At 44.9% G+C, this 72,089-nt stretch overlaps 1 protein-coding gene across 1 annotated transcript; it reads left to right on the top strand.

The window, feature by feature from the left end:
* The first annotated feature begins 4,532 nt into the window (after window positions 1–4,532).
* On the top strand, window positions 4,533–46,561 carry RXRG (retinoid X receptor gamma). Its single transcript, XM_061185784.1, has 10 exons — window positions 4,533–4,581; window positions 19,699–19,946; window positions 28,019–28,163; window positions 30,319–30,498; window positions 36,074–36,234; window positions 36,351–36,480; window positions 37,782–37,914; window positions 39,093–39,184; window positions 40,450–40,555; window positions 46,414–46,561. The coding sequence occupies exons 1-10, from the start codon at window positions 4,533–4,535 to the stop codon at window positions 46,559–46,561; spliced, it is 1,392 nt and encodes a 463-aa protein (XP_061041767.1).
* Window positions 46,562–72,089: the final 25,528 nt, after the last annotated feature.

The raw sequence follows: 72,089 nt of genomic DNA on the forward strand, positions 1-72,089 counted from the left end.
ATAAAAATATTAATCCATAGCATCAGTGTGGAGATATTTGCATCTAAATTGTATATCTAATGTCTATTGGCAATTCGCAAAAAAGTGACTTCAGTTTTTCATTCATGTTTGCTGCAAAAATTATTTTCTATCACCATTGGTCAAAAGTAAAAAAAAAAAAAAAAAAAAGTTAAGACCAGTGGTAAAGCTATATCCTTTCATTACCAGAGTGACTATGAGATATTATGTTGAGTCTGTGTTGAACATACTAGTGAAAACACATGCCCTTTACATTTACTCAAAGGCACTAATGGCTTTCATAAAAGCAGAATGTATCATTTAAGGGGAATAAATAATTAGCCTTGACAAGAAGTAAGGTCAGGATTCTCATGAATGAATTAGCCAATTCCCACTATGGATACTGAGTATTTGGTTTTTAATTTTACATCCTAATGAAAATTGAGGACAAGCTGGAGACACTGGAGGGATTGAGACACAGGGTTGTCTGGGAAGGGCTTAAGTTAGGATAAAGTTGTTATATCAACAATGGTCTTAAACAAGGCACAGTGGTGCCAAGCAAAAAATGTGGATTAGAAAGAAAAGCCACATTCGTATTTTTTGTACTTTAGGCTTAGTACTTTATGGCTTGTTATGGAATGTTAAACCATATGGAAGGTATCCCACAAGGACAGCAGGCTGGGATATTTTGGGTCTAATCATATCAAGCATTTTTTTAATGCAAAACTATTTATTGAGCATCTATTGTGTGTTCTAACGTTTATGTGAGAAAATTTTATGTGGGGAAACAGTTGGGAGAAGGTAAACGGGCATGAACAACGAACTAGAAGTTGGAATGAACATATTGTGCTCCCACAGTGAATGAGCAAATTAGCAAGAGCAGAAGGGACCATTGGAGAAAGGGAAGAAAGAAAAGCAAGAAAATATTACTTTCTTGCTTGTATAGAACTTTATAATATGAAACAAACAGACATAACCCCAAACCAAACCGAAACGTATGCACAATTCTCATCACATTTGATCCACAAAACAAAAACCAAATGCAGAAACCTCAGTGAGGTCGGGGGTATGGGTGTTTCCCCCAGAGAGTAAATGAGCTTGCCCAAGGGCACACAGCTGGACAGCGGGGGGACGCCTCCCATTACTCTCCCAGAGCACTTTCCTCTGTAGGGCTCAAAAGATAGGATGAGATGCGATGGTGAAGCCTTTCCATTCCAGGCTAAGGAATTTGGTCTTTATTCTGTGAGGAAAATAAGTAGACAGTACACCCAATTTAGCACAAGGGGAAGAAAGCAGAGTTCACCACAAACCGCCAACAGGTCATCTTGACCTGGACCTTGGACAAGGCTCTACAGAGAGCTTTCTAAAGGATGGTTTTTGAGTGCTTAGAAGAACCCTTGCCAGCACTGGTTCACCAAAAAACCAATTATGTTGGAGCAACTCATTTTCTTCTCTGACAGGAGTACCATAGAAAATTTAGTTTGTACTTCAGGAAGACACTTGTTTCAGATACCACTCTGGAGAAAATGAGCAATTACAGGATGGGTGGTGGATTAATTTGCACTGAATTTTTTTCCACTTTATTTCTTTTAATTTTTTTGATTTATTATTCTATTATTGAAGTATAGTTGATCTACAATTTTGTGTTAGGTTCAGGTGTACAGTAAAGTAAGTCAGTTATATATATATGTATATATACGTGTATATATGTATACATATAAATATACATATATACATTTATTCTTTTTTAGATTCTTTTCTATTATAGGTTATTACAAGATATTGAGTATAGTTCCCTGTGCTATACAGTAGGTCCTTTTTGGTTATCTATTTTATGTATAGTAGTGTGTATATGTTATAATTTGCAGTGAATTTTAAAGGTGAAGGGGATTTTAGAACTCATCTAACCTACTCCATCCTTTTAAAAATGAGAAAAAGGAAACAAGGGGTAAATCGACTTGCTTTAAGTTATATCGTCATCATCATCATCAAAATAGCTTACACATATTGAACATTTACTATGTATCTGACACATTCTAAGTGATTAATATGTATTGGCTTCTTTAATCCTCACAACAAACCTATGTGGTAACAGAGGCTCAGGGAGATTCAGTAACTTGCCAATATCATGAGGTTATAAGCAATGGACCTGGGATTTGCCAGCAAGGCTGGTTTCTGAGTTGGTGCTTTCTCTTTAGGTACACCCTCTCCAGGACATAAAACTAGAAAGTGGGAGAACAAAGTGTCACTGGTACTAATGAATGGACTTTCTGGTGGTACGCTATAAGACGTCCTTGCTATGTCCTTTTCAACATTTTTACCCACAAGTTGGATAAAATATGGAAAGCAGTTCATCAAATCTTCAGAAGTCATGATATGGGGAGAGGAATAAAAAATACACTGGACAAAAGAAGCAGGATCTCAAAAAATCTGGACTGATGAATGAATCTAAACGTTTTCATTTCAGAGGAATATAGGAAGATATTGCGTGTTTACTCCCAAACCAATTGCCCAAGAATGGGGTGGAGAATATGCATAAAAGAGAATACGACTTGGGGTGTGGGATTTATCAATTCCAACATGAATAAGCATGTGGGGCTGCCCAGAAGCTAATGCAAGGAAGCAAATGACATTCTGTGTGTATTTTGCACTGGTCACGTCCACGCTGGTTCTCAGCTGATGCTATGAGACCAGTGACTAGCCAGGGGAGCTCCAGTCACCAAGACTTTTCACAGTGACGGCCTGATCTTTCTTCCTCCTTCCTGACCTGCTTTTGCTCTGACGTCCATCTTGGCCTCTTCCCCCATTGTCATCCTGACTTTGTTCCTGCCTCTTGCCCTTTATTCTCAGTTTTTGTTCTGGGTTCTCCTAGCATGTGAATCTTGGGGTTTTTTTCCCCATGGGGCCCTGATTTGACTGCCTCTCTGACTATGATCCATGCTGCATCAGGAGAAAACCTCTCATCTTTGTTTCAGCCTCTCAGAGCTCAGTCCATGACTCTGACCCCTGGAGGGTGTGCTGATAGCCCTCCCATTGCCCTGCCAATACATACACCACAAGAAGATTTGGACCATATCTGGAGTATCGTGTCCAAGTCTGGCCTACCCCCTTCCCTACCATAAGGGAATCTCTGTAAATTGAAGTATATTTATAGAAAAAGGATAGGTTGTGAATAGACTTGAACAGTTGGTGATATGTGGAATGAATAAAAGAGGCCAGAATGCCCAGAGAAGGTAGACTATGGGCTTGGGAGATTTATCTCTGACTTTGCAGAAGATCCTACTGTGAAAGACCCCACAGGTTTCTCTGTGTGGCTCCAGGGAGTAGCCTAGAACCTGTGGGCAGAAGTGGCAGGGAGGAGACAAATTTCAGCTTAATAAAAAACTTTCTCATGGTAAGAGCTGTCCAGAAATGGAATAGAATGAAATGGTAGTGAGCTCCTCATTATTGGAGGTATTCAAGTATAGGTGGAGCAGTGGCTTGTCAGGAAAGCTGTATAGTAGATCCAAACATCAAAGGGATGTTTAGGCTTTTTCATCTGTGGGTTGGTTGCACCCAAGAGTCTCTGTGCCACTGAGGACTCAATGGTGCTTTTTGAACAGGTGGCCTGATGACAGTGGTATGTAAGGTAAATGCATCCCTCCAGTGAAATATCAGAGAAGGACCACCCCATTTGTCTTCCCTACCTGTATGTTTTCTGTGTCAGCGAGCTCTGGCTTCTAACTGCCCTTGTCAAGCTTCTACCTTTAGAGCTCAGACAAACGCTTCCGGCCACCAGAACTGGAGGGGCCCACCCCAGATCTAAGGGCCACTCTGGTTTAGTTTTCCAAAGCTGGGGATGGCCTCTCACACTTGGCCGATCTCGGGTTTATGAAAGGGCTCTGTTCTCTCTTGGCCCCTATCCCCACTGCCTTTCCCAGATCAAATACCAAGTGCATTGGATAGATAGAAGCCGCAGTGAGAAAATGCATTTTAATAAAACCCCATTGATTTTGGGGGCTGCAAGTAAAGAAAAGGCACCTAAAGAGTCCTACCACCCCCCCCACTCCCCCCGCCCGGCCACTTCCCCCTCCTCTGTCCTGACCTACTCTGGGGCGGTCACACATCGATTGGCTTCCCAGATAATAGATTGTGCCACCACCGGTGGGGACCTCTGGGGACCAGCCGGGAGGTGGAAGAGTCGCACGCAGCAGCCCAGCCCCGACTTAATCAAACTAGCAACAGGATCTCCAGCGGCAGCGCGGCGGTGGCAGTGTGGCAGTGGCGGCAGCGGCGGCGGCATTATGCGTGATTACTGACAGGCACCAGCTGCTGCCGCCACGGCCGGCTCAACGCACGATGTGGACTCTCAGATCGAGAGGCAGATTCCCGACTAATCCCAGAGGGCTGGCCCAGCCCGAGCTGCCCGGGCTGGTAGGAAGCGATGACCACTCTTGCTAGCCCAAGTTGAAGGGAGCCCGGCTGCGCTCGGGAGCCGGGAGAGGCCGAGCGATTGAGCAGACGCGCCCGGGAAGACTATGAACTGAAGAGTCAACATGTATGGAAATTATTCTCACTTCATGAAGTTTCCCACAGGCTTCGGAGGTGAGTATTTCACATGGCTTCACCGTGGGGACCGTCTGGAGAGACGGAGCGGAGATGGGGAGATCCGGATAACTGGATTAGGATTGAATTAGGAGAGCATATATGTTTACAGGCATATACAGTGTGTTTCCGTGTGAGTGTGTGTGTGTGTGTGTGTGTGTGTGCATGAGAGAGGGACAGGGACCGGGACAGGGAGGGAGCGAGAGAGGGGGAGAGAATGGTCCGTAGGTGAAGATCTGTTTGCACATCAGAATGAGTGAACAGATGGGAGGATATGGGGATATTCTAAGGAGAGCCTCAACCCACTTGCTTGGGAATATGTCTGAGACAAAGGTAGACTAAGTGCATTGTTTTAACCCGGTGTGTTTGCGTGGGTGTGAAGAGTGGAAAAGGTAGGGGAAATTACCAGGAGGTACCTATTATCCAACTTGCCATGCGGAAAAAAAAATGTGACTAAAAAGGTTTTGCCTATATTAAGGGTCCCTGGGATACTTCATAACAAGGGACTGATTGTTTTATTTAAAAGCAGATTTCCTTAGAATTGGATTTTTTAAAAAAGAAAACATAGCACTTTAATTTGCCACCCTGTTTTCCTTCCTCTGTTTTCTCCCCTTTTGATTTGCTAATAGCCTCTTGTTCCCTCCCCTGCTGCTGCCCCCAATTCCATTTCCAGGGTCGCTGCCATCGGTCGGAATCTGGGAGTTGGTGGAGGGGGTGGGTGGTCCAGGTTCTCATAGCAGAAAACAGGCGAGCTGGAGCTCCAAGTTGCCAAGCCAGGCAGCGCAGCTGGGCGGCACTTCCCAGGGGCTGCCTTCACACCCAAGCACTTTGGTCCCAAGGCTCCTTCCATTCAGTGACAGAAGCAGCACGGTCGCCCAGCTTTGGATACATGGAACCAACAGCTGACCAACTGGCCTCTCACTTGGCATCTGGTGGCATATAGTTCGGGTTCTTGGGAGCCAAAGGGGAGAGCTTTTGCCCCGCGGATGCTGGCAGGCAAGACAAAGCAGAAATTCTTGTCAGGTATTGAGAACTGAAAAGTCCCTGCTCTCCCCACCTCCTGTGGGGACAGATAGGCCATTCATCTGAAGGCTTGGGGGCAAAGCTTGCCTACACCCTCTGGGCAGTCCCCTCTATAAGGTGTGATGGGACATGGCCAGTGGATGGGGTCCCTGTCCTGGAGTCATTAAGCCAGGGGGTTTGCTGATTCATTTGGGGTACATTGGGTGGTTTTGTGGGCCAAGCATGGAGTTAGGCGCTGGTAATACAGATGTGCATGAGATGTAGTCTCTACTATTTGGACTGGGCAAGCTTGTTATTACCCAGACACATTGTAATACTGCAGGGCATGTGCCCTATCTGTTGCAGCAGGAGGTTGCCACTTGGACACAGCGGGTGGGGGGCCATGGACACACATCCTGGAGGCGGTAATGCTGAAGTTCTTGGGGCCAGTATTGTGACATGACCCGGTGAGAGCGGTGGCCAAAGCTGTGACCTGGACATCTGATCTCCAGTTTACAGTTGGGTCCTGGGTGTGAAAAGCCTTTTCAGCTCCCATCTTGGTCCCATTCACAGCCGAGAAGTACTTTTTCTTTTTCCCTCTAAGTTCAGTTGTCTGAAGAACATGCTTATCCATGAGATTCTTGGGACCCCTGAGGTCTGTGAGTTTATGGCTTCATGACTGCCAAGGAGACCCTCTGCGACAGTTGGGGTGAATAAAAGGATTGAAGGTGGACAGATGTAGGGAGAGAACGTCTGGAGAAAGAAGATCTAGTCCAGAATTCACTGGGGGCTGCTGGCTGGAATCTTGGGACGGCAGCCTCCTAAGGGACCTCAAAGGGCATCTTAGCCCTCTTATATTATAGATGTGTAAACTGAGGCCTCAAGAAAAGCAGGAATAGTTTAAGGTTCTGTGGAGTTGAGGGGGAGAGCCCTTCTGGAAAAACTCCTGAGTCAAACTTCTAATAGTGTTCCTTCAATCTGATAGAGTGAAAAGAGCATGAAAGACACACACACACACACACGCACACACACAGAGAGAGAGAGAGAACTGAGTTTGGTTTCTAGGTTTTCACTTACTAGCTGTGTGACCTTAGGCAAGTTACTGAACCTCTCTAAGCCTCATCTCTAAAACAGAGTTTAACATCCCATCCTCAGATCATGGTTGTGAGCATTAAACGTGCAAATGCTTGAAAAAGCAGCTCTAGAGTGTTGTCTGTATATGTGGTATTTAGTAAAAGTTAATATTTTCATCCCCTTCATTTTGTTCAAGTACTAACATGCGAATTAATCTAAAAATCAGACATTACTGTAGAATAATGAATTAGGAATCTGGGGAAATAAAATTAAATCCATGAAGACCCACAGACGTTGCTGGTTTAAATTTTCATAATTGTGAGAGCTCTGGTATTTAGTGTAATTAGGTTTCAGATAAAAGGAAACACAACTGGCTGGACCATGGAAGAAGTAGGCTGATATAACATGAGGGGTGGGGGAGAAAGGATCATCTAGGCTGTTGAAACATCTCCCCCTAATGCTTCTTTTCCTCCCCATTCCTGAGGGAGGAGAACAGTTATTTTGTATAGTTCTGCTGATGTTTTCCATTTTGTTTGCTTTCGCCATCTAAGAGGCGGAAACACTGAGCAAAGGACAGGGACCCCTTGAAAACGGAGGTCTTCATGAGAACTTGCAGCGGTGAGGGAGGGAGGGAAGGAAGGAGGGGGACCCACCCGCAGGCACTGGGGAAACCTGAGGATGGGAGCAGACATTGCCTGCAGCCTCTCACCGCCTTTGCCCAAGCGCAGCAAGTTGTGATGCACATATTAAATGATTTAGTGCATAACCCCTGCCCTTCTCCATATTAGCAAATGCAACCACAGAGGGCTCCTGGGGTTTGTGAGGATCTCTAGGGAAGCAATGTCACCCTTGGGAAACAACACCTGAGATTTGCATCTGGGCTGTGCTTACCAGATATCAGGCCTTCCCCCCATCCGTGAACAAGACGCTGGTCGAAGTGGCCACAGAGTGGGGAGTAGTTGGGTTGCAGCAGCCCTACCAGCGTGCCCACTCTCCCAGCTCTGGGCCCTGCCATGTGATGAGGTGAGAGCCCTTTTCTTCTCCTTTTCTGCCAAGTCCTGGCTTTGCCAGCTGCCCAGTAAGAGATTTGTTTGCCTGGATGAGACAGTTGCTGCCTCTAAGAAGATGGCAAAACAAAGCCTGTAATCCCCCCGTCCAATTGTGCGGTAATCCTCAGGGTGAGAAGGAGATCAGGGGAGAGGGGACTTCTCTTGTTTCATTTAACAAGCACGCAGTGGCGCTTACTAAGTGCCAGCTACCATTGTAAACACTTCACTAGCATTATCTTATTTAATCCTCATGACAACCCAGTGAGTAGGTACTATTACCAATATTATCACGTTCCTTTTATCAGCGAGGAAACTGAGGCATTGCAAGGTACAGTAACTTCTTTTAAGGTCCCATAGCTGGAAAATGGCACGGCCAAGGCTTTGAACCCAGGGAGTCTGGCTCCAGAGTCCAGGACATGCTGAGTTGCCTCTCACAGCTTCTGTGGGCCACAGACTTGCTGCAGGAAGCTAAGGCAGCAGTGCCCGCCTTGAGGGGGTGAAGAGCCCTAAGCCAGCCACGGCACTGCCCAATGGTTGCAGACACAGTAGCCTGGCATTGAGGAATAAAGCGCAGGATAGGTTAGCAGTCACTCAGGAGCAATGGTGGCCTCTGGACAATTAACTGCTGCCTTCTTCTGGGGGCCTACTGATTTGTAAGAGTCCTGCCCTACAGACTCTGACCATTTGTGTAGAATACTCCCCTTCTCACCTAAGAATAGCCATAGAGGAGGGGTTGAGTTGGAGGTGCGTGCGTGTGTGTGTGTGTGTGTGTGTGTGTGTATGGAGGGCAATATGAGGATGTGGGAGGAGGGTATGTGTGTGTGCACACGCCGGAACATATTTTTCCCCTCCAACAAATGTGTGGGTGGCTAATAGGGACCTACCATGGATGTAAGTGGTTAGGGTTTATGTAGGAAGGAATAACTGTTTACGAGATTTAGGAAGGAACATATTCAGTATAAACTATTTTCTGAAACATTTACAATCTTACCAAGAGATAGAGAGCTGAATAGCAACTGGGGGAAGAAATTATGCAAAGAGTAACCAAAATTCTCCACCTCTTCCTTCCCTTCATTATGTAGCTTCTGTATCTGCAGAGAATTTAGCCACCAGAGTTGGGTGGCTGGGATGCCAGGGGCTCCCAGAGGAAGCTGCTATTTTCTCCTCTTATTTGAAAGTAGAAAACACAGAGGCCCAGGGAATCTAAGAAGTGAATGTTCTAGAATGCCTGGGTTTGGGTGGCTTTCATGAGATTGACCCAGGTCTTGGTTCGGCGATTTTCTCAAAAGAGTGAAAATAATAGCTGACGTTTATTAGACACCTTCCTTGTGCCAAGCCCTCTTCCAAGGGCATTACATGCACCATCTCATTTAATATTCTCAAGGACCCTAGGAGGTAAGGTACCGTTGTTATCCCTGTCCCTATTTTTACTGACAGAAATGTCGAGCCACAAGGAAGTTGGGTAACCTGCCCAAGATCACCCAGCTGGTAAGGAGTGGACCCAGGATCCAAATCCAGGCAGACGTCAGGAGTGTTGAGCTTAACCCTACACTGTGCATACCGCTTGCAGCTAGCTGGGGAAGGCAGAGGGGGTGGGAAGGGTGGAGAGGAGGTGGAGGGGGCGGGTGTGTGGAGTCCCAGATCCACCCCAAATGGGTGAATTATGTATAAGAACAACAATGAACATATTCAGTTCTTACCCTGTGCTCTTCACAACTTATTTAGGGATCATAATGCTTTTTCTTGAATATGCATACTTGCAGCAAATGAATAAAATGACAGGGGTAGGGGGCAGGAGACTGAGCCCTCAAAGGTGCTAATAAGACAAAGGTCAAAAAAATTTCCAGGTGAACCTCACTTGATTTTAATACACGGAACTTGATTTTGTATTCTAGGGTGGAGGTTGGCAAACTTCTCTACAGGGCCAGATAGTAAACATTTTAGTCTTGGCTGGCTGTAGTCTCTTCCACAACTGCTCAGATCTTCTGTTGTGATGAGGAAGCAGCTGTGGTCAAACGTATAAGCTAATGCACAGGGATGTGCCCTGTTGAGTATGTTTGCCAACCCCTAGGGCATCATTCCAGAGAAGTTTTATTACTGTTTCTGATTGTCCCCCTGTTAGCGTGATTAACAACACTACCTCTAAATAACTCCCCTGCACCCCTTCCCTTCCCTGCAAGAGCTGAATCTTTAAAGCTAGAAAAAGGACTTGCTTCTCACCCATTCTGACCCCTCAGTTACAGATGAGGACACTTGGGAAAGCAGGTGGGGCTTGCCCAGGACCTGTGGCTGTTTATGGTCTTCAAACTGGGTTCCCCTGAGCCCCCTCGGGAGCCACCTGGGGTGGCAGAAAGAGGGGTAGAGGGAGGCTAAGCCACAGAGAGCCCTCCCCCAACACGTTGGTAAAATAACAGTACTACCAACTACACAGGGTCAGGGTTAACTTTCCACAGTATAGGGATTCAATAAAATAAAGCCTGGATAATTGTAAACACACAATAAAAGTTCGTTTCTCTTTCCTACTTCAGAAAAGTTGGAGACTACGATAGTAAGTTCAGCTAAAATTTTGTAGGTAGGTTTTCCTTAGAGGAGGTATGCCTGTTCTTAAAGTGTCAGACTGTGCGGCAGGAGAGGCTGACAAAATGAAGTAAAGAAGACATCGATTCTGTGCCAGTTACAGAAAATTGCATTTTAATGAGTTATTCCAGGGCAGACACTCATGAGATCTGGCAGAAACAGAGCAATGACCTGGGACCTCCCATCCCTCTAATCTTCAGGATACCTTCGCCCCAGGCCAGTGTCCTTAATGAGTCATGTCCCCCTGAGTCTCCTCAATTTCAATTTGCATAACCTGGGGCCCTTGGCTCCCTTTATCAGATACTGTAACTGAGAAAGGGGTGAGGGAGAGAGCAAGAGTTTCTAGGTTCAAGACCAAACTCAAATTCCTGATGGGATTTCAGAATTCAGCATTTGAACTTAAAAAATGGAAAAGCTTGTGATCTTTGATTAAAAAAGCATTTACAAAAAGAGGAGCGGCAAAGAAAGTGCTTAATAAATATGTTGGGCTGTTTCTTCTAGGCTGGTTGCCTGGGTTTCATTTCTGTGACTCAGCATCTCTTTTGTCCCTCCTTCAGCTGGTCACTAGTGTCATGAGGAAGCAGTCTCTTGGAAGGCTTGGGGCTCACGGTACCTATGTTTTCTCAGCCCCAGTGACATGGGGAGCAGAGCGAAGGTTAGAGATCTTCAGGAGGGAAAGTATATCCAGACTGCTCCGGGAATGCCTGTCAATCATTCATTTAGCACACCTTGGCTCAGCATCTGGCTTGTGCAAGAGTTGTGCGGGACACCGAGAACTAAGACCCATCCTCTGCCTTGAAGGAGTATATAAACCAGTTACAAGATCTGAAGTCAGCAGAACAGTTAGAGATGAATTATTCTTGGAAACGTTTCTTGGGGCTGAGGTTAAGTGAATAGATTCAAGGAATTTAGGTACCTGGAACCTGAGAACAAATAATACCATGTCCATTACCCAATGGTAACATTGCACTAGGGATATGGTTTGCTGTATTTTAAGACAACTGCAGTCTTTAGAAGACAGTCCATATTGAGAGGCTAGGGAGAGCATATATGTACAAGAAGCCTATATAGACAGAGAAAGGGATTGAAGTCATGGATTCAAGAGCTGGGTGTGGGCAGAATTGGTGTTCAAGGACTTCAGGAACAAGGGGTGAGAGGGGGGCACCTTCAGCAAATGCCTGGAGCACTTCCTGGCATTCGTCTTGGTGGATGGGCTGGTACATGGTGTATCAGTGCATGGAACTTGTTTAAAGGGACAGACAGCCTGTCCTCGTTGGTGGAGACCCTGCTCCAGTACCCCGTGGTGCCTCGAATGTGTTAGGGATGGCACAATATCCATCTGTACCAGAGAAGTTCAAATTTGGTCCTGGGTGGGAAGGCTGGTTTGCAGGCCAAATGCCATTAATTACATGTAGGAAGGTTGACAGAAATAATGCTAGACTCAGATTCTAGGTCTCTAATAATTCACAATAAGCACTTGAAAATGTCACTTTATCATTCTGAACCTCAGTTTTCTAATCTGCCTGATGGGGATAATTTCTGCCCTTCCAACTCTTCTGAGTCAGTTTGAAGTTTGACTGGAACAGACAGTGGCCTCCAAGGGACTGCTCTATCCGTAGTGCCTAGCACGGAGCCTGGCACACAGTAGGCACTCAACAAATATTTTTTGACTGACGGAACCAATAATTGATATGGAAATACACAGCAGATAATTATAAAGAGTTTTATGAATGTAAGGCGGTATGCGGTGGATGGAATAAGCTTGGACCTGGGAGCAGAAGACCCAGTGTTTTTGTCCTGTGTGGCCTCGACCTAGTCATGCAACTTCTCTGGGATTGGTTTCTCTCCTATAAAGTAAAGTGGTTCTTCAAGTCCCGAAGTCTGGTTTCTACCCCGAAACAATATGGCCTTATTAATTTATGACAGAATTAATTTGGAATGGTGATTAAATTGATCATGGCAGGAGCTAGTTTGTATTTGCTCATTCATGAAAAAATAACAAAAAAGGTTTGTTAAGCAACTAAGATTGTAGAAGTGTTGAGCCTCTTTAAGTTACATCGTTTTCGAGCAATTTAAAAAGCAAGCATAGTAGGAACCTCATTAGCATATTAACGGAGTGTTAATTACAAAAGAGTCTTTTAAAGCAGATTTTATAAAATCCCCACTTAATAACCATTAGCTTGTGGTACTGGAAGCACAAACTCTTCACGTGTGTTACTTAGAAGTAATAAAATCGTAATTTAAAAGTAATCTGCCAACTTGTCATGAATTTAGACTGATTTTTCTCTCAATTGATCCAAATGAGTGAGGTTTTGCTATAATTATATATAATGCTGGTAATAATGAGGCTGATTATCAATCTTTGCCTGCTTTTCACTCCCTCCATCATTACAGGTTTTAGGGGAGGGGGTGGGGGTGGAGGGAGAAGGGAGGGATGGAGGGGGGAGTGGAGGATGCCAATCTCCCCCTCCCCCTTCTCCAGGCACTAGAAGAAGCAACCTCCAGCCCCTGCCCTGAACAGCCAGCCAGCTCTCCTTTGGGGACTGCAGGAATCAGGCAGAGCTACGCTGTGTGAGCCCAGAAAGGCTGGCCAGTTGGCCAGGGCTGCACACAGCGGTGTCAGCCTATCAGCTGCTCTGTTCTCTTATTCCTGCTGAGAGGCCAAGGGGGCTGAGCCTCGGCGGCAGAAGGAGTGTCTCTTCTCCCACAGCTCGCTAGCCACTTCCATCACGTTTCTTCATTTTCCCCATCAAGAAAGCCAGAAAGGACACTGGTAGCAGAGAAAGCTTCCTGTTAAGAGATGCAGCCTCTACTTCTTCTCACTCCCTGAGAACTAATAGCTTGGTGTCCACATCTGTTAAAATGTGGAGCTCAGTGCCTGTAAAATACCTTCCCGTCCGGTCTCAGGGTGGCCGTGCGGCTCTGATGTGTATGCGAAAGGGTTTGGAAAATGCCACAGCAGTTTAAATATAAGAAATGCATATTAGACAGCCCCTGGCATCTGAGTACCCCTTCTGCGGAAGAAAGAGGGAGGAAAAGGCTGAGCTGAGCTGGGACCCCTGATGAAGGAAACCAGAACTTGTGTTTGATGTGAGAGGCTGGAGTCAGATGGAAAGTGTACTAGTCAGAAAGTGCCAGGTCATATACACACTACTATATATAAAATAGATAACTAATAAGGACCTACTGTATAGCACAGGGAACTCTATTCAATACTCTGTAATGGCCTATATGGGAAAAGGATCTAAAAAAGAGGGGATATATGTATATGTACAACTGATTCACTTTGCTATACACCTGAAACTAACACAACATTGTAAGTCAACTATACTCCAATAAAAATTAAAAGAAAAGAAAAAGAAAGTGCCAGGTCAAAGTCCTGAGAGAGGCCATGATTCGGGTTCGGAAGGGCAGAGTTGGGGACAGAAATTGGGCCCAGGGAGGCTTGATGGAAGAGTGGTCCTGAGTAACTGCTATAAGGAGCTGCACAGCTAGTATAGTATATGGTGGGGCTGGGATTAAAATCCAGGTCTGCTGCTTTTCCCCTAGAATCAAATGCCACTTGTATATTTTACTAGCCATGTTCTCTTGGGCAAGTTATTTCATTTCTCTGTCCCCCAGTTTTTGCATTTGTACAATAGGGGTGAGAGTTGGTAACCTCAAAGGGATTTGTAGGGATGAAATGAGTCAATATCTGTAAAGTGTTCAGAACCATGTCTGGCTCATGGCAATTGCTTAATAAATATTATCTGTTGTTGTTACTTAGTAGAGGAGATAAAATTTAAGTGTCAATTAAGTGTCTTCATACGGCAGACCCTGGCCTACCTCTCTTGCAGCCTGTCTGTGTATTACAAGCCAAGCTGGGAAAGGGTGTGTGAGCAAGTTTCCCTTCAGCTAGGAAGAACAAGCCAGGTTTCCGAATATTCTATGATTCTTAGGCTTATGTACTACATTCCTCCATTGGAGAAAAGGAGGCAGATTGGGTGTGAGATTGTGCCCACCGTGACAGAGAGTAGAGTGGGGTAGGGCCCTGTGATGTTCCCTTGACTTCAAATGGAGAGTTCTGACTCTTAGAAATAGCAAGTTTTTGCCTCTGTCCCCTTCCCTGTGGGTGGGTATTAACCATTATCAATGATTCATCATAAGTTTCCATTCCATCCTGAAGCTGGGACAGTGAATTCTCTACCCAGGTACAGCAGTAAAGGGGTGGAAACACCAAGCCATTTGTTCCCTTATCTAGCCAATTAGAAAGACTCACGCTTAACATTTTACGTTTATTGGCTGAGGATAAGGTTGCTAAGCAACTTCCTTGCCTTGGTAAGAATTCTGTAGTTCTAAGTACCTGGGCTTCTCTTTCTCAATAAGTACTCCCTCAACACACACATGCAATTTGTTGTCTAGAGATTGCAGAGATTTTGGATTTGGTAAACATCAGGGACACAGATTTCTTATGCAAATAATTTCTACTTATGAACTCTATATATAGTTGTATACATTAATTAACCAAAAAAACTATTCCATTCATTGATTAGGCAACAAATATTTTTTGAGCATCTAGCATGTTCCAGGCACAGTGCTAGATACCACAATGATAATCGTGGTGAAATTTAAAATATGTGACAGCCAGTAGGTCACCAGGTACTCAGAATGGAAGTTAGCATGGAGGATATCTTTGTGCTGGGATGGGAGATCTGGAGGGTCCTAGGGGAAGGGTTGGGGTGGCTGGGATAATGGAGGGACACTCTGGGCTCAGAGGAGTGGCTAATATTATAAACAACTGGTATGTACGTACTAGTGTATGGTAGTGACAATCCTTAACAGAGCACTTACTATTGGCATGGCTTGGGTTAAACCCTTTACTTACATAATCTTCTACAATGGTATTCAAGCCAGACTCAGGTCTCCCTCACCACTTTTACAGTATGGTAAGTAATTGCAGCTGCTACCACTGAGCCAGTCGTCTCAGATGCTCTTAGCACCCCTGAGATAGGTATGCGTATCTCCATTTATGGCTGAGGAAACTGTGGATGAGAGAGGTCCAGTTCCTGGCTCAAGTTTATATGACTGAAAAGTGGTACAACCTCAATCCAACCTAGGACTTTTGGGCTTCAGAGGCTTGTAGTCCACGTAGACTGCACCCCTAATGCCCATAGAATGCACACACAGGCTTCGGAAATCAATAGAGTGTATGCACCTTGCAGATTTCCAAAGAGCTTTGCTTCCTGGTGACACTATCAGCATCTCAAAGTGCAATCTGGGATCCCAAACAGCCTGAAGGGCTAACATGGTCCAGCTGATGATGACAGGGGCCCCTCGGCAAGTGGTCCAGACTCAGACCATTCCAGACCACCACCTGCACTTCTTTTAGATGCCAGTGAGCCATATGCTACCTACCTCAATGTTCATGGAACAGCATTGGAAGGGATCTTAGAAGCCATTGGGTGCTGGCTCCTTACTGGGGAGAATGAGGCCCGGGAATACGAAAGGCGTTTCTTCAGTATGCCGCCAGGAGAGAAGAGAAGCTCCTGAGAAAGTCCTCTCCCATCAGATTAGTTAATTTCTATAAAAATCATGGCTGTGCTAAGAGAATGAACTCTGCAGAGTACAGATTTTGTGTATTTCCCAGGCATCTGACAGTGGGCACGGTGTGAGGGGCTGACGGGGATCAAGAGGGTGTGTGGTCAGGGAGCGAGCAAGGCTGATGGGCTGCAGAGGCTGGAGAATTGGGCTCCCAGCCTCTGCAGAGGAGCCAGGGAAAGACATTAGAGAAAAACTTGACTTCGGATTTGGACTAGAACCCAGGTTTGTGGAAAACTTGTGCTAGCTGTAATTCCCACATGGCTATGAAAAAAAAGGAGTGAGAGCGAAAGAGGCTGATAAAAATGTCATGGGCAGGTATGCTTTAGAGTCTATTTGGGAGAATGGATTAATTTTCCATTGAGAAACACTTTTGTCATCATAGGCATTGTTTTCCTCCTTTCCTAAAAGCAAGGCTGTTTATTTCTAAGAAACGCTGGGTCATTGTGAGAGGCAAAGAACCAAAATGCGTTTGTGTAAGATGTATTTGTCTTTTGGAATTTTACTTAAAAAAATACGGTTATAAAGTAGCCCGTCTCTTCTGGGTCATTGACTCAACAGAAACAAACCACATTTTAAAGGCCATTGTAAATCAAACTTTAACTGTGTTTCATTCTATCTCAGCAATGTACCATTGTCATCACTGAGTAGTCACGGCATATTCTGATTGTCTTAATTTATATTATTATTAATTATAATAAAAACAATATACTTTTAAATTTCAAATCTCTCTCACATACCATTTTATTCTGGAAACAATTTGCAAATTTCCCCAAGTCCATATTTTTATATTTTTGCACAGTTCATGTTTCTTAAACGTCATACCTTTGCATGCTATTTTCATGACATTGAACATGTGTTCTTGTACTTAGAAGTGTTCTGAGGTCAATTTACTTTTCTTTTGAAAACTTAAATAGCAATTTTGAGGAACATCATTTTATATAAAAAATGGAAGCAGAGTCACTTGCTGTAAATAGGAGACAGTGAAAATGAATATAAAACTATTAATATTTTCAAAAAGTTTGCCTACATACCGCTTAAAATACCAGCTAAAATGTCCCTTACCACTGGTTTTGCAGTTTCCATACCTTGGGAACTCTCAGGTTGATGAATGTGTGAAGGAAAATCTTGTTCCTGTCTGTCCCATAGCTCTGAGCCTGGTGTCAGGCACTGGGCTTTACCTTGGGGATATAGAAATGAAAGGCGTAGTCCCTGAGATCCAATTAAAACCGAATATGCAGGGCCCTTTGGTCCATTTTTGGAAAGCCGACGCTGGAAGGGAAAGTCGATTTCCCTCAGATGGCTTGGCTGTGGGGAAGGACAGCTGTCATCCCAGCCAAGTTCACGGCTCCTTGCCCATCAAGTCGTGCTGGCTCCTAACTCACCTGTCACATGTTATCTTAGTAACAGGCTCAAGGTGTACATTGGCCTCTTTAAATGTCACAGACTTCCAGCGCCTCAGAAGAGTCTAAAATTGTTCTTTCTAATCAGTGACCATCTGGGAAGATTTTTGTTTTTTCTGTCTTGAGTTCTTGGAAGGTGCCCTCTTCTCTCTCCTTCAGATGAACTTTCAGCATGAGATCATTTCATAATTGAGTCACCTTGTACTTTGTGATATGATGGCTCTCCGAATCATCTCTGCTGTCCTTGACAGAGCACACAGGAGAGAGCACGGGCTTCAGATTGACAATTTGAATCTAGGCTCTGCCGCTTACTTCCCAGCTAATGCCGGTACAGTGCTAGTGGTGAGGATACATAAACAGACACTTTTTTCCCCTCTCAATTTAGTGAAAAATACAAGGAAATACACAAGCTGTTACTTACAAAACAGAAAAGGGCATTAAACCAGAGTAGGAATACCAGGGAAGACTTCCTGGAGGAGGTGATACTTGAGTTAAACCTTGAAAGATGAATCGGAACTTGCTAGACAAAGGAGGTGGGGGTAAGTCATCCCGGAACTGGGAGCAGCATGGGGGTGAGACTGAGCCTAAGTGGTCTCATCTGTAAAAGGCTGAGATGATCCTCATAGGCCTATTATCAGGATAAAATGAGTTAATGTATGGAAATTGCCTATTCAGGACACATAAGAAGTGTCTCACTTGTTCATTTAAACCCCTTACCACTTCTCTGTGGACCCAGAGCATTTGGTTCACCTCAGTTGTGGTACTTAAAAGATCATGATTGGGATTCATCTGTTTATGAAACAAGACACCTGATAGACTGAAACTCCTAGGTAGAATCACCAGAAGGGCACAGCCTCCTCAGACATGGGAGTGACTGTTCTCTCCATAAGTAGACCTTAACTAAGTTAGTAGATGCTCCAAAGGGCAACTCCAGGTTGACATTTTTCTAGTGGGACATTTATGTTTAAGAATAGCTGCACAGTTATACCTCTCATGCTCCACGCTCCCCTCCAGAATGTGAAGAGAGCACCTCCCTCCCTAAATTCTGTTCCTAATACTATGCTCAGTGCTACTGAGGTCTCCGAAAGGCTTAAGACATGCAGTGCCTTCTCTGCATGTAGAAGGCCCTCAAGAGATATTCCTTGAACCAACAGTGAACCACCTAAGGTCAGGCACGTGACTTACTCCCTTCAGCATCCTATCTGCCTGGCGTGGTGTTGGGCTCCAGTAGGAAGTGGAGAGAATTGGATGGTTTCTCCAGCAAACCATGCTTACTGACCACCCCTCCCCTTAATCCTCTCATGTCCCATCCACGAGGACAGCACAGGTGCCGTGGTGGAGCCTAACACATGGTTTCTTTGAATCTGTTCTTGCATGCCAGCCACACAGGGCAGTGGCACTGTGGCTTAGGGTGGGCTCCTCTGTTATTTCCCCAGTATCCACTCTGCTGCTGCGGACCTCAGGCTCACAGCTCCTCTATTCTGGAGAGAATGTTCCATGCCAAGCTCCTGAGATGGCAGTGGGGCACCTTTCTTTTCTTTCATCTTGAGTTGCAGCTAAACTTGGGCTCAACTTATCTGGGGAAAATGGTACCAGGTGCCATCTGCCCAGAGCCCATTTCATAGACACTTGTGGCCACAGCTCCCTATCCCCAGAGGCAGAAACACTCTGGGCAGGCCTGGCTGCGCTTGCCTTCCTGGGCCTCTGTGGCCATTGAGCCATGCCCAACCATCCTGAGTCTTCTTCCCTGAGCGCTGATTAACCTTCCAAGAGATTGGCAGGGCAAGAACCTTATGGGCATGAAGCTGCAAAAGCTACTGGCAGTCAAGGGCATGATAACAGCCTCTGCCTTCCCCATGGTCATTATGGAATGTGTTCCCAACAGCAGGAACTGTGTTCCCTTCGGTTCTGAATCCCTAGCACCTGATGTAGTTCCTGCACCTTAATAGATGTTCGTTACATATGAATGAATGAATTTCTCCTGACTTTATAGGTTCAGCCCTGCCCCAGTTCTCAGAGCAATATGAATTTGAGGCAGGGAATTCTGGAGCAGCCTGGACACCTGCTCACTCCATCCCCTAACTGGGGGTTTGGTATTGACTCACCTTCCCTGTCTGGCTGGCTCAGGTCACAGTCACCCAGGCCTGGGGACATGTGGGCTATGCCCCTGTGGCCCTGGCTATTGATCTGACACGATTCAAGGTGAATGTCATGTGGTGCACCAGAGAACTGGCACATCGATGAGTATTTCAGCAGGCCCTTTCCCCTCTCTGGTCTTTGCTTGCCTTTATTCTACCAGCTGTGGGAGTTCACAGGTGTGCAGGTGTGGCGGGAAGGAGGGGAAGGATATAGGAAACAAAAGGAGAGGGCTCTGTCCTAGTGTGCCATCCCTGTGTTCCCCTAGCCTCTCATCACCTTTGATCTTCTCCTTACAGGTTCCCCCAGCCACTCTGGCTCCACGTCCATGAGCCCATCGGCAGCCTTGTCCACAGGGAAGCCCATGGACAGCCACCCCAGCTACACTGACACCCCAGTGAGTGCCCCACGGACTCTGAGTGCAGTGGGGACCCCCCTCAATGCCCTGGGCTCTCCATATCGAGTCATCACTTCTGCCATGGGCCCACCCTCAGGAGCTCTTGCAGCCCCTCCAGGAATCAATTTGGTTGCCCCACCCAGCTCTCAGGTAGGTGTCCGTCTGTCCTCTCCAACGTCTTTCCAGACATCCTAAATAGTTTCATCCTGGCACAGAGGCAGCACTCAGCAGGTGCTTAATGCATGCTTGCAAAGGGATTGGGTTGTCTCTGCAGACTTTCCTCCTGCAGGGCCTTCATTGAGTGTGCCCTCAGGCAGAGCAGCCCCAGAGCACTGATGATGCCTCATGGTCCAGGAAACCGTGGCTGAAAGGGAGCCACCCCTGTGGTTTCAATGGTTCAGCCCTGGCTGTGATTTCAGTGTCTCTCAGGCCTGTTTGTCTCCCCTGGGGTGGACCCCCTTGATTCTTCTCAATACTGGGTATTCTTCGAGTCAGTGAAGTGCCCAGTGCTCTATGACATGCTATAGGGCAGCGGTCCTCAACCTTTTTGGCACTAGGGACCGGTTTCGTGGAAGACAATTTTTACACGGATGAGGGGGTTGGGGGGGCGGGGAGCAGGGGGATGGTTCAGCGGTAATGCGAGCAGTGGGGAGCGGCAGATGAAGCTTCACTCACTCGCCCGCTGCTCACCTCCTGCTGTGCAGCCAGGTTCCTAACAGGCAGCAGACCGGTACCAGTCTGGGACCCCACCGGTTGAGGACCCCTGCTATAGGGGATACCGAAATGATCAGGATGTGGTCTTTGCTCTCCAGGAGCTTACAGTTGAGAGGGGAAATAGGCAGGTGTGCCACATGGATAAATCTAGAACAAGGCAGACTGTGTTACCTACATGCTATCTCTGAGATAGAGGTAAAGATTATGGAAACTCGGGGGAAAAAAAAAACCCCTCACTTTAATTCCTAGTGCCTTTTGCTACAACAGAGGCAAAGATGTATATCCATGGTAGATACTACATTGTTGCTCTGAGGAACCTACAGGATGGCCAGATGCTGTGTACTTCCTTCTAGCAATGTCACACTGAGATTATCAACCTTCCCTTCTTGTAGTGGTCAGCTATTGCTGTAATGATGCTGCATGACAAACAATCCCCAAATTGCCATGGTTTACAAAAACACACATTTTTTTCTTACTCACAGGTTTATGTGTTGGCTAGGAAGGTTCTGTTTCAGATGGTGGGTGAGCTGGGCTAGGCTGCAGCCTGGGTGCAGGTCAGCTCCTCATGTCCCAGACTAAAGAAGCAGCAGCTTCTTGGGGCATGCTTTTCTCAAGGTATCTCCCAGGAATGCGAAAGTCTAAAACAAATCAGGAAAATACAGTGAAGTCTCTGCTCACATCATGTCCATTAATATCCCATTGGCCTAAGAAAATTGTGTGACCAACTCCAACATTGGTGGGACAGGGGAATAGTTTGTGCCTGTTTTATTGGGAGGAATTACAAAGACACAATGCAAAGGATATGAAGAATTAGGAACAATGATCCCATCCACCAGACTCTCCTCTCTCACTGTTCTGGTATCTCACTATTGGGCCAGGGTCCCTCAGGACATCTAGCAGCAGAATTAGTAGGTCCTGTAGCCTCCTTTGAATTTATAGTTCTAAGAAGAGGCAGGACTCCCACTGTGTTCGCATTTCTTACTACTACAAAGAGAACTTCAGAGACTATCCCTAGAGTCCCTTCCAAGACATTTCACGTGCTCAGAGTCTGAAAGCAAAGCCATGTGGAGTCATAGAATTTTACAGCCAGTAAGGACTTCAGTAATTTTTTCATCTATGGATTAGAGAATCTGGAGAAGACCTTAGCGATCATCTAGTGTACGGATTGCAGGAGCCAGGGGCCAGGCGGGTAACACAGGTAGGTGAATGAGCCTGGTGCGGTCTGTACAAAGCTGCCCTCCTCCCCTGAAGCCGTTCAAATTCAAAGACTTTAAGTACTCCACGGGCCAAGCAGAGTACTTCTGTGGGTCCCATTTGGCCAGACCTTTGAACCCCAATTTGGAATCTAATGGCTTTCACCTGTAGGATCTTTTTCAGAGTACACATTTCTCCCTTATACCATATTTTGGCCCTTGTGTGTGTTGTAAAAACCCCGCAGAGGATTCTAACTGCCCCACCCCTGCCCAGCTGAGAACCACTAGTTCTGTCTAAGTCCTTCAGCCCACATAGGCTCAGTGGGCTCAGGTGATGTGTCCAACCTCACACAACCAGTCACAGCAGAGCCAGGGTTAGACCCCAAGTCTCCACACCCTCACTCAGTCTTTATGATGCTGCGTTTGCCCACTGCTGTGGTGTATTCTGACTTAACCAGTGACCCCAGGATCTTCCTGTTGGCTGCCAAGGATTAAAAGATGAATAATCGGTGCTCCCAAGGAGTCTTGTGAGGGACGTGCCACATCATGCAGATAAATTTTAACGTTGTACGTGCTGTCGTAGGTGTAGGGGCAGAACCGAAGGGAACATAGAAAAGGGCCCTGTGAACTTCCTGTTGTGTCTTCTGGATGTCAAACACTTGGATGAGTGGGGACCAGACAGTGGTGGGGAGGGACATGGGTTTATGCCACCCTCACCCACTATCATCGGCAGAGCTGGTGATACCATACCCTTTAGAATGTGGGACTTGAAGAGATTGGTTTATTCATATTCATTCATGTGAACAGATGCCAGGAAGGCAGGTCAAAGTCAATAGGTTAGAGACAGAAAGAAAGGTGGAAGTTCTGGGACAAAAGTGAAACTTTGCAAAGGACATTCACATTCATTCAAATAACTATTTAGCAGGATCTACTCTGTATCAGGCACTACTTGATACTGTCCTAGGTTCTGGGGACAAGCACTAAATAAGCCTGTACTTTCATGGCAGTTACACTGTAGCAGGCAAGACAGACAAAAACGAAATGAATAAACCGGATAGTTTCAAATGGCAATCATTGTATCCGGGAAGGAATAAGACAGGGTGAGGTAATGACCAGTGACAGGGCTTGTGGGTGGGGAAGGGGCAAGGCACCGGCCCTCCAAGCCTGCTTTTAGCAACCACACTCCAGTCTAATTGAGCCAAACCTGGCCAATAAATTCAGCTTCACAGCCATGTGAGTGGCAGGGCCGCTATTCCTGGACCATATGTCTGTACAGAGGGATTGGGGTTGAAAGGTCAGCTGAAAGCTTTGGTCCTGGCCAACTGGGCTGTGTGCAGAGGCCAAGGCCAAGTTTGGCTTTGGGAGCTATATTAAGCTTGCCAGCACTGGTGAAGCTGAGCAGCGTTTGGGGCTTGGGTTGTGGAGCCACACGGCAGTGACACTTTGCCCAATTAACTAGATAACACATGATATCTAGTGCTCTCAGTGTTAGCCACGGTGAGTTGGACTCTGAACACTGAATAGACGATTCCTATGCATCCTGCCTTTCTTGCCCAGGATTGAGGCTGAGTGGGACTTGTCCGGGAAACATGCGCCTTCTGTGACCTGGGTCTAGGGTAAGTGCAATTTGGGGGTGAAGGGAAGTGCTCGGTGTGGGAGCAGCAGGGGGGGGTTGTCGCGTTCTGTGCTCTGTCTTCCCGGTGTTTGAGCTTCTTTTTTTTTTTTACTCTTGTTGGATTTTCAGTCTTGAGGAATAAAGAGAAATGAACTGATACTCCGGAGGCAGGGACTGGGTAAACTTTTGCAAACCACTTTAACTTATATTTATCTCAGTTCCCTTTTCTCTATTGTGGGGTAACACATTTTGCCCTGATTACCCTACAGGGATTTTTATGAATATCAAAGGAGATGTGGATTTGAAAAATCACTGCTTAAGCACTTATGATGCTCTATGGCAATAAGGTGGTATTATTAATATTAATATTATTATACCTAGGTGCTATATCATACACCTAGGTGATGTATATTATGCAACTATGTGATCATTGGTTCAGGTGTGTGTACTTTGTTGTTGAAAGGTTCTAGAGAAGTTCATTTCAACAATCATTCATTGCACTAAACACTGGAGATTTAAAAAATGGTTAAGACTCAGTCCCTTCCCTGGGGAGTATCTAAGTGGAGTGAACAATTTCCCAAAACACCAAATATATAATTGAGAAGGTATTTATGCAGCTTTCAGACAGAATGATCTAGATCACGTTTTTCTGAGTGTGTGTGTAATGCTACATTTTTGTAAGTATGATATCTGTTGGCTCGACCCCGAAGCAGGCCCTACCTTTGGAAGGCTCCTTCCTCTTTCTCCTCTCCTGACCCTGCTGCCTGACCTGGGTTCTGTCCCTGATCATTCCTGCCCAGATAGTGATTGATAACCAAACCATTATCCTTTCAGATGCTTGCATTTTTACAGAGAATACTTTGATAATAAAAATTGCAAATGTTAGAGCTACAGACCTTAAAGATCATCTTGTTTAATGATTTTTTAAAAAGCCATAAAGTCTTTCCTTCAAGTGAAAGTATGTTTAGAAGCCATTACATGTCAAATAAAAACAGGTCTGGTGAACTAGAGGTGGGAGATGTGAAGGCTTCTTACTCAACCTCGCCACCCCCTGCCATACACACTCTCTGAGCTCAAAAACCACTGCTCTAGTCTGTGGATGAGGAAACAGCTTCTCTAAATGAAGTCATCCAGTCAAGATCACACAGCAAGGAAGTGGCAGGTCCAGGCTCTGTACTTTTTTTGACAAAGACCCTCACTCGGTTAAAGAAATGCCACTCTAAGGAGACCACTCATTGGAAGAGGCGCGCCTGCCTGCAGCCTTCCTGGCTGGCCACGTATCTGCCTTGAGTGGAATAATTTGGGCTGAAAGCCGCTCAGAAATGTGGCTCCCAATGTTCTGTGATGGCTCCAGGGCATCTAGGATGCATTCAGTCCTTGGCTGAGAGTCTGCAAATGGAAGACAGGCCAGCCAAGTGTGTTTCTCTCCTGTTCTCAGGAGCAGCCGGCCGCCTGGTAAATCCCGACTCTAAAGTGCTCACTTCAGCAGAGCTGCTTCTAATGGAACAAGACAGCTGGGGCCGCGGCACTGGGGACCATGCAGCTAATGGGTTTGAGCTCTGGTGGCCACCTTCGATCTCATCTACCATTGCTCTGATCCCACGCAAACCCCAAGCCAGCAAAGAGGCTGATGGAGACGAAGGCATCAACCCACCTGTCCCAACCACTGCCTCCTAATGCCAGCCCAACTCAGGAACAGCAGGGGTGTTGGAGAGAGGCTTCCAGGAGAGAGTGACCAGAAGCAAGTTGGCTCCTCTGGGTGCACATTGCCAATGAAGTCGGGCAGGAAGCAGTCAGGGCAGGGGCGGTCTGGGGAGCTCCCGCCACACAAGACAGACAATGTGGGGAAGGAGGAATGATGACCTGAGATCCAGGAGCCCGGGGTTCCAGCTCCAACCTGTTGGATCTGGGAAGGCACCTAACCTGGTACCTGGGCAGGTGCAATAGTCTTGGTGTCTCTCTCCTTCAGTCTTTCCCCCTGCTGCTGCCTCATACTTTGAGGACCTTTTTTCTCCGCTGGAAACCTCATGGCTCCTCATTGCCTCTCAGATTAGATCCACTCTCTTTAGCCGGGCAATCAAGTCTCGGGCTCTGTCACAGCCCGCCTCCCAGCCTTGTCTCCCATCCATCCACCGGACACAAATACCTGGGCTTCCCTTCAGGCCTTTGTTGTCAAAACCTTTTGTCCATCACTGGCCCATCCAAATCCTACCCGATTTTTAATTTTTTTAACATCTTTATTGGAGTATAATTGCTTTACAACGGTGTGTTAGTTTCTGCTTTATAACAAAGTGAATCAGCTATACATATACATATATCCGCATATCCCCTCCCTCTTGCCTCTCCCTCCCTCCCTCCCCATCCCACCCTGCTAGGTGGTCACAAAGCACCGAGCTGATCTCCCTGTGCTCCCCGTTTTTTAAAGCTGTCAAGTCCCTGATCAAATGCTCCTTCCTTCAGGACATCTTCCCTAATCTCACTTGCTTTCCTAAATTATCCCAACTGGCTTTTAATCTCATGGATGGCCAGTTTCTTGGGTTAGTGCCTGTGCCTTCTTCCTTTTTGTATCCCAAGATTTCTGAATGAACTTAAGAATAAACCACTTTACAGCTCAATTTCCTCATCTGAAAAATAGGAAAACCTCATAGGGTTGTCATAAGGATTAAAATAGTTAAGTAGCGCTGAGCAAACTTTCCTTGGACGGTAGCACTAACAGTCTGGTCCTGTTGGAGATGGGAGTGGGAGAGGAAGGTGGGTGAAGGCCTCCTGAGCCCGAGGTGATGGTGTCCTCCTCCTTATTCCCATGACCTTTCTTATCCATCTGAGGATTTGCAGACAAAGTCATGGTTAGCTAGAGGGCTCTTTTTTGGGTGGTCATCTCTTCTAAAATACATCTCTTTCATGGGGTGGATCTAAGTGCTAATAACTATTTCCTTATGGCACTCAGAATTCCTAGCCCATAGTGGCCCTCAGGCCACTTTTGGATGTGGGGCTCTGGAATTAATTTTTTCCAAAGCTCCCGGGTGTATATCTGGGGTTGAGTACCACTGTATTACACCAAAACAAAACAAAATACTGAATATAAGACCTAGATGTCTTGCCTCAGCCTTGTATAAAAAGGAGGGAGCAGGAGGAGGAGGGAGAATTCTCCCACCATGTATGTGTTTTCATCCCTCATATGAATTATTTTTAAAAATTCCTGGTGACTTTGATTTCAAAGCAAGGCCCTGAAAGCTGTCTTTTCTTTTTTGCATCCCCTGCAGCATTTAACCCAGAGCCTTTGCCCACCTTCTGTGCTCAATAAATATTTGCTTAGTGAATTGAAAAGCTAGTAAATTTAGAAGGAACCTAACTCAGGCTCTGTTGTATTTTAAGTTTTATTGATCATTCCTTCTGTCCCAAAGGCCTTGAATAGAGAAGAAAATCCTACCTTTGGTTCAGTTTGGGAATTACAGTCACTTCAGTTAGGCAAAAGTCACATAGACCATGCAGAAGTCAGTGGACCTTCCCTTAAACCCCCAGATATTCACCAGGTGCCTCTACCAGGCACTTAACTCACATTTACTCAGCACCACCTTTGTTTGAACTTACTTGGAAGTGTTCTTTGTTTTGGAGCACGTTCTGACTCCTCAGTGAGATTGTGATCATTTTTGAGGAATGAAAGACAGACCTCCGTTTCATATCTCCCTTCACAGTGCCTAGAATGTTGACCTGTACCCATGGGTACAGAAACACTGCTGATTGGATGACTGGCTTGTATTTATTTAACTTTTCTTTGATGAATACAAAACACACACGTAGAGGCAGCTTCTCAGGTGGCGGTGAGGAGTTAACGTTAACTTGTGATCAGGGGTGAAGAAAGGGATACACACACATTCCTTTATTCAGCCATTCAGTTCTACCAACTCCCTACCACATGCTGGGTTCACGTCAGGCACCAGGAAGACAAGGCAGAAGGTCTCTGGCTCTAAAGATTTTATATTTTCATGGGAGGATCTATGTTCCTTACAGACAAGTTCAAAAACATGATCTGGGACTTTTAACCTTATTTTTGGTGCTATTGCAATGATTTGGGCATTTGGCTTACCATCCTCAGTAGGCTCGTTGAGATGACCACTACACGTATCGTCTCTTCCATTTTACTGTGAACGTCTGAAGAGTGTGCATTTTATTTACCTTTGTATCCCAGAGCCTGGCACAGTGCCTGACATGGTGAGTGCTTGTGAATGACTGTTGGTTCACTAAACGGATGGATTTGCATATTTTGCTTGGTTCTCTCCGAGTCTAAGTATTTTGCCTGAGGGCCGTAGCTCCCCTTGGAGTACTGCTGAATAGGCAGGATGTAGTTAATAAAAAATTAAAAAATACACAGAGGACTTGTCCTAAGTGTGCTGTTCAGCATGGATTTCTAGCTCAAATAAAACATGAGTAAAATGAGTAAAAGCTGAGAGCTCTGATGTAGATATGTTGTGATTTTCGGTTTAGGTTTTGGCATTTAGAAATGACTTAGTTCCTCTATGCTACTCTTTTTCTCCCTTAAATTCACATCCCTCATAGGCAATTTTAGATACTCTGTACTTGGAAACTACTTCTCGAAATAGAACCCACTTTTTTTCCCTCAAGGATTGCCTTATTGCTTTCTACCTGAGGGATTGGGTTTACCCTGACTCTGTGTTTTATTGTATTTTTTTCTTTTGCAGCTAAATGTGGTCAACAGTGTCAGCATTTCAGAGGACATCAAACCCTTACCAGGGCTTCCTGGCATTGGAAACATGAACTACCCATCCACTAGCCCTGGATCTCTCGTTAAACACATCTGTGCCATCTGTGGGGACAGATCCTCAGGTATGTACAGAAGCAGACACTCCTCCCAAGTGCTCCATGCAATGGGGATACCAGAGAAGACACCTCTTCCATTGCCCACTTGGCTCCTTTGGACCCAACGAGAGAAAAAGGGTCTTTGGGGATGGTCCAGCTTGGGGCCCAGGCTGTAAATTTCTGTCACCACAGCCTTAATGAATTTAGATGAGATTAGATTTATAGAAAACATTTCAGAAGCCCTTCCCTGGAGTTACTGTGTTGCGTGTGTATCTGGGATAGAGAAGCTGTTGTAATGAGCAAGTATCTCAAGCTAGAGTCTCTTTAATTTTTAAAAAAATATTTTTTATAATTCTAAAAATAATATCCCAACATAGGAAATGTGGGAGAACTAGAAAGTACCAGTGAAAACAAAGAGTTATCTATAGTGTTCCCAACAAAATAAACTCTTTGATATTTTAGCGAATTTCCTTCTATAACATTCTAGGTTTTTAACATGTTTCCATAGGTGGAAATAAGTGTGTTTTCACTGATTTTATCTTCTTTGATCCTCTTCCATTTTTGCCCAAATTATTTCTTTCCTGACTTGTTTCCCTACCTCTCCATCATTCCTGCCTTCCCACTCCCCATCTCAACAATTTTGATGACATTTGAATCTCTGATTTGATGAATGAGGAAGATTCTTTTCTATAGTTGTCTATGATGGCTGACAATATTTTCTCATCTTTTTATTGTCACCAAAGTCACTGCAAAATGTCACTCCACTGAAAGTTCCAGGTGCCTGGAAATTAGCCACACGGCTGATGTTTGCTTGTTCTCAAAAAGTTGTTTCCAAATCATGCAGACTTGACCATTGCCATAGCAATGGAATTCCAGCCATCCTGATAGAGAGTTTTTTCTGCTATGGCTTAATTGAAAGTTGGGCAGTTCTTTCGTATATGGAAGAACCACGGGAATGACAAATTGGTCCCATGTTTCTTAAAGACAAATACTTCAGAGCTGAGAGCATTAGGTTCTTCGAGCCCAAGATAAAATCCCGTATTTATTATTGCTATGAGTTCAGGAAATTAGTATAGTCAACTGATTAGGCACAGACCAACTTCATCAAGCAGGCTATCTCTAGCCACCATTGCATCTTAGAGTGGCTTCCTCTGAAATGTAAGCTCCTGGGATGCAGATATTTACATTGGCTAGTTCTTAGGGACTTCAAGCTCACTTCGATATCAGCTTAAATACAACCAAATTAGAAAGTCATGTCAGGTCTATAACTATACAGTATCACATGTCATACTCAAGAATCAGACATAAATATGTTTTGAATGATCTGTTTCATTATATTTTTCAAGTTCCACAATTCCAGTCCATTGAGCATAGCTGCATGGTGTGTAGTACTGGGAAGACTTCTACTTAGAAAGAGTATGGTGATTGACTCTTGATGCCTATGTGGGCATGGGTATGGTGGCTCTCCTGACCAAATTAGCTATCTCTGGCTGGAGTCATGGAAAACTGGATGTGTGGAACAGGTAATAAGGGCAATGAAACATGTAACAGATTATTCTGGATCAAGCAAAACTACCTTCCATCAGATCTTTATGTCACATCTCAAGATTATATGTCATAGTATGCCATAAAGATCATATATCAATTTATTCCTCCAATAGGCAGTAGTATTTTAAAAATGTATAACTCAGGTTCTTGTTCATAGTTTATAATAGAGGATAATACTTTTAAGTGAGATTCCTAAGTCCTTGGGCTTCAATTATGGGGAAATATGTGTGAAGCTGAGGTTCTTTTCCTGCTAGATAATACATAACAAACATAAATATTTTTATTTCTTATGTATACTAATGTCTTAAATGAAGGCAGAACATTTTGCTTAACTAGACATGAGTTGCCCTATTAAATAAATGTAAGCAAAATCTTAGGTCAGGACTTTTCTAATAATGCTCTCTGGAATTAGTGATTCCAGAGAATCGCTTCCAGAGGGTAGACACGAGGAAGGGCATATTTACTCTGCCTTGGTTTGGTTCCTGTCATCAAGCCTGCATTCCCTGCTTTGCTTTCTGTCCCATTGCCTAGGTGATGTGCCAGTTTCCCTAGGCAAGAGCCAAGGGGTTCTTTTGCATGAAAGACCCAAATAAACACAAGAATAACTTATGGAATGTCCTTTTCTTGTGACCAGGAAAGCACTACGGTGTGTACAGTTGTGAAGGCTGCAAAGGGTTCTTCAAGAGAACCATAAGGAAAGACCTCATCTACACATGTCGGGATAATAAAGACTGCCTCATTGACAAGCGTCAGCGCAACCGCTGCCAGTACTGTCGCTATCAGAAGTGCCTTGTCATGGGCATGAAGAGGGAAGGTGAGGTTCCCCACTACCCCTCCCTCCACTTGGGGGAGAGCAGTTTGCATATAAATAATGGAAACAAGTGCAGGACATAGGAAAGAGTCCTGCTAGGCTGGACTATGTGGAAGAGGTTTGAAGTGGAGGGGGGAATGACTTTGGGTACCATGATTTCTCGAGTATTGCAGTTGAATGCTTCCTGCCCTGGTAAGTGTGTACCCCCGAGCAAAGAGAGCAAGAGCCTCTTCTTCCTCCATGTTCACCTATCCTCTCCTGGACCTCAGATGATGGTCCAAACTGGACCCTCTCCCTTGCTCTTCCAATAGCCAGGCAGCATCAGAGCTGAGGTGTCAGGGTCGTTGTGTGCTGCCCTGTAATGGAACATCAGACTGACCTTCTGGGCAGAGCTGACTTCTCCCCTCTAATCCTCACTCTGGGGAAGCCTGCTGGTTTGATTAATCTCTCTGGGCTTTTATAACCTTGGTCTGCTACAAATCCTCTGAGATTGGTGTATTCCAAAGTCTTTGGGGATTATTGGCATTACCAATTAATCAGACTTCGCCTTCTCATTCAGAGAGATCATCATCGTGCGTTTTTAAATGTTACATCTTTCAAACTTACAGTGTGGGTTAGCTGGGTTGTTGTAGAAAAAAAAATCTGAAAGTGCTTTCTGTTTATGTACAGATCAAAAAGTCTTTCCCTTAAGTAATACAAATAAATTGAATCAGGCAGTTAATTAGCTAGTGAACTCAAGCAAGTACAGGGTGTAAATGGTGAATCTTAATAGATTTCAGAGTAAGGAGGTCCTGCCTCTCTCTCTAGGAAATGGGAACAAGGCGTTTAGTCACTCCCAGGTGGCTTCTTATTCTTGAAGAACTTCTTTTCTGTGAGGAGGGGGGAGGCTGGCTGAAAGGACCAATGAAGAAAAAGTTTGAGCCCCTTCTAAGAGAGAATGCTACCAAGAAGGAAAAAGAATGATATTCCTAGCATGTTTGAGACGGAGGTGGCCCTTGAGAATAACTTAAGAACCCTAACCATTCTACAGCCAAGGAAACAGGCTTGGACTGATGGAGTGAGTTTTCCAAGGTCCCCAAGGTAGGTGATGAACAGAGACTAGGAACTCTTACTCCCAGGTCAGAATCTCAAATTGGCAGACCCCCAAATCTGCCCTCCCAACCTGTTCATCACACGGTCCTCCCCATTTTAGGAAATAGCCATTTTTCAGTTGCTCAGACGAAAAGCCATTGGACACCTCTTTTTCTTTCATACACCGCATTCAGTGGGTGAGGATATCTTGTCTCTTTCTCAAAAGATGTTCAGAATCTTTCCATGTCTCACTATTTTTACTGTTATCACCAAGCCACCATTCTTTTTTGTAATAATACAAATAGCCTCCTAAGAAGTTTCTCTGCTTCCATCTTTATCTTCCTTCGGTCTCTCCTTATCAAAGCAACCTGAGTGAGGCTTTGAACAAGTGGGTCAGGTGAAGACTTTCCTTCACCAAAACCCTCTGATGCCTTCCCTTCTTACTCAGAAAAAAAGGCAAAATTCTGGTCATGACTTCAAGGTCATACATAGTCTGGCTGCCCCGTGTCTCTCTGCTCCAGCCTTCCCAGTCTCTTTGCTGGGCCGTCAGGGGTGCTCCCACCCTAGGGCCTTTGCACTTACTGTTCTGTCTGCTTGGACTGCCCTCTTCCCAGGTACCTGCATGACTCACTTCTCCTCCTTCGTACCTTTACCTGATTGTCAACTTCTTGATAAAGCTTTGCCTGACTACACTGTCTCAGATTGCCCCAAACACCCTCATACTTCCCAGTCTCTTTCCCACAGCACTTACCACTATCTAACATGCTTTAAAATTTTGTCTGCTGTCTTTCTCCAAGAACTCAGGGATATTTTTCCTGCCTTTTTTTTCCCAGTGACTATATCACCAGTAACTAGCACATAGTAGACATTTAAGAAAAAATTGTTGAGAGAATGAATGAGTGATTTAAACTAAATATTGAAATCATAAGTTTTAGTAATGCAGGAGCTTCTAAAAATGATTCATTCACTCAGTCATTCATTCATCAAGTATGACTTGAGTGACTACTTCATGCTTGTGTCATACTTGCTGTAGAGGGGTCAACAATTTTCTAGACTGGAGCATGTGATGTGAAAAATCAGCTGGTCGAGACTGTCTTCTTTTCACTGGGATAATTGATACTCTTTGTAGCTTCCACCACCGTGATAGTCAAAACATAAAATTAATGCCCCCAAAGTGTGTCTCTCATCAGCATAGAGCATGATTGCTGCAGATTGCAAATCACCTATACTCGATTCTCCTGCCTCACAGTCTAATTCTGACTCTCAAAACTCAACCTGAATATTTCTGGCTCAGTTAGGGTCAGAGTGGTTCACAGAGCAAATGATGGGAAGCGTGGTTCTTTATTTTAAGTCAAACAGGGGCATGTGGATTGTAAGAGCCTGGGCAGTCCTTCTTTTAAACCTAGTATTATGATTCTTTCATAGCAAATTGGGTCCAGTTTTGGTTCCTGCATTAAAAAAAAAAATAATGTGGAGCAACAAGAGTGATGAAAAGCTGAGTAATAAAGATTAGGAGGGAGAAAGGGGCTCTCTGAGAAATTGCTAAAGGAATTGATACTATTTACCCTGACAAAGAGAAGGCAAAGAAGCGAATCAATTCCTCATCTCACTACATGGAGGGTCACTTTAAAAAAGTTACTGGACAGCCTTTCCTTCGCCACTACCATTTCTGGCCTTCATTTACAGAATTTGGGACTCAGTTCAGATACTTTCTTGAGGACAAGAATAATAAAATCCTGGAACAGATAACTGAGTGATACTATGGAATTTACATTTCTAGAGAGTTGGACAGACAGACAGAGATGAAATTGGGGTGGGCTCAGAATTCACCTGTCTAAAGCCAGGGTACATAATGGTGAAGCTGGAGTGGACATTTGCTATTGTCTGATGTAACACATTCATTTCCTGAAAGAAGAAGCAGAGGTTCTGAGAGGCTAGGGTCTTGCCTAAGCTTACATGGCAAGCTAATGGCAGAGCTGGTGTAGGACTGGGACCCTCTGACTTCCAGGCCACCAAACAATCCTCAGGGGTTCTGGGGAAGTCTATTTCCATAATTTTTGGTCATATAATGCAGTTTGGGTAGTAGGAGAATGGATTATTTTTGAGGCAATTTGTGGTCAGCACTTGACATTCCTGTGGGTCTATTAATCCAACCAGCCCAGAGCCTTGGAGTCAGGGGTAAGCTCAGGAGGCAGCCAGCCTGGGTCTACATGCTGGCTTCACCACTTCTAGCTCTGTGACCTCAGGCAGGTTACCTAACTTCTCTGTGGCTCATAGCATTTCAGAGGGCTCTTGTGGGGGTTAAATGAAATATAATTATGAAAAGTGTTGAACATAATTCTGACACGGAAAAGGGCTCCATAAATTTTGACTATTTTAATACATCACAATAAATGTGTGTTGGGCTAATGGAAAATCCTGTTTTAGGCCCCACTGGCCCCTCTATGTACCCTGATGTACTGAGTAGCAGTAGCTCAAAATGCGCCATAGAAGATTTCTTTCAACAACAGATACATGACTCCTCATTGATGACAGTAAGATTTATGGCACAAAAAGGAGAACTGAATAGCAAAGGATCACTCAGTTAATTGCAAAATTGGAATTAGAATCTAATTCCCTGAAGCCAAGGTTATTTTCTTTGGAGCTTGAAGGTTATTTTCCTTGAGTGTTACAAATCTGTAGAAGAAATCAATTGAGGGCCACAAGAGGAACTTGGTTTGCTTTCCTCCATCTTTTCAAATCAAGACAAATAGAAGCCCATTAACCTACCTTTAAAAAAAATTAATACAAGAAGCATTCAACTTTAACCAGCAAATCCAATTGATGATAAAAACACATATGAGAGTTTCTGTACGTTGTCAGTGAATGAAGGCTAACAGAATGGACAGAAAGAAAGGATGAGGGGAAAAGAGAGACAGGGAGAGGGAGGAAGAGGTCAAAAGCAGGGATAGAGAGAGGACCAGAGCAGACCCCGAGAGTGGAAAGAGAGGCCAAGGGGAGGAGAAATGCTACTTTTCAAAAAACTTTTAAATAATTGTTTCGTTTAATCTTCATAAAACAATCTCAGGTAAGTACTATAATCCCCACTGTACATATAAGGAAACTGAGGCTCTGTAAGCTGAGTACCATGTCCGACATTACTAGCTAGGAAGTGGTCGGGCCCATTTTGAAAAAGATTTCTTTGACTCCAAGGTACATGATTTTTGCTCTTCCCTATTTTGTCCTCTCTGCTCTCTTTCTCGTCCATTTCTTCTTTTTCTTACTCTCGTGTTTTAATCTCTCTTTCCTTTCTTCCTTTACGCCTTCCTTCCTACCCTCCCTCCCTCTCAACCCCTGAATATCATTCTCATCTTGAGGTTTCTTGGTGTGTCTCTATTAGAGACGGTGATGCATCAGCCGTATTTGTGCTGTCAGACCCTTCTCTGACCTACTTTGAGAGATCAATAATATCACTTGCGCGACAAACTAGATGTCCAGCATCGGTCCCAGTTCATTCCGCAGCCTTGTGGCTCAGAGAGTAAGAGGTGCCTTGGAAAGTGGACAAAGGGGAGGAAAGGAGAGGAGATGAGAGGTAGAAATTGCTCATGGAGTAGCTGTCACTGAGGTCCCTCTTGGCCACTGCTTAGAGTATAATTTTCTTGATTCTTGGGATTTAGAAAATGTGTGCCAATATTGAATTCTGCTTATTGCTACTGGGAATAAGAAGATGGAAACTGAAGCTTTCGAGAGGATGGAAACTAACCCCATAGAGACTGTTCTCCCAGTGAAGAGCACAGAATTGGGAAAGGGGTCTGCCTGACATTCTAATGTACAGACCCAGAGGGTTCTTTGATGAAAACCCTAAGCTTGGGGAATCTGAGAAAATTCCAGCCTCCACCTTTGCCAGTGTACCCTTCCCCACCCCCCAAATCAGCTGCTGATTCTGAAATGTCATCTAGGTGACATTACTCCACCCTTTCGCTTACTAAATACCCACATGGCTCCCTGAAGATCTTCCCTGACAAGTCAGATCAGGTGATGCCGTGTTCAGGCCGGTGCACTAGGGGCAGACCTAATGGGACGTGAATGCCAAGGATGATGCACAGGATCTGACAGAGGGAGTTTTTAGAGTAATGTGCTTGTTACTTAACTATTGCATGCTCACGGTTTATTAGAGGTAGCAGGTGGAAGAAGGATAGGGGAGACAGCATGCAAGGAGACAGTGGTTCATTAAAAGAAAGGGCAGAATTGGAGGTTATTAAAGCTTAAAAGGCACATTTCTTAGAGTGGTCACCATAATGAACTGGAAAGACTATGGACTGAAAAAAACCCATAGTTTGGCACAGGCATAAGAAAACAGCTGAGCTCTGCTTTCTTGGTTTCATCTGTTAACATGAGAGCATCTCTGATTCATTACCACCATGATGCCCATTTTACAGAGGAGGAAAATGAGGCTTAGGGCTGTAATTAACTTTCCCACAGTTGTCCTGGGTATATGGTAACGTCTGCACGTCCTTGTCCCTGCCAGCTGTGCAAGAAGAAAGGCAGAGAAGCCGGGAGCGGGCTGAGAGTGAGGCAGAATGTGCCAGTAGTGGCCATGAAGATATGCCCGTGGAGAGGATTCTGGAGGCTGAACTTGCTGTTGAACCAAAGACAGAATCCTACGGTGACGTGAACATGGAGAATTCGGTAGGTGGTCTTAGATCTCCATCCATCTCCCATTTCTTGGAGGGGGCTGGAGATGGGGGAGGAGTATGTTTGAGTCCTAGAACCTGTCCGTTCAGAGTACTTTGTTCCTTTTTTAGACAAATGACCCCGTCACCAACATATGCCATGCTGCTGACAAGCAGCTCTTTACTCTCGTTGAATGGGCCAAGCGTATTCCCCACTTCTCTGACCTCACCTTGGAGGACCAGGTCATTCTGCTCCGGGCAGGTAAGGGATACCAGGGCTCCTTTCTTCTTGGGTTGCCATTTTGAAATTACCCTTGGGATCCTAAAACAAGTGACCTGATGGAGCTGTAACCCATCCAAGCTGTGCACCTTGTTGAGACAGGGTAACCCTATGCGAGGTTGTTCTTTTTTATATTATTGGTAAGCTCTGAAATTTGGATGGCCCTTCCCCGAAACTTTCATTTCCAAATGAAACACTGTTTGTTAAGGGAGGAGTAAGACTCTTTTTCTTTTTTTTAATATTTAAATTTTCTCTTTTATACTTAATGAAATTTTTATTAGTTTCTACATGCATTTTATTATCAGAGAAAAATAACTTTTTAAACACACACATAATTAAAAAAACAAGGCAGGTTTACAAGAAGGTGAGAATTTTCTATTTAATGAGATTTTTCTGTCCATTGGTTCTCTTAAACTGCTTCCTAGAATCCTTTTAGTGACCAAGAAAGGCTCTTTTTCCATGCAAATTTTATGCAGCCTTTATAATTTGCATTTAATTTTCAAAGACAGTTAAACAATTTTTATTCAAGACAATCTGAAGCTGTGCCTCATTACTGTTATGAAATTGGAAAATAGAGATATTCCCATTTCACAGGTGAAATAGGGGAAGTCAAAGATTTTTGCTCAGGCTTTTACTAGATGGATTCCAGGGTCCCTTCCTATTTTAAGATTCTACATGCTGTAATCTCTCTCGCCTCCCATTTCTGGGACACTGTGCAGTTGACATATGCCAAATCTCCTCTTTGTCATGGAGCCAGCAGGGAAATTTCATGAAGATTCGCTGAGCCTGGGGAGCCAGTCCACTTATTTCATCCCTATTAGATAATGAGCGATCCCTGAGTGTCGATGGAAAGCTACATGCCGTGCTGGGTGCTACTAGACAACACCTAAGTAAAGCTAGGTTGTCAGATCCTGGGGGCAGACACTGCAGGGTATACTCGCTTTATCTACCATGGCAGCTAACATAGTGACCATTACCCGTTAAGTGTTCAATCCATATTTGTTGATGAACTGGAGGGAAAAAAAGAGTCCTTGACCTCAAGCTGCCATTCTGGGCTGCATTGGGAAGACTGTGGGGGAGGAGCATACCCACGAGTCAGGGGACCCCAGTCTTACCCTTTGTTCCCTCACTAATTAGTGGTGTCGTCTGGAACTACTTTTTGACCTCCCTGGATTTCTGGTTCTGCTTTTATTCCAAAGGATAATAATACATGCCTTGGATGATTATCAATGAAGCGAGAGTGTGGTCAGGTTTCCCTCAAGGCCTCCTTCTTATTCTTGCAGGGTGGAATGAATTGCTGATCGCCTCCTTTTCCCACCGCTCGGTTTCTGTGCAGGATGGCATCCTTCTGGCTACGGGTTTACACGTCCACCGGAGCAGTGCCCACAGTGCTGGGGTTGGCTCCATCTTTGACAGGTGGCTCTATTCTGCTTCTGGAGCTTGTGTGTGTGTGTGTATACATGTGTGCATGTGTGTGTGTGTACCTGTGGGTAGTGCTGGGGTGTAGGATGGACAGCCCAATCAGCTGTACTGGCTGGAAGCAGAGACCATTAAGCACACGAAAACATAAACCTGGGGAATGAGAAAGGGATTAAAAGAAATGGTAATCCAAGGCGATGGAGTCAGTCAGAGGCCAACAGAGTTGCTGGCAGATGAAAGACCCTACTATCCCTAAAGGTTTCCAGGGAAGAGACTGTATTATTGACATTACCTAGTAAGGTGGGAGTGGGGAGTTTGAACTGCTTATCCAAGGGGACCTGGATGGGAATGAGGGTTTAGGATCTGACTTTAGGAATCTGGGAAAGATGAGCTGAGGTTTTGCTGGTCTCTGCACCAGGCTCTCTGGGGGAATCCTGCTATAAGAGCGACAGCCTCAGTCTGGGATTCTGTGCCTTAAATGGTTCTAAAGGAAAATTAAGCCAGGTGATCTAAAGAGATGAGAGATGAATGGGTGGGTGACAGGATGGAGAACTGGGAAAGGAAGAGTAAGATTGAAAATAGTCTCTCTGTCCAATGCCAGGGCCCTGTGGTCCCTTCCCAACCCCATCATAAATGGTCTTCCAGGGCCATGCGCATGTCCATCTAAGATGTCCCTACTCCTTCCCTGCCTTTTCCCATAACATGTTCCACACGGAGACCATCATGGTCTTCAGTTGACTCAGCCCTCTTGATGGTGTCTAGAAATTTCTGCCCTGTCACGGAACGCCGTCCTTTGCGGTGTTCTTCCAGACATGCGATGCCCTCACCCTGCTTTGCCCGTTGCGTTTCTGCCAATTCCCAAATCCTCTAGGCTGCCTTTCCAGCTCCCTCTCTGTGTTCACTGCCTCATCCTTGGTGTTCCCTGGGACTTTGATCATGGCAGTTATTGGCTTTGTGTTGCTGCTACGTATTGCTTCTGTGTCTGCTTCTTTAATTAAACTGTGAGCTCTTTGAGATCAGGGACTGTATCTTATTCATCTCTGTGCCCCTAGTACCTGGCGCATCTACTGGAAAATGGGGTGGGTACATAATAAATATTGGTTGCATTCATTTTATCAGCCCTTGGCCTGGTATTCATGATTTTCTCATCACCTGCCATTGTTTCCTGTGAACAGAGTTCTGACTGAGCTGGTCTCCAAAATGAAAGACATGCAGATGGATAAGTCAGAGCTGGGGTGCCTACGAGCCATCGTGCTATTTAACCCAGGTGAGTGCGCCGTGCTTAGCTCTCCTCCATGGTCGGCCCCCAGTGCTCTGATGTTCTCTAGTCCTCTAGCTCAGCAGAGACAGATAAGGGAGGGCCAGGAGACCTATCCTTAGGAGGACAAAGGGTCAACTCTTCATGGCCTCTGCTCCTCGAGCCATCTTGAAAAAGGTATCAAATGGGCATGGAGTGTGCATGTTTGGGGGCAAGTGGGGAGAACGAGAGATGCCAGGGGCTAGGGTAGTAGCAAAGAAGGCGGTAAAAAGTGATCAGGTTCTACATATATTTTTAGGCAGAGCCAATGGCATTTGCTGATAGGGTGTGAAAGAAAGAGAGGTATTAAATATAATTCTTAGAATTTTTCATTTTGTTTTCTTGAACACTCGGAAAAACAGAGATTTCATTTACTGAAATGGCGGTTCAAAGGGTGGGTGGCTAGGAATCAGGACTTTGGACATGAGAATCTGAGATGGATAGTAAACGTCCAAGAGTGGCTCTCCCGGAAGCAATTGTTTATGTGAGTCTGGAGTTCAGAGAAGAGGCAGGACCAGAGATGTACATTTGAGAGCTATCAGCCTAGACCTGGCATGCAAGGCTCTGAGACCAGGAGTAAAGCAGAGGCATTGCAGAGCAGAGGGCTGAGGGCTAAGCCCTGGGCCATGGTGATATTTAGAGGTTGCAGAGAAAATGAAGAGCCAGCAAAGAAGCCTGAAAGGGGGCAGTGAGTGAGACAGGAAAGAACCAAAGAGTAGTGTCCTGGGGGGCCCAGGGAGGAAAAGCATTTCAAGAAGGAGGAAGTGATCAGCTTCTTCAGATGCTGCTGTGGGTCAAGAAAGGTGAGTATTCAGAATTACATAGTAATTGACGCACATGCTTCATCTCCTGAATTAGGTGGTCTGTTAATTGATGCAGGATGTGGGTCTGTCCGGTTTTTGTACCCCATCTCTTTGTTCAGTCCATGCTTAGCACATAGTAAGCACTCAATAAATGTGTGAAGGTAGTATTTCTAGAATGGCCCGGATAAAAGAAAACTCTCCTCCTTGGAGTCAGCGGTGCGTACCTTTGCTCCAAGCGTTTATTGGATAGGTTGGGCACAGGAAGGAGGTGTGAGGGCACAAAGGGCTGGCTTTGTGTATTTCACAATGTCCCCCATCCAGCGTGTCTCTCGTAACTCTGCGGGAGGTGGCCTGTGTGAATGGGGACAGACTCTGTAGAAGGGTGTCCCGCGGAGGTGTGTAAGGAGAGGTTGAATCAGCTGTCTTTTTCAGATGCCAAGGGTCTGTCCAACCCCTCTGAGGTGGAGACTCTGCGAGAGAAGGTTTATGCCACCCTCGAGGCCTACACCAAGCAGAAGTACCCGGAACAACCAGGGAGGTGAGGGAGTCCTGGAAGAATGGTAACAACCGCAGCAACTCTTCTGATCTGCCATTAATGAATGGCGACATGCAGCAGGCACTGTCTAGATTTTTTCGCAACCGTCTCAAAGCTACTCAGACACTGGCTCCATGAAACCGGAGGTCTCGTCTCTCTTGTTCACCCACTGTTCACCACTTTGGCATCAGAGCCTAACAATTAGTATTCATCTTTAAATGTTGAATGAACACCCCAGTGAACGAACGATGGTGGGAATCCTTAGCTCCAATTTCTAAAGAGGCTCCAAGGCTCTGAAAGGAACCTTGCCCAGGGTCACAGAGCTGGTGCATGGTGGGGCAGGTTGTGAACCCAAGTTTGTTTGATTTCGAAGAGCTTGTGCTTTTCAGTGTGACTGCATTGCTTTCTGCTTTGCCCTCATGGAAGCCTCCCTGCAGTAAAAGGTACAGGCTTTGGTAGCCAGGAGAGGTGACCGCTGGCCCCGAGGGTGCCATCTGTAGCCTCTGGCAAGGTCCTGGGTCTGGGCTTCTTGTCTGAAAAGGAAGACGTCGCTCAGAGGATCTCTGAGGCCATCTACCAGTATTCCTGAGTGGTTAAAAAAATCCTTTTCCCAAATGTTTCCCCCAAGTACAGCTGAATGAAAGTTTTCCTCCTCCACTAACTCTAGTTAAAAAGAGAGAATACGATCCTCAAACCTCACAGAAAATGGAAAATGAAACCTGAAAAAAACTTCTTTAAAGGCATGAGTTTGTTTTTAGGATTAATTACCTATGCTCCCAATTCTCACTGATGACTTTTATTCCACTTTGGAGTCTAATTTCCATTAGCCCATTTTCCCTGGATCATAAGCCACTATCTCTCAATTGTCCAGAAGAGGCTGAGCTCGTTTTTTATCACAGGCAATGAATGCATCTGTGTGAGTGGGGTCCAGCCAGTTGATACAGTAAATGTGCAGGCCTTGTGTGTTATGGAGACTAAGCTGTGACAACAGACTTCCCAAATGTCAATAGTTGAACACAAGTTTATTTCTTCCTCACAAATCAGTCCTGGATGGGTAATCAATCTAGTACGGTGACTTTCTTCCACACCATCGCTCAGGGACCCAGGCTCCTTCCTTCTTGGGGTTCCACCATGTCGTCAAGTCTCGTGTTTTTTGGGTTTTTTAAATTATTTATTTATTTATTTATTTATTTATTTATTTATTTATTTATGGCTGTGTTGGGTCTTCGTTTCTATGCGAGGGCTTTCTCTAGTTGCAGCGAGCGGGGGCCACTCTTCATCTCGGTGCGCGGGCCTCTCACTGTCGCGGCCTCTCTTGCGGAGCACAGGCTCCAGACGCGCAGGCTCAGTAATTGTGGCACACGGGCCTAGTTGCTCTGCGGCATGTGGGATCTTCCCAGACCAGGGCTCGAACCCGTGTCCCCTGCATTGGCAGGCAGATTCTCAACGACTGCGCCACCAGGGAAGCCCTCATTGTGTTTTGTATGCTGATGATGGAAGGGAAAGAGGAGGAGGAGCACAGAGGTGAGGCTATATGGGCAACACATTGACCTGGAAAGGGCACCCCCTCCCTTTACTCACTTCCATTGGCTAAAACTTGGTCACATGGACCAGCTAGCCAAGAAGGAGACTGGAGAATGTGTGCAGCTGTATGCCAAGGAAGAAGGGGAGAATGGATTTTGCTAGGCACCTGGCAGTCTCTCCTACATCTGAAGTGGGTGAGATTGAAAGAGCCCTACCCAACAAGCAGGGCCTGGCTGCCAGCATCAGCTCAGCTTCTGGCCCGTGAGAGCTGACTGAAAGCCCTGTGCTGGATGATATCCACCGAATCTCCCAGCTGTAAGGCAGCATCACTCATGTTTGTGTGTGTGTGTGCGTGTGTGTGTCTGTGTGCGTATATTGTGTGCAAGGCATTAGGACTAGGAAGGCTCATATTCATCCTTTTCCTGGACTTGGCTCTAGGTAGTGCTGTTTACCTCTTTAAAAAACAGAACTCTTTTTTATCTTATTATAAAAGCCAAGCATGCTTTGGTAGGAAATAAGGAAAATTTTTTTAAATAAATAGGGTAATATAAACTGATTGTAAATTTGGGAGGTATATTTCTTTCTAGCAGCTTTGTGTATCAATGTATGTATACAGAGAAATGTATATTTACAAATCTGAAATCATATGGTTTGGCGTATTATTTTGCTCCATTAGCTATTTTAGGCATTTTATCAGATATTGAAAAGTACAAAATTCTTATTTTCAATGATTTTGTAATATTTCACAGGATGGGTGTATCCTAATGTATCTAGTCATCACTCTGTGGTTGACATTTAGATTGTTTCTAATGAATAACACTTTAAAAACTTTGGAACTTGCCTGTTTTCCCAGGAAGGGGACTGCCAGGGACCTGGGCGGCCCCCAGGCACTAGGCAGAGATGCCAACACTTGTTGCCTGGCCCAGGGCAGGGCCTGGGAGTTCAGGGAGGGAGTGCAGGGACGGGGCCCCTGCATGTCCCTTGGGTGCATCCAGTACAGCCTGCACAGCGGGTGACCACCCTGACGCTGAGCAGGTCCATCAGGGATGTCACTTGGCTCAACCAGCTGGGCGAGTGTGCCGAAGGCTGGTCACCTCTGGCTTGCAGAAAGTGGTTGAAGGGGTTCCTGATGGCACACAAGCCCTGTCAAGGCCGTTTTCTTGGTGGTGGAGGGCTGCCACTCCGTGGAGACTTTTCAGAAGTACACCTCACAGGGGCGAGTTCTGCTTCCTTTATCCAGAAGCAGAGATCAAAACTCAGGAGGGGGCAGAGCTTGCAGGAACCTTCTCTCTCTCACACAGCAGGTGCCTTCAAAGGCTATGAGTCCCCCTTGTTGCCAAACATGTGAGTGAGGAATGCGACGGCCGCCCTGTGGCTATGGCTATTAGTGGGTGTGTTTATTTCTACATCCTGATCTTAGCTCCTAAACTTGGGACAGACAGCAAAGACAGCAGTCTTAATGGTTAGCATTTTTTTAAAAATTATTTTATTGAAGTATAGTTGATTTACAATGTGTTAATTTATGCTGTGCAGCACAGTGATTGTTATATATATACATACATATATATATATACATTCTTTTTCATATTCTTTTTATTATAATTTATCACAGGGTGTTGAATATAGTTCCCTGTGCTATACAGTAGGCCCTTGTTGTTTATCCATTCTATACATAATAGTTTGCGTCTAGAATGGTTAGCATTTAACACATTGTAAAACTTTGGCATTTTTAGAGTAAAAAAATACATTTTCAGAGCTAATGTCAGCCTAACTTCACACTTTATAAAGAAGCCGTTTCCTTTGCCTAATTACATAAACCTCTTTCGTGGCAGAGCCATGACCATGTTCTTATCTAATGGTGATACCATTCAGATGCATTCAGAGGCTTCCTTTTTTTTTCTTTTTGCCACATCAAGAGGCCTGTGGGATCTTAGTTCCCCGACCAGGGATCAAACCTGTGCCCCCTGCAGTGGAAGCGCACAACCCTAACCATTGGACCGCCAGGGAAGTCCCACTCAGAGGCTTTCTAACCAAACGTTTTGAAGGTTTGTGTTGGCCTTGGTATAGACCTTTAACTTTTCCATGTAGGGAGGTAATTCTTACCTTTTTAGATGGTGCCACTCTGTTCTTCTTATATTGCCACATTTCCTTAAAACTTCTTTTGGCATGAATATAGACCTATACGCATTTTCGAGGCGTATTAAAACTCCAATTTGAAAACTTCTCGTGAAATAACGTTGTGAGGTCCAGTGAAGGTCCGGCCCAACCGGAAGTTGCTGATTTAAGGCCACCGTGACTAACAAGATTTCGATTCCTGTACTTTTTATTGGAAATTGTGAGTAGAGTTATTTGATTTCCAGTCATTATCATTAATAACATTCAAAATAAGCTTCACTGGCAAAAAGGATTTTGAGAGATGAAGAAGGACCACAGGAGCGTGTTGGAAGTGTGGCAGGTTGAGGAGCCTGAAAGGGACCCTGTATGTGTGAGGCTAATTCCTTCACACACTAGTCTCTTTCCCTTTGGTGAGCCTCACAGCTAAGGTCCTTAATTATAGAAGAGTGTGTGTGTGTGTGTGTGTGTGTGTGTGTGTACCAGTGTGTGAGGGCAGGTGAGAATGGAGGAGAATGTGTGTGTATACTTTTACACGTGTGAATATGTGCAAGCTCATGTGTGCGAGGGTGTATAAGAGTGCGAGTGAGTGTGTGTGCACACATGTATGTATGTGTGAGAGTAGTGAGGGGGTGTGTGTGCACATGTGTGGGAGGCATATGTGTGTGTGTGTATTATCTCTCCAGACTGTGGGCCCCTCAGGGGTGAAGGCTACTATTTTCTGTCTCTCTCTCTTCCTAACTGAAAGGTAAGCACATCCATGTTGCTGCAAATGGCATTATTTCATTATTTTTTATGGTTGAGTAGTATTCCATTGTGTGTGTGTGTGTATATATATACACACACCCCCCACATCTTTTTTATCCATTCCTCTGCTGATGGACATTTAGGTTGCTTCCACGTCTTCGCTATTGTAAACAGTGCTGCAATGAACATTGGGGTGCATGAATCTTTTTGAATTAGAATTTTCTCTGGATATATGCCCAGGAGTGGGATTGCTGGATCGTATGGTAGCTCTATTTTTAGTTTTTTAAGGAACCTGCATACTATTCTCCGTAGTGACTAGAGATTATCATACTAAGTGAAGTAAATCAGACAGAGAAAGGCAAATATATAACACTGATAATATATGGAATCTAAAAAATTGATATAAGTGAACTTATTTACAAAACAGAAATAGACTCACAGACATAGAAAAGAAACTTATGGTTACCAAAGGTGAAAGGGGGCGGAGGGATAAATTAGGAGTTTGGGATTCAAATATACACACTACTATATATAAAATAGACAACCAACAAGGACCACTATATAGCACAGGGAACTATATTCAATATCTTGTAATAACCTATAATGGAAAAGAATCTAAAAAAGAATATATATATATGTATATATATATATATATATAATGGAGTCACTTTGCTGTACACCTGAAACTAACACAACATTGTAAATCTACTATATTTCAATAAAAATTTTCAAAAAATTTAAAAAAGAAAGTCACACTTAGGCAAAAAAATAAAAAAATAAACAAAACAAAATAAAAGTAAGCACAGACTATGAAGCTGATGTACAAAGTGGTTATAAACGGGTAACAGAAATGTGGAAACTGAGGCACATTGAGGTCGCATTGCTTAAAGTAAGTGTGGTATGAGGAAGAGCATAGTCCGGCGAGGAGACGAGAACTGCTGGTCCTGAGAGTGGGGGGCTCATCCTGGATCCCACAACCTATCTCAGTGCCTGGTGCGTGGTTTGTACACAAACACGTTCAGCCAATGGCGAGAGCCCCTGTGGATTCTGCACATCCGCCGTGCTGTGCTGTTCTAAATGCTTTGGCAAATCTTCCCAGGAACCCCCAGGCACAGAGAATGTAAGGAACACCAGCTGGTTAGGGTTGGAGATGTGAGTCAGCATAAGCAGGCTAGCTCTTCCTCTTGCCCACCACGAATGGGGGTGCTGAGGGCAATTCTGGGATGCGGCCACAGAATTCAAGAGATTCTCAAGAGGTCACAGGATCCAACTTCCACCTTTAAGGAGCATAACAAGACCTCTAGCCTATTTCTGAAGCTCTCCAGAATTAGAGGTTCTCCAGCTGCCTTAGTCTCCCCAACCAGGCTCTTTCTTCTAATCACAGATTGGTCAAGAAGACCAAATGAGCTGCCTCATGCCAGCAGCTGCCCCGTGCGTGCCGGTCCCCCAGTTCTTAATGTCTCCTTGCTTCTCCACAGGTTTGCCAAGCTGCTGCTGCGCCTCCCAGCCTTGCGCTCCATCGGCTTGAAATGCCTGGAGCACCTCTTCTTCTTCAAGCTCATCGGGGACACACCCATTGACACCTTCCTAATGGAGATGTTGGAGACCCCACTGCAGATCACCTGAGCCTCACCAGACACAGCCTCCTACACAGGACTAGTCAGGGCAGGTGTGTGTGGACCACCCCCCTGCACACGTTCCTCCACCTCCCACCCCCAACCCTTCCTGTTTCCCAAACGTGATGCTTATAATAAAGAAACCTTTCTACACATGCGACTTTTATAGGTGGAGTTTTGTATAGATGTTAACGGTAACCCTTCTTTGCTATCTAAGGGGCTGGGGATCTTTCTGGAAGTTCTTGGGAAAACTAACCAAGCCTCTGTACATATAATTAGTTTAAATTATTTTTTCACTTGCATTGGAAAGCCAATGACCGAATAATAAAGTAATATATGTGATATTGGCACTGCTTGGAGCATGGGGTGAATTATTGTGCAGCAGGGCAGTTATCTCAGATGTGGGAGGAAAGGTATGGGGGGTTAGGAATGGGGGATGGGGCTGGGGTCCTGAAACAATAAATCCCACAGTTAGATACCCCATGTCTAAGCTGGGCACAGCTAGCTTTGCCCCAGGGTAGCCCCTGGAGAGATTGGGAAGAAACATTGTCTTTCAGAGCCAGCTTGGTTTTTTGTTTGTTTGTTTGTTTGTTGCTCTTTTCCTCCTAAGAATAATGAGTACTAACAGCCTTGTCCTGTCTGGGGGCAATGGAGTATAAGGGCAAGAGTAGATGTTCTTTTTTTTTTTTTAATTTTTATTTTATATTGGAGCATAGTTGATTAACAATGTTGTGTTAGTTTCAGGTGTACAGCAAAGTGATTCAGTTATACATACACATGTATCTATTCTTCTTCAAATTCTTTTCCTATTTAGGTTAGAGAAGATGTGCTCTTGATGGGGGAAGACACGGGTCCTGGGAGTTGGTGGGAGGTGGTAATGGATTTTGGTAATGGTAAAGGAATGGATTTTCTGTCCTTAACTAGCAACAATAACAAAAAGACCAGAGTGCACCAAATTTGTTTTCCATCATTATCTAACTGTATGTAGCCTGTTCTTAACAACTTACTGACCAGAGACGTATTAATACGTCTTTTGTTACCCAAACATTGTTGACCGGAGTGTTTCAATATTCACTTACATAACAAATTGCTGGCCACAGGCATTAGTTTCCTCAAAAATCCTCCGGTCAATAATGTGTTAAAAGGGGAAGAGAGAAAAGCTCTTCCAGCTTCTAGCCTGTGATCACCTAGTGTCTTAGAGCCCTGCTGTCTGCTGGACAGTGAACTCCTTGAGGGTAGAAACTGTGTCTAACTGACATCACAGCCAGCCTATACAGCCCATCTTGTTCAAGTCACCTTCCTGCCATCTGCAGAAACAGGACTTAATGGATACATAATTCTATGCCCCTTAGGGTTGTAGAGTATACAACCTGAACAGCCGCACATGGCTTACCTTCTTCATACCACCAGAACCTGACCTGGGGTCTGGCATGCAGTAGGCACATAGTAAAAGTGTGTTGTTGAATTGGGTTCCACACAACTGGAAAGAATTCCCTAAAGGTTTTTGTGATGGCAGCTGCGTCATTCCGCATCAGCAAGTTGTCCTCTCAGAAAAACCCCAGGGCTAACTCTCCAGTCCAAATATATTCATCAGTGATCATGCAATTTTGGAGAAATAAAAATTGCTTTATTCCTGGGAAAGAAAAGTTTAGGGATCCCTTAGACTTGGACATTAAGCAATGGAATTAAAATCAATTATGCTGTTTTTTTCGTTTTGTTTTTCATCTGCATTTATTTGTGAACCATGATGAAAATGATTGGGGTGGGAGGAGACTAGAATTTAATGCTGGGCTCCCTGACCTCTTGCCTCTGCCAGCATAACTCACTGGACACCTTCAGCTGCCTTATAGGTAACATGGGGCTTCCATGGAAACCCATCATGCCCCAGGTGTGGTAACCCGAGTTCCATTCCAATCTTTGATCCCTTCCTCACTGAACCCTAGCTCTTGCCTGGAGCAAAATTCAGGCTGATGAATGCCCAGCAGGGCGTCTGAACATAGATCACGTGGTGTCTCCTGGAATTGTTGCCACAGAACCCGCTGAGCTAGGCAGGAGCTGGGCAGGCATCTCTCTCCAGGCTTGTCCCATGACATTCAGGGTCCCTAAGGCCACCTCCTTCCTGACCTGATCCCCCTCACACCCCAGGATGAGCAACTGAGTGAATGTTCAATATTCTTTAAGGCTCTGATCCACAGCAGCCACGAGAAGCTTCTAGAGCCTACACCCCTGAAGAGAGACTTTCCTCATTCAGCTCACGTCACCGACAAGAGGAGTCAGCTCGTGGAGAGAACAGATTGTCCCAACAATGCTGATTAATGTTCCCTGAGACCCACAGCCCCATACTCCACAGGCTGACTTACACAGATAACAAAATCAGGGGAGTCAGTCTTGTGTTCCCAAGAGTTCTCATGGAGCCGGGACCCAAGGCTCCGGGGTGAAGAGTATGGATTCTGGACACAGCCAGCCAGAGCCTGGCTCCTGGATCCACCTGCTGGTGGTCTTGTGTTTGGGGGGAAGTTGCTTCACCTTTCTGGCTCTTCTTTCTTTCCCTTATTTGCAAACATCAGATAATAATACCCATCTTGTAAGGATAAAAGATAAAAAGATGCAGGAAGCCCAGTGTAAGAGCATGTATGTGCCTTGGCACAAGACATACTTGAGTTTGAGTCCTGACTTTGCCATTCGTGATGGACATCAGTCTTGCCAAGCCTCAATGACCTGATCTGTAAATTGAGATAATTATACTCTTTGCCCTAGGATTCTTGCCAAGATGATATAGATAATGTGTGCAAAGCTTTTATCACAGTATCTGGCATAGAAGATGGGCAAAAGTATTAGTTAATTTTCTTCTGAAGTGTGAGACTGTAGTTAAAACTTAATCTCTGGTTCTGAGATTACAGAACATTCTATTCCACATCCTGGTCAGGATCATCCAACGTACCGTGCAAAGAATCACACCATTCTGGTTTCTCGTTTTGGTTTAACCCCTGTATTCTAGTTTGTATCTTCATCAGTAAAATGGGACTAAGGCCCCACTTACCTATCAGTGCTGACGCTACACATCACATGGGAGAGCCTTGTGTGAGCTGCGAAGGCTACACAAGTGGAAGAGGTTTGGAAACTGTAGAGCTTATGTTCTCAGTTACACACTGAAAACTAGTTTAGGATGTTGCCGTGGTTATAAACAAGGGCTCTAGAGTCAGCCCAGCGGCTCCCGTTCACATCCCGTCTCTGATCACTGAGTGACCTTCGGCACATGACTTAACCTCCTGGAACTTAGTCTTTGCAAACTTAGACTTTGTAACCTGGGAATAATAATATTACCTGCTCGTGGGGCTTATTGAGAGACTTAAGTGAGGGGATCTATGAGACACACAGCCCATGGTCAGCTCTCAATTAATTTCAGTTACAGTACCTATTATTACTGGTCCAGATATTTTCTACAGGATTCCTGCTCTGAAAAGAAAGTCCTAGACTCCATGGAAAACCCCCTCTCCAGTTCTCTCCTCCGCACCCTTATTCTTCAGCCTGATGGCTCCCCATATTAGCCTCCTCCTCTGTGTTTACACTTCGTCAGGGAAACACGGTCCCCTACCTTCCTCAGATGGTGGCTGTGGAAATGAGTGAGATAATGTAATGTATGTAATGTTGTACATTATGAGGGATTATTAAAAAGATGTCATTTGTACAGCAAACATTTCTTGGCCTTGGCCGCTCCTGTTCATATCATTCGGTGAAACCAATCAAATGATATTTGATGATTATTTTATGTTACTTCCTTGCTTAAAAACTTTCAATGACTTCCTTTTTTCTGTTAGGCAGTAGTTCTCATCAGGAGGCAATTTGGCTACCTCCCCACCCTCCAGGGGATGGGAGGTTTAGCAATGTCTGAAGAGGTTGTCACAACCGGGGGAGATCTATTGGGTAGATGCCAGGGATGCTGCTAAACATCTATGACACACAGGGCAGCCCCTTACAACAAAGAACTATCAGCCCCAAAATGTCAATCGTGCTGACAGTGGGACTCTGCCCTGAAGCATCACTAATGGAACAGAAAACTGAATGGAATTTTCCTATTGTTTTACAATTTTGGCTCAAGCCCCAAGGTGAGGCCAGGAGGTCCCCTCATAGTCTAAAGAGGAACTACTAGATGCTTCCACACAGGACTTATTAAGATAGATGAACTGATGTATGGTATTTGTGGGAATGTAAATTGGTGCAGCCACAGTGGAAAACAGTATGAAGGTTCCTCAAAAATTTAAAGATAGAACTACCATATGACCCAGCAATTCCACTCCTGGGTATATATCTGTAAAAAACAAAAACACTAATTTGAAAAGATATATGCACCCCAGTGTTCATGGCAGCATTATTTACAATAGCCAAGGTATGGAAGCAACCCAAGTGTCCATCAACAGATGAATGGTTAAAGAATGTGTGGTATATATACAATGGAATACTACTGGCCATAAAAGGGAATGAAATTTTGCCATATGAAGCAACATGGAGGGACTTGGACGGCATTATGCTAAGTGAAATAAGTCAGACAGAAAAAGACAAATACTGTATGATATCACTTACATGTGGAATCTAAAAGAAAACAAACTAGTGAATATAACAAAAAAGAAGCAGACTCACAGATATAGGGAACAAACTAGTGGCTACCAGTGGCTGTAGCGGGGAGTGGGGACAATACAGGGGTAAGGGATTAAGAGATGCAAACTACTGGGTATAAAATAAGCTACAAATATTAATTGTACAGCACAGGGAATAGAGCCAATATTTTATAATAACTATAAATGGAGTATAACCTTTAAAACTTGTGAAACACTATATTGTACACATGTAACTTACATAATATTGTACAGCAACTATACTTTAATAAAAGAAAAAAATGTTGAGCTGATTCTCTTTTACCCTATACTTTTTGACTTGATTGACTTTTACCCTATACTTCTTGAGCCAATATTCATAGAGGATTGAAATTGAAGAATAAGGGGTACTCGGGGGCAATGCTGTGGCTTTACCCCACCCCTTCAGGGGGCCCAGGAGGGGGAAGGGACCCCCATATCCAAGCCAAGTGAAAGGGACAGAAAAGAACCCCTTCATTGAGACTGGATGCAGGTACCTACGAGAAGGGGAGGCTGGTCCCTCGTTCCTGTCTGGATGCTTGCTGAGTGGCAGAAACACAGAGCCACCTTGATGGGAGTGAGAGAGTGCTTGGAGAGGAGATACCTGTGAACATACAGACTGATGCCTTCTTCTTGACTAGAGCACTCTGAAGACAGGAGTCCATCTTGAGGGTGATGGTAGGGTAGAGAGAGAGGGCAGCAGTGCATGCCTTACCCCCCGTACTTGGTATGGTCAGGATGCGTTATTTTCTTTCAGTCAAGTGAATATCCTGGAAGAAAGTCATGCTTAGAATACCCTAAAGGTACCAAGTTCAAGGGAACGGCCAGTCAATTTCAAGGGACCCCCTTAGTAAGAGGCCACTGGTTGAACTCCTATGGGCAGTGACTAAGGGTCAAACAGAGATTGACATCATCTCAAACTGGAGGTCAAGCTGAGCATGCATTGGATATACCTGGTTACTGGGCAGTGTAACATCCCCGTGGGGCCTCTTGAAGAACTCACATATGCCCCTAACAAGAGACATCTGGCGGGGACTTGCTACACAAAAGCACTGATAGCACTTCATCCTTAAGAACTTTCTTAAGAACCTTCCCTGTCTTCCCATCCTTTCTCCAGGGTCCCGATTCCCTGGTGGAGAGAGGGAAGGAAGACCCAGGAGAGGAAGGAGGGAGAAAAGTGGAGGAAGAGTGAAGGAATAGTCCTCACCTTCCTCCCAGAGCAGGTCCCTGGGCCAGCGGTCAGGCCGATGGGAAGGGACTTTGAATTCAGTGTAAGACTGAAGTTCAGATTCGACTGGATTTTTAACGACCAAAGTGAAACGTTCTAAGCATTGCCTGAGGCACCATCAGTGGGCAAAGAAAGGAGATACCACAGGGCAGTTTGGAGGCTGTGGCTGGAAGAAAGAAAGTCCTTTCCTGTCTATATCCCACTGACGTTAGAGGCTTCACAGTACCACTGCACTGGTCAAAACTGGGGCCAGCCTGCACCACCTTGACTCTGCCTTCTTTGGTTGCCTTGGCAATGCCATGCCCACTTTCCCCTCGGAGTCAGCCCAGATGGCCCATCTGAGCCCTTCGGCCGAGTGCATCAGCTGTAATGATTTCATTTCGCTTCTGAGATGAGCCCAGGCTTTCTAGCAGGACAATCAAAGCTCCCCAAGGCTAGGTCCCAAGGCAAAACTTGCCAGCTTTCTCTTTCTCACACGTCGCCCAGCGCTCACTTCCCCCCAGTGTAATCTTTCTCCAACAACCTGCTGACAATGTCTTTGCTCAGATTGTCTTCCTCGCCTGGCACGACTTCTGCACCAGTTGCACTTATCCAAGGCCTATTCAGCCTCTAAGGCCAGCTCAAATGCAACATCTCTAGGAAGCTTGTCCTGGTCTCTCTGTCTTTGTAATTTTATCGTTATTTGGGGTCTCCATTTTGATTATACTAAAACATGGTGTTCTGCATTATTGGCCATTTGTATGTACTATCCACTTTACTTGTAAACTCTTTGAGAGCAGAGATCATGTCTGATTCAACTGTGTATCCACAATAACTGTGAGCAGAGTGCAAGGTGGTGTTCAAAACATGTTTAGTGGGATTGGTACCTTTGGCTTCATTCCCAATAGATGGCAGCCCGTTGCAAGTAGAAGTCCCGTAGCAAGCCCAGGAACCTCCCCATTGGAGCCACGAGTCAGAAAACCAGCCTTGGGTAGACTGTTAACAGAAGGTATAAGGTCCCCACTGTCTTCCGAGTTACTCTTCATGGCATGGTGGGCAGTGACCAGGAAGTTGAGGCACGTTCTTTGCCTTCAAGGAACTTATAATTGAGAAAATAGAAAGCACAAGGATCACAGGATACTAAGAAATGAAATGTCTATAGCATTCTGGAGTTCACAAAGCACATAAAGGTCTGCAATTGTAATCTGGGCTCAGAGAAATAGGCAGGGGAGCTCTTGTTATCCCCATCTTAAAGATGAAGAAACTGAGACCCTAGAGATTCATGACTTGCCCCAGGACCTCCAGGTGGGCAGTATAAGGACCTCAGCCACACTCACTGCCAATGCAGAGCAAGTGCCACTGAACTCCAAGGTCTCTGGTCCTATATCTTCAGCACTACCTTTGTATTTGATGCCTAAGAAATACACGTAGGTTAAGGGATTGATACATACAATAAGCAAATATAAAATAATAAAGTGTTTTTTAATACATGTGGAACTTGGGCAAACAAATCACATTTATGTTTGAAATCTTCGAAACTTTGGCTGCAATGATATATTCTTTGGATAGTTCTCTTTTACATTTGTCTTCAGAACTGATTTAGAGGTCACCTAAGAAAAATGGTCTCATTGTTCTAAATCAAAAGCTCATTAAATGACAACTGCAATAACTACCAGAGGACCCAGATTCACGTCACCCCCATCTATCCAGAACCCACTATACACTAGGTCCTGGGCTCTGTACTTTCGTACCTCCAGCTTTATTTCATCCCTTATTTAATAGATTTGGCTGCTTCCAAAAAAATCAAATATACCCTATGTGAGTACTAATTTGTCACCACTGATGTAATTCAAAAGACTGGGACTCAGGCCCTGGAGGATGCTTCCCCTAAATGATCTCAAGGTTTCAGGCAAAAAACCAATAATGCCTTCCCCCCTGGAGAAAGATTGGGCCCCTGATACAGGATTAATTTAGGGCGTTCCTGGGAGGGACTGAGCAGGGAACAGAATAGAAAGCACTCCCCTCCCCCTTTCCCCAAGGCAGGCAGGAAAGGAGAATCTGGGAAAGGACCCTCACCCCTTTCCTTGGAAAACTCCATGGAAATGTCTCTCGTGACAGTTTTGGAGCGCACAGCCGTCTCCGACCACACTGAGCTGGCCCAGGTCCAGGCCCCCAGGGGAGGATCTTCTCGGTCAGCGCAGCTGCGGGAGGCTTGTAACCCGCTCAGCCCCAGCTGAACGTTCAGTGCCAAGATTGTTAGGCATGGGCGCCCTCTGCTGCCGGCTCGGAGCATCACAGTCACTTTCCGGAGAAAGCGGCTTCTAGGAGGGGCGGGATTTTTTAAATGGAAAACAAATAATAGTTTGAAAAATGAACCTCAAATGGACTCAGAAGGTCAAACAGACACTCACTCAATGGAGGTTTAGCTTCCGGAGAAATGGGCTCAGAAGAGGAATCTCAAAGAAGAAAGAATGGAGAATCTCATGGAGGATGCTTAGAAACAGGAGTTCGTCTAAGCTGGGAAGGAACAATCTTCTGGGTAAACGAAACACAGACCTGTAACTGCTAAACCACCAATATTACATATGGAGTCCAAGGACAAGGCCACGTCAGGACTGGTTCATTGCAACAAGGGACGTTCCCATGGCAACACTGACAATTAGACTTCTTTCTCAGAGGTAGAACTGGGGACTTTTGAGAGTGACTGAATGTGAGTTTTCAATGGGACTGTGTTACAGGGTCTGTTGCTCTTTTCCTGTAGAGGCCATGTGCCAATTGCAGTGTAGAGTGTTAAAGTGCTAGATCAACCCTTCCCAAATGTGCAGAGACAGACATGGACATTCAGAGCAAGCTGAAGTCGTGACACACTTGGAGGTAGCAATGCTAACGTCAGGCTACCTGGTGGAAAAAAAAGCAAAGGACAAGGAGTCAGAAGACTGGGGTCCCCTCTGGTCACAGGCAGCAGGCTCCGTGTCTGACCTTGGGCAGTCACTGGACCCCTCAGGACTTCAGATCCCTCTTCGGCAGGGTCAAAGATTCTGACAAGAAGATCTCTAAGGTTCTCTCTACCTCACTGAATCAATAATGTCTTTTAGAAATTGATTGATATTTTATTCCATGACCTTATAAGGAAGCAGGGGATCACCCTGAGCTCTCAGCACTGATTCCAGAGAAAATTCTGAAAGATCCTATATCTTAGAAAGTCCCGAATTTAAAGGATAAAACAAATAGATTAAAAATTGTTAAATTATTAATTGAGCACCTGCACCTACTATGGGTTAGTGTTCTATCAAATGATGGAGCTATATAGCTGGTTTCTAACCCCAGTGGACATAACTGAGTTTATCCTTCTCAATAGATGGCAAAGAAGACCATTCAAGGCACCTCTTTTGTTTCTTTTTCCCCTTCATCTGCTATCTCAAATCGAAATCCTCCTAAAGGTACCCTCTTCTTATGTATTTATAGTAGGTCCTTGAAAATCCACCTTCCATTTGTTATGTTTACGTATGACATCTATGGGAAATACTTAGTATTGTTTTGTATGTTTTAAAAATGTACATGGATAAACAACAAGGTCCTACTGTCTAGCACAGGGAACTATATTCAATATCCTGTGATAAACCATAATGGAAAAGAATATATATATGTATAACTGAGTCACTTTGCTGTACAGCAGAAATTAATGCAACATTGTAAATCAACTATACTTCAATAAAGTTTTTTTAAATGTACATGAATGATTTTTTTGCTATCAATCTCCTTTTGATTCCTTCTTCTTTGTTTTACTCAGCATTATGCTTTGAGATCCATCAATGATGCTCTACGTAACTCTAGCCAATTCCTTCTGATTGCTGCACACTATTCCAGTAGAGTCCTTAGTGGTCTAGAATCCTTTCTCATGACAGGCACTCTTGCTCAGAGTCTCCTTGTTTACCTGTATGGGAGTTTCTCTGGGGCGTATCCCAGTGGCAGGACTTGCCTAATTGTAGTCACATGTTCATTTCACTCATACTTCCACACTGCTCTCTAAGAATTTCACCAACATATGCTACCACCAGTGCTTGAGCGGCACATTTCTACACATCCTTCCTTGCATTTGGTCAAATTCTTAATTTTGTCAGTGTGTTGCACATCAAGTGAGACTTTTCTCTGAATTTCCTTTCTCTGATTACTGAAAAAGTTGGGCTCCATTCAGTGTTCTTCTTAGCCATTCAGATTTCCTCTTCCACGAATTTCCTATTTACAGTGTTCTAAGGGACTCAACCAAATTCTCTTTAGTGACCCAAAGCCCCCCAACATTCCCAAAATTGATTATTTTTTTCTTTCTCACCGGAAACCAATGGGCTCAGTAAGTTGTCCCTGTTATCTCTTTACTTAAATAGACTACAGCAAGATTTATATGCTTCCTCCAAGAGATAAATTTCACATCTTGGCAACAAACAGAATACATCATGCATGCAAAGATCCTATGAGAAATTTTGTTCAAAATGTGGACCAGCTTGCTGTTCATTGCAGCTGCTAAAGAACAGAGAGGAGGCTGCTTGTTTAATGAGCCTCAGGTGACCAATGGGATTCTGACTAATTGTTATCACTGCCAGTCATTGCTACCCTAAGAGGGTGCTGGAATAACCATCTCTCACATTCTGAAGCAGACACATAGGTACAGGTAAGGCCCCTAAAACTGTCTGGGGGAAGGGTCCAGGTTTGCTTGGGCACAAGAGAAAGTAAATCTCAAGAAGAGGACTGAAATACAAATGGTAAATCTCTGGGTTGAATGATAATGTGTTGCGTAGAGACTAAAGAGGAAACTGAATTAAAATTTAAAAGGATCTCGAAGTTTCTGCTTTGTTGCCTATCTTAATTAAAAATTAGGCCTGGCCTGTGGGGGGCAGGTGTTACTCTTTTTTGGCAAGTGCCCAATATATATGTCCCTCGTCCAGCTTTCTATTGTGTTTCTTGAGCTTTACTTACAGAGTAGCAGGAGTTCCTTAAATTATACCTTCGAAAACTATAGATGTTACAAGTGCGTTCTCCCAATCTAATATCATTTATTATCTTGAACAGAATCTTTAATTTTGATGTAGTCAAATCCATCCATTTCCCATCTTATGGTGTGCAAATCTGGAGTCTTGTTGGAGAAATCTCTTTCGTCCCAAAGTTTTAGAAACATGTTCTCATTCTAAAGTATGTAGTAAATTAACCTCACCACAGACTCCAGGAGTCAAGTGAGGGTCCAAGTATCTGCTTTGTAAGGGGTAGATTTAGACTGGAGACATGACAGGCCTTTCTTCCTGGATTAAAGATGTCCAGATCCGCAGTGCAGGCTGACTTGATTCACCCCAGCCCCTTCCCAGGTGGAGAAGCCGGAGAATGGGCACCTGAAGTGGTGCGAGTGGCCCTGCTCGAGGGTTCATCCCATGGGTCCCTGGAGCACGTGGTTCACGCACTTGAACACACACAGGACGAGGCAGCAAGTCAGGGCTGTGCTGATCCACATTGCCGGAAGGGCAACGTGGCTGAGCGATTGCCTGCTCGCTCCATTCCCACCAGTCAGACTAGTCGCTTTCCCTTCCATGAGGAGGAACAAGTGACAAGACAGAGAGGGAAGCTGAATGGTTTTTCCAGTACTTCTATCTCCAGTCGAGAAGCAGAAGCCTTTCAGCTTTGGGCTGAGATGGCAATGTGAGATTAGGAAGAGTAGGGAAGTGTAACAATTCCTCTCACTAGATAGTCTGAATATCTTCATATTACAGTTGAAGAGAATGAGGCTCAGAGAGGTTGATAACTTGTCCATGGTCACACAGTAATAGTACAGCCAGAGTTCAAAACCAGCTCTTAATTTCTCCTCTGTGACCCCAAACAGAGGGACGGACTCTGATCCCCTCCATACTCTATCTTCCTCAAATCATTGCCTCCCAGGATACTGGAGCCTCAGTGGTCACTTGTCACTGTGGCCTGATCTTACTGCTGAGAACCTAGAGAGTAAAGGCACTTGTCTGAAGCTGCCAGCAAATCAGAGGCAGAGGATGTGTGTCTTCCAAACATGTCATGAAGGGTTCTGCCTAATTGCTGGATGCTTTTAGCCTTGAGCTTCTGTTCCAATGAGACCAATGTAAACAACAGAGACCCAACTCAAACTGACTTAAGCAAAAAAGGGAATGTATTGTCTCCCCAACAGAAAAGTCTAAAGGCAGGTCCAGCTCTAGGCACAGCAGGATCCATGCACCTGGATGGTGCCTTTTGAATTCCACGTGCCATCTCTTGGGTCTGCCTTTCTCTCTGTTAGAGCCATTCTTGGTAAGTTTGACCAAAGAGGACTTACCAGGAGCTCTAAGTGGGCATCCTGGCAGACCAGCGACCCTGGCAGAAAGAGAAGAGTATTTCTCTCTTCCCCTATTCCAGCAGAAATCCTGGAGCAGGCGTTCACAACCTCTAATTGGTTGAGATCGAGTTCCAGAACAACACATGGGGAGGGCGGTAGGAACAGCGACACCTGAATCACAGGGGCTGAGAATATATAGGGGTGGTTTCCTAAACTGAAATGAAAACTGAGGTATGGTCACCAGAAGAGGTGGGAATGGATGCTGAGAGGCCAAAAAAGCAAGATGTCAACAAAACTGGCAAATGCAAGCTGCAGTCACCTATGTTATTTCTCTGTGACTGCCTCTGCTGTACTCCCAGGCACCTATGCTGCACACACACGGCATGCCAGACACTGGGCTCAGGGTTTTATATACATGACCTCACTCTATCCTCCATGCCCTTCTGTGAGGTGGGTACCACCATGAGCCTCATTTTAATGATAAGGATAGAAAAGCTTAGGGAAGCTATATTACTAACTCAAGGTCACATAGCTAGTAAGGGATGGAACCTAAACTCAAACTCAGGAACGCCTTCACTTAAATCACATACCATTCACCGCTATGTAGACACTGTTGAAATAAGACAACTAATCCCAGGGAAAGAGGACTGCCTGCATTCTGCAGATAATACAACATAAGCCCTTCCCCGCCCCCCACCATTGCCAAATTGTAGAACAGAAAGCACAAATCCATACTTTCATTGCCTATGATTTCTGTCTTGAAATTCTGGATTTCCGCTCCACTCACAGACACTTCCTCCCTTGGAAAAAGCTGACCACCCACGTGGGAGAGCCGATGTTATAAGGGGACAGCTGTTTGGGGGTTGTCCATGGCCGGAGACACACTTTGTTTTAAAGCTGAAGAAAAATATTCTCCCCCCAAGCTGCCTGGTTCCAAACTGGCTACACCACTTTTGTTCAGACTTTCCAAGCAATTTCATCCCTGGGGTGGAAACAGAGCATAGAATGATTTGGAGCAAAAGGACAATTTGGGGACAATTATGAGTGAGTGAAAACAGAAGGTTATAATGGATGTTGTCTTTCAACCCTTAACTCCGGCATTTTGTAACCAAGAATTCTGTCCCTCAGGTTTTGGTGGTGGGAACGTAATGCCGAGCAGTTGTCTGGAACTGCTTCTAGATGTTCAGTAATTAGAAACAGGGACGCTGACTCAGGAGCGCATCAGTTGGGTTGCAGAGCACCAATTCACATACGAAAAAAAGAAAAAGAAAAAATGTGGAAATGTGCAAAGATGAAAGTTGAACAAAAATGAACAAATATTTCCTATATATTTTTAAAATGACTTGTAGTTCTCCTTTCAAAATTGAATTGTCAAATGTCTAAAGTAAATTAGTCCTATATGAGGAATGAGCTGGAAGCAAAGTTGAAAATTTTTCAGTAATGACGAGAAGGCAAAATCTTCTATTGGGGGCACATGGTCAGTGCAGGGAGGTGGCGGGGTTTAGTAGAAAGTCAGGTGACACACTAGGATGTTGATTTGTCTGCAAAAATGTATGTTGAAATTTGGTCCAGGATGGGATCAGGCATGTTTCCATTTCCTCAAAGAGCTTTAAAAACTGGAAAACACCCAGCTATTGTCCATGACCTAGACACAGTCTTCCTGGAGGCAGAGGAATGCTTTTTGGGGTGTCCCTTCCAACTCAATGATTCTTCAGGGCCTTTCCACCTTATCATGGGTGCCACAGCATGGAGCCCGTGGAGAGGCTGTGCACATGCACTCACTCACACATACACAGGCACACGCAGAATGTAATCATTTAGGCAGCGCCGCAGGATGCAGTAGAAGAGAGAACAAGAGGCTTCGGTGGAAATAGGGAAATTTCCCACAGCGTGGAGCAGGGCTGGCTTGCGTTTTCCACCCATGTAGGAGTGTATCATTTGTAGCAGCTGCAGACGTCACAGCCACTGTTTTCTGTCTGAGTCTGTCCAGGGCAGATGAAACCATGTGACAAGTAGGATGCAGACTTCTGGATCTTTATCTGTCTCGTATCCCACTCTGCTCCGTTCTTAGGAATATCCTGTAAGCAGACATGACCAGAGCCTGGCACACTGTTAGTACTGGGTTGGCCAAAAAGTTCGTTTGGGTTTTTCTGTAACATCTTATGGAAAAACCCAAAGAAACTTTTTGGCCAACCCCATATATAACCTACTGTGCAAATGTCTGTTGAGGGAATAAATGACACTTCTCAGACCAGGGTTAAGCGCTGGTCTGGGGCTGTCCCAAATCTTCAACACAGAGTCTTCTGCATCTCCAGGGAGTATAGAGTGATGGAGTGCTGGAGCCAGGGCGGAGTTTGGGGGGGGGCAGAAAAGACTCTACACATTGAAGTCCGGGTGCCCTTTCAGGAGGAGCCACCCAAACCTCTCCCAGGCAGCTGACTGTTGCCTTCTTCACACCCCTTCTTTGTACCCAAGGGGCTCGCCAGAGCACATGCCCATTAACAGAGGGGCCAGAAGGACCTAGCCCTGATGCTCAGCATTAGGGGGGCCTTTGGAGAAGTTTAAGAAATTTAATACTCATCAAACAGCCACTATATGTAGAACAGACGTTTACTCTATGTGAAATTCTATGCCAAGTAACAGGGTGATGCATAAAGTACTATTCTATTTATGAAAAAATAACTGTATATGGGTTTATATGGTATATATAAATGCATGGAAACAGAAAGGATGTACATTACTAATGATAGTTACTTCTGGGAGCAGAGTGGAATTAGAGGTGGTACTAAAGTGTACTTTTACTTTATAATCATCTTCTCTACTTCTTTTCACAATGAGCATGTATTTATATATCACTTCTGAAATTCTCCAAGACATTTGTCATTTCTTGTCATTAAATACTTACAAATGTATACATATTTGTTTATTTTCTGTCTCCCTCATGAAGACATGAAAACTATTTGGGGGATGTCAAGGACCAGGAGCATCTATTTTATTTACCTTTGTACCCCCAGAACCCCAAACAGTGTCTGGCACAGAGTAAGTGTTAAATATATATTTATTGATTAAATGAATGAATTATTTATAAAATAAAAAAATTGGAAAAACATATGTGCTCCAAATGGAGGGCTTAAGTCTCTGGAACAGAGCCTGGCTCATGCTAAGTAATTAATGTGTGAATTTAAATTGAACACTTTGGTGTAGAGGCTTGGTGCCTGCTCTTAGAGATTTTAAAATCCAGACATCCACATTTATAAGCATGTTACGAAACAGATTATGACAAGTCTCATAAAGAGGTACAGGCAAAGAGTAAAAGGGCTCAGAAAAGGGAGCTGCAGTTTCCAGCAGAGGTAATCAGAGCAGGCTTCATGGAGAAGGTGAGGTCTGAGAAGGATTTGAAAGATGATATCATAGTTCCTGGATCTGCCATACAAATTACTACAAACTTGGAGCTTAAAACAATAGAAATTAATTTTCTTGCAGTTCTGGAGGCCAGAAGACCCAAATCAAGGTGTTGACAGGGCTGTGCTTTCTCCAAAGGCTCCGGGAGACCCCACTCATCGCTCTTCTAGCTGCTTGTGGATGCCTGGCAACCCTTGACATTTCCTGGCTTGTGGCTGCATCTCTCTGATCTCTGCCTCTGTCTTTACATCATCTTCTCCTCTGTGCGTGTCTGTCCAATATTTCTCTGCCTCCCTCTTGCAAGGATACATGTAATTGCATTCAGGGCCCACCCAGACAATCCAGGATAAAGTGCTTCTCTCAGGATTATTATTAATCACTTCTTCTGCCATATAAGGTAATATTCAAGGTTCTGGGGATTAGGAAATGACTATATCTTTGGCGGGGGGTAGGGGGGGTGGGGGTGGATTTTTCTACCAAACATGGATGGAGAGGACTTCGTGATGTGGAGGAGAGAAGAAAGGTGTTCTAGGTGGAGAGATGAGTATATACGGGGCTCTGGGAACAGGAAATCACGAGTCATGTTCAAGGACTGGTAGGTGGTTTGTTCAGTGTAAACCTAGGTGTGTGAAAGGGAAGAGTGGGCAATTCTATGTCTTAGCGCGGTCCACCCTCCATATCTGTGGGTTCCACATCCACAGATTCTAGCAACGGTGCATTGAAAATACTGAAAAAAAATTCCAGAAAGTTCCAAAAAAGAAAACTTGAATTTGTCACATGCCAGCAACTATTTACATAACATTTATATTAGGTATTATAGGTAATCTAGAGATGATTTAAAGTACATGGGACGATGTGCATGGGTTTTATGCAAATACGATACCATTTTATATAAGGGACTTGAGCATCTTGTATTTTGATATCTGCGAGGGGTCCTGGAACCAACCCGCCTCGGATATTAAGGAATGACTGTGTACACCCCCAAGAATTTGAAAACAGCGACTCAAACAAATATTTGTATGCCAGTGTACATTGCAGCATTATTCACAATAGCCAAAAGGTAGAAACAACTAAAGTGTCCATTAACAAATAAATGAGTAAACAAAACACGGTATATCCATAAAAAGGAGTATTATTTAGCTATAAGAAGGAATGAAGCTCTGATACATACTAAAACATGATGAACCTTGAAAATATTGTGCTAAGTGAAAGAAACCAGACACAAAAGGAAAAATATTGTATGTTTCTACAGATATGAAATCTCTAGAATAGGCAAATCCATCAAGACAGAAAGATTAGAGATTACAGGGCTGGGGGAATTGGGGAATGGGGGATTCCTTAATTATCATAGAGTTTCTGTTTGGGGTGATAACATTTTGGAAATAGATAGTGGTGATGGTTGCACAATATTGTGAATATAATTAATGCCACTGAATTGTACACTTAAAAATGGTTACAATGTACATACATTTGTCAACACCAAGAGTGAACCCTAATGTAAACTGTGGACTCTGGGACACATAATGGACATATAATGCTGTGTGGGTGCAGGTTTATCAGCTGTAGCAAATATACCACTTCAGTCGAGGACGTTGATAATGAGGGAGGCTGTGCATGTGCTGGGCAGGGGGTATATGGGATATCTTGGTACCTTCTGCTCAGTTTTGTTTTGAACCTAAAATTGCTCTAAAAGATAAAGTCTATTTTTAAAAGGGTGCAACAGCACATTTTATGTGATACAAGTTTTACCACAATTAAGAGAAAGAAAAAAAAGGAAGGAGTGGGTCTTATGGGTGAGTGGGAGGCGTGCATGCGTACCAGGCTGAGGGAATGGAGTGGAAAAGGGGTTCCCTGCCTAGAGCCTTCCTCAGGGTCCACACAGCCATCTCCCCGATGCTGGGAATATCAGGCACGGATGTCTCAGGGCTGCATCTCTCCCTGCACTGTAGGGGGCCGCCTTGCCCAGAGTTATGGCCCCTTCCAGATGGCAGACTGTGACCAGTAACTGGCTGACGTCTGAACCCTTGTCTTAATTTGGGACCACTCTGCAGAGCCATCCCAGATCCAGAATGCCGCATCAGATCAGCAGAGACCTCTGTTACCATCGCATGTGGTCCAGCTTCCCCACTCCCCAGCCTCCGGCCCATCCCGCCCTCACTTACTTACAGGTCTGTCTCCTAAGAGGACTCCCCAGTAAACCTTCTGCATGCAGTTCTCCCATTTAAAGCTGTTTCAAGAGGACCTACCCTACAACAGGAGCAACTGGGAATTCTGTTTTGGTTTTTAATTTAGGGGTGGCAGCCTGAGAGTTGTGACTTGGGGAGATCATCTAGGCAGAACCACGTAGGATTAGTTGGAAGAGGAGAGAGCAGGGGCAGGAAGGTCATTTGGGATCCCATCAGAGGACCTAAGGACCTGCAGTAGGATGTTGGCAAGAAAAGGGAGAGAATAGGAAAAGCAATTAGAGGCAGAATTGGCAGGTGAGGGCGGTTAACTGGATAGAAGCTATAAGGTGACGTTGAGATTCCAAGCCTGAGCCACTGGCGGTGGTGGTTTTGACCATCACGGGGCATGCGGGGCAGGACAAGGATTGCAGTGAGATGATGGTGGGTTTGAGATGCCGATGGGGCATCCTGGTACCCCAGGAAGAAGACAGGACACGGTAGTTTAAGGTCTCCCCCAGGATGAGAACAGAGGCTCAGGACAGAACTTTGGGGAATATGCACCTTTGAGGAGAAATAACCAGTGAAGGAGGTGAAGAAAGAGCATATACAGCCAAGGAAGCCCAAAGGGGAAGCTGAGTGAGTCAGATGCTACAGTGGGAACCAGGGCGGCTGTGGGTGTGGCTCTGTATGTGCTTGTGTGCTAGCAATTTTTCTCAAGAAGAACAAAATGGTGTGTCCCTGATTGGAGTGGGACCTGGCTCTTTTTTTTTTTTTTATTGAAGTGTAGTTGATTTACAATGTTGTGTTAATTACTTCTGTATAGCAAAGTGATTCAGTTATACATTCTTTTTTTAATATATTCTTTTCCATTATGGTTTATCACAGGAGATTGAGTATAGTTCCCTGTGCTATACAGTTGGACCTTGTTGTTTATCCATTCCATGTATACTAGTTTGCATCTGCTGACCCCAAACTCCCACTCTCTCTCTACCCCCACCCCCTCCCCCTTGGTAACAACAAGTCTGTTCTCTATGTCCGTGATTCTGTTTCTGTTTCATAGATAGGTTCATTTGTGTCATACTTTAGATTCCACATATAAGTGATATCATATGGTATTTGTCTTTCTCTCTGTGACTTACTTCACTTATTATGATAATCTCTAGTTGCATCCATGTTGCTGCAAATGGCATTATTTCATTCTTTTTCATGGCTGAGTAGTATTCCATTGTATATATGTACTACATCTTCTTTATTCATTCATCTGTTGACGGACATTTAGGTTGCTTCCATGTCTTGGCTATTGTAAATAGTGCTGCAATGAACACTGGGGTGCATGTATCTTTTGAAAGTATGGTTTTCTCCAGATATATGCCCAGGAGTGGGATTGATAGATCATATGGTAATTCTATACTTAGTTTTCTGAGGACCCTCCACACTGTTTTCCACAGTGGCTGCACCAACTTACATTCCCACCAACAGTGTAGGAAGGTAGAACCTGGTTCTTGAACTCTCATCCCTCAACCATCCTCATCTATTCTCTCGTATACTTTACCTACTTGCATCTTCCTGCTTTTGAGGGTTCGTGCAATTTGAAACCCAGATTGCCATCCTCGGTTTGACCCCCTAGAAGCCATTTCAGGCCCCATAGAAGCCATAAATATATATCCATAATAACAAATACCCAGCCCAATCACTGCAAACTATAATCTTAAAATATATTACTCTACATATGGAATCTAAAAAAAAAAAAAAAAAATGGTTCTGATGAACCTAGGGGCAGAACAGGAATAAAGACACAGACGTAGAGAATGGACTTGAGGACATGGGGAGGGGGAAGCGTAAGCTGGGACGAAGTGAGAGAGTAGCATTGACATATATACACTACCAAATGTAAAATAGATAGCTAGTGGGAAGCAGCTGCATAGTACAGGGAGATGAGCTCTGTGCTTTGTGACCACCTAGAGGGGTGGAATAGGGAGAGTGGGAGGGAGATGCAAGAGGGAGGGGATATGGGGATATATGTATACATATAGCTGATTCACTTTGTTATACAGCAGAAACTAACACAGCATTGTAAAGCAATTATACTCCAATAAAGATGTAAAAAAATAAAATAAAATTGAAAAAATATATATATAGTACTCTAGCTTCTTATAGAAATATCACCACAAAATGACAATTTATCATTGTTCTTTCTAGACAGGTCCCTTTTGGTGAAACTAATTTGGGAGATACTATTTCATCGTTCAGTGATATTTATACAAAGATCTTGAAAATAAAATGTTCTCATCATTTCAGAGCTAGGAAATGCTTGCCTTTCCACACCATCTCTTATATTTTCTCTTATAGAAAACTAAGGACATTGTAATGTACCCTTATTCCTATTTTTTATGTTGGCCATCAGGATGCTTACGGTCAACTGTGGGAACACCTTCCGTTTGGTCTTCTGGTACAATCACTCTTCTTATCTCTCCCCTTCACCCCAGCCTTCTTCAATACCTGTCCCTTGGCCTCCTTCCTTTCTCTTAATAGTTTGATGGGTAAAAATGTCATTTATGGTACGTCTCTTCAAATTCTTTTTGGAGGTTGGCAAGATGTAGAAACTAATTAAGTGGGTGATGAAGTCAGGTTTTGGTACCCTGATGGGCAGATAACTGAGTTATTTGGGATCTCGGGCTTCATCAACACTTCTCAAGTCACACCACAGAGGCAGTGGCCAAGATATAGGTGTGGCTTGTGGCACGAGGACTGTGTCCAAAACATGAACCTCCCTGGCACTGTGTAGCATGGAGGAGATGGAGGTTGCATGAGGTTGCTATGCCAACAAGGGCAGCAAAGGCAGCCGATGGATGCCCTAAGTACCTTCAGGCAAGAGAGACTGGCTTTGGAGAGAAAGACCACACTGCTGATACCACCCTGGATGCTCGTGGTGTGGCTCAGGAGCCACAGGGAGGGATGTGGAGCCAGGTGAGGCTTTTCCTCTGTTATATTATGCAGCACCGCCTGTGTTGATGATGAAGTAGGTGTTAGCCTTTGGTTGCCTTAGTTGGACGGCTAATTTGCAGCATGATCCTACTAGACTCCTAGGAACCAGAATATACTCACACATCAAAGCAGCCACACACTCTGCCCGCCACTGTGGGGTCTGGCACTAGGACCAGGCAAGTACCCAGCAGCTTGGCTGCGGCATGTCAGCCAAGAGGCCACCCTGAGCTCTGCCAAGAGGCTGCGGGGAACTGGAAGTCATCTCCGCTGGCTCTCTGGCACTGCTGTGGTTTCTCCTCCAACGAAGCCCACAGCTAATGCCCCGCGTGTCAGGAGGACAGTTGTAAACGCAAGGAGGCCCTGGAGTAGGGCTCTATCGAGAGCCAGATCTGAGGAAGCTTGGAGGTCGGCTGCTAGTTCTGTGTGGGTCAGGAAAACATGGCCTGGAAGATGGGACTTGAGAGTGAGAGCGATGTCCAAGGCAGGAGCGCAAGGACCATCTTCATGATGAAATCTCTCTGGTCCAGAAGCATCACCTCCCGTGCATGTTTAGGTGCTGTCCCCAGGAAGCCTTCTGCTTACTAATCTTCCTAGCCCCACCAGTTCTTTGTACCCAGAAAAGCAGGCCTTATTCACAATGGTATCGCTTGAGAAGTGGGTTTGGAGCCCCTAGGAACCCCACTGCCCCTCTGGAGCCTCTGACTTTGCGTGGCCCCCAGAGTTCTGATGGACCTGTTTCTCCCAGAGGTCTGAGGTGGACTCTGGAAATGGCTGGAACACACTTGACCAAAAACAGACCCCAGCAGTGTTAGTCCAGTGGCCTTTCTGAAATAACAGAAAGGTGTCCTGGTGTGATCTCGTCCGATGATACCCAAATCTGCCCATGTATCAAGTCCTTTAAAAAAAAAAAAAAAAGCCTTTGAAAACTATGTAGTCCTGTGTGCTGCCCGAGCCACTGAATCATCATCTCTGAGGGTGGCTGGATATTTGTCTGTTTAAAGCTCCCCAGGTGATGCTCATGTGTAGGCCACGTTCAAATCCAAGATGCTTCTTCCACTTCTGGGCAATGGGCCCAGAAAGGTGACTCACCAAGACTGGAGGGGCCAGGCCTGGAGCCCAAGACTTCCAGCACCCAGGCCAGTCTTACATCACCCGTGACCCTCAGGCTGCCCTGGCTGAAGCCTGCACGCCCACCCGCACTGCACCCCCAGGGTCCCCCCCGACCAACCCCCCAACCCCACTCAGCTGCATAGCAGTGCTTTTCTATGGGTTCATGCTATGCCTGCTCTTTAACCTGCTTTTTAGGAAAAAAAATGTGTTTACTTGTCTCTCTGATTCCCTCATTAAATCATAAAGTCCATGAGGCCACAGACCACAACAAATCAAACTCTAAGTCATCGTTTCAGAACAAGGGCTGAGGACCCCATGGGGTCTGGAGAAATATAAAAGTTGACTCTCTTCCAGAGTAGGAGACGTCATAGTATCGTGGAGAGGGAATCAGCTTTGGAATCAGTTCCTGAATCTGAGCTTTGAATCCCGGCCTTGCTGAGCTTCAGTTTCCTCAAGTGTCAAATGAGGCTCAGAGGGTTACGGTGCCATCACAGGAATTAACGTAGGTGGAAACATCTGGCTTATTAGGTATACGATATTGGTCAGGATAGGCTAGGTTTGCTGCTACAACAAACCTCAAAATCTCAGTGCATAAGACAAGGCTTTGTTTCTCTCACACACTACCAGCTCAAGGAAGGGGTGGTAGACGGTGGGACTCTGTTGATGGTAGGCACTCTGAGACCCAAACTGGCAGGGTCTCCACAACCAGCTCAACATCAGGCTTTGGGGTTCACAGTGGCAGGGAAACAAAACACAGAGAATCACACGTCGGCTCTCAAAAGTTCTCCCCTAGAATTAACATACATCATTCCATTCACATTTCATTGGCCAAAGTCAGCTGCAAAAACACGTCTAACGTTGAGGGACATGTGATCAGAAGAGAAGAATCTGAAACCTTGAGGAGCACTAGTAATGCCCACCCTTGTATGGAAGGACTTATTATTGTCCAGGTAGCAGAAAGGGACATGACCACACTGAGACTAGAGCCCAGCCTCCTGGACTCTCTTCAGAGGCTGAATCTCATTCCTAGCATCACGCAGCTGTCGATGGGCAGTTTTCTGTTGCACGAACTCCTCTCCCTTCCGAGTCATTTGCTTCTCCACCAGTCAAATGCCAAAGAGAAACATTTCCAATGCATTACCAAAATGTCTGAGCAAATGGAATGAAATTCCACTGTCAAGCCTTCCAGTTCAAGGATTGTTCCTTCTTGCAGGGTTCATAACTCCTGTCATATTTCTAAATGGCTTATGCTTGTCAGTAATAGTCCTTCCTCTGTAAACAATGGAATTTGAGGTATGACTTAACAAAAGATATATCATTTTTCAATACATGCTTTTGACTTGGGGTGTAAGTTTACATTATGGGTCCCTGAGCAGTCATTTGCAAAGACTTCCTCTTACAGCCAGCCTCCTCCAGAAGAATCATCATCATTCTCACTGGGGGAGCCCTGGATTTTGGGGGGGGTCCCAGCTCTGCAGAAGCTGCTCTGACAGCAGGTCCACTGAAACACTGATGAATTAAAATAAAATCAAAAAGCTCAGGGGGAAGAGGGGAGAGATTCAGCAACCGAGACTCTCCCAGCATACATAAGATTCTTCCCTAGGAATCACAAACATACCTGGAAGTTCTTTTAGTGACTGATTATATATGCATATTATATTCTGCTCCTGCTATAAGTCAGCTTTTGATCTAGATTTCAGGATGTGCCAATGAGTGAAACAATTCTCTGCTCTCATGGAGTTTACATTCTGAGAAAAGAATAGAAAAACAAACAAGGAGACCCATAGGTAAAGAATTCTATTTTATGTAGAGTCCATGAGGAAGACAATAGTGCAAGGTAAGGGAAGAGAGCGTGACCTGTGTTGGGGAAGGGCAGTGCTATTTAGACAGAGTGGCTAGGAAAGACCTCCTGAAGAGGAGATGACTGATCAGAGAGGTGAATGAAGAGAAGGTGCCAGGAATGCTAAGATATGACAGAGTATTCCTTTCAGAGGATGTGTGTGTGTAAGTGTGTGAGTGTGTGTATAAGTAGCAGTGGTCACAGGCAGGGCAGGTTATAAGCCATCATATTTTGTGCAGGTTGGCACATTCTTGGGGCACTAAATTGTACATGCCATACAGACAGGGGTGACAGCAAGTATCAAGGCCCTGAGGCAGGAAGTAGCTTGGCTTGTTTGAAGAGCAGCAAGAAGGTAACTGTGACTCAGTGACCTGGTGAACAAGAGGAGGAGAAGGAGGGGATGAAGGGCCACATTGAGGAGAGCCTGTTGTCTATGGTGAGGCTCAAATTCTGATGCACCAAAATAGAGCCCTTTTCAAAGCCCACACAGACCTTCATCATCCAATACCACTCTGCTGTACAAAGGGGCACGGTTGCCATAAGCAACTGGGGAGATTCTGGTCATGGCAGGCCCTGGGGTTCCGGCAGGAGAGAGTGGAGCTCCATGAAGACCCTCAGTGTCTCCCGGAGGCATTTTATTTAGCATGACTCAGTGGCTGGTGTGGGAGGAGGGCAGATCCCCTTCCCACCCTCCTCACTTCTACCCACCCCACCCCACCACCCAGCCATACGATTCTCAGTGTTTTTAAATCTACTTTACTTCTGGGACGTTTCCAGGGCTCCTACTGAGCCCTGCTAAGAGCTTGAGGATCTGAGGGAAAGAGGAGCCTCTCCCTCTTTGGATGGATTGTAGGACCCTGGACCGCAGTAAGTGGGGAGCTCTGGGAGCTTCCAGGCAAAGGTCTTGCTGGTCAGCCCTGAGGTGGTTCGGGAATTCAGAAAACAGACCCATCCTTGTCCAGTGCATCCTCGCCCCCCAACTGCTGACTGCGCTGCATCGGCGGCCTGGTAATTGTTTATCTTGGCTTTCCGGGGTAGTAGGTCAGGTTAGATTCTTTTCTCTCAGATATTCTCCTGACATCAAAGTGGAAGGGATGTAAGGTAAAAAGAAATAAATCGGGGAGGATTCCGCGTGCTTCACAACTGCTTTCATGTCTGGGATGCGCAGGAATGCCGGGGTGGGCACAGATTCTGTTATCTCCCCCAGTTCAAGGAAGGGTGGTGGGTGGGAGTGTGGTGTCCAAGGGGAGAAATGATCTGGACAGATAGCAGGGCAGCAGGCTGCATGAAAGCAAGAGTCAAGGGCAAGATTTTTCAAATTGAGATAGCGCGGTGGATAACACAGGGCTCAGGCTGAGCTATAAAGCATGCAAACTGGTGGGAGGTGGCCCCATGGTAGGAGGAATGCAGAGTGACTGGGAATGTCGATAGAGGGGTCTCTATGGCTTATGTGTGACCTCTGGAAGGGCCCAGCCCCTGCTGCAGCCCCCATTTTCTACCTGTGAAGTAGCATCTTTAAGTACGGCATTTTCGTGTATTCAGATCTTCTTGAATACTTTTGACTTGGGGACAATTTATTCTCTTCCAAAACAGCAAATGGTTAACCAAAGAGCTCAAAGCGAGTTCATTTCCCTAGCTTAGTTTTGGTCTTGGGCCTCAGAAGTTTACAGTCTGATGGAGGAGACTGTGGGAGCACGTGGCAGAGATTGCAAAAATCTCAAGCAACACACGGTGAAGAAGCAAAGTGTTCAGTAGAGAAGGGTCTTAAAAGAGGGGTTCCCTGGAGGAAGCCGTAGAGGATCTGTCTAGGAATACTCCATGGAGGAGGAAACTTTTAGGAGAGGGAGGGAGCTTGTGGAGAGAAGGCTGGGGAGCA

The sequence above is a fragment of the Eubalaena glacialis genome, chromosome 3 (genome assembly GCF_028564815.1).
Source record: "Eubalaena glacialis isolate mEubGla1 chromosome 3, mEubGla1.1.hap2.+ XY, whole genome shotgun sequence".
In the NCBI taxonomy this organism is placed as follows: Eukaryota; Metazoa; Chordata; class Mammalia; order Artiodactyla; family Balaenidae; genus Eubalaena; species Eubalaena glacialis.

What these genes read in the sequence shown, in the direction of transcription:
- RXRG (XM_061185784.1), top strand. Translation starts at nt 4,533, where the DNA reads ATGTATGGAAATTATTCTCACTTCATGAAGTTTCCCACAGGCTTCGGA. An exon ending in GTTTCCCACAGGCTTCGGAG is followed by an intron (nt 4,582 to 19,698) that starts GTGAGTATTTCA and finishes TTCTCCTTACAG; the next exon opens with GTTCCCCCAGCCACTCTGGC. An exon ending in ACGTGAACATGGAGAATTCG is followed by an intron (nt 36,235 to 36,350) that starts GTAGGTGGTCTT and finishes TTCCTTTTTTAG; the next exon opens with ACAAATGACCCCGTCACCAA.